This window comes from Vanellus vanellus (genome assembly GCF_965231255.1).
Source record: "Vanellus vanellus genome assembly, chromosome: 1".
NCBI classification, from domain to species: Eukaryota; Metazoa; Chordata; class Aves; order Charadriiformes; family Charadriidae; genus Vanellus; species Vanellus vanellus.
Window position 1 is genome coordinate 119127463 of NC_138905.1, and position 72089 is coordinate 119199551.

Here is a 72089-nt window from a genome sequence, read left to right on the forward strand (position 1 = left end):
TGTGGAAGCAGCAAGCTATAGGGACACAAGGTCCTATGCATGTGTGAAAAAGCACAAATATTTCTGGTGTTTGTTTCCTGTCTGTTTCCCTCTTCTATAGATGTCCTTTTACTCCCGTTCACTTTCTAATGTGGTTCAGGACCTGGAAGTCTTTGTGAGTACATGGAAAGGTCACCCACTATTCATCCCTCAGTGAGTGAACAGCAACCTGGAAGCTATTCCCAAACCCATCAAAAGCTTTCTTCCTTGATAGTACTGACCAAATAAACCCTGTGGTCATCATCTTGAGTTTGGAGAGGACATCCCTCCCCTACAAATCTCTGGGGAAAAATGTAAAAAGCATCTTATTTGTTTAGACATTGTATCTATGTCCTACTATCGTAAATAGCAGTGTTTTGACTAACTGGGAAGGTTCTGGAGCTCTCCACCTCAGAAGGGGGCTCAAAAGTGCCAATGTAGAGCAAATCAGTTAACTTCGAGAATTTGAAGAATAGAGATCAGTTTTGTTTTCTATCTTACAGTGGCCAGTGAGATTAAGCCTGAACAATGTTTTTACTGTTCTATCTCTGTGATAAACATTGGAAACTTTCTGATAGAATACCTGGAAACTGCTTTGTTGTTGAAGTGCTTCAGAGCCTTCTTTTCATTATTTACAGCTTTGCAAGTGGAACGTGGGCAGCTGAGAAGCTGAGAAAGATCAGGGAGGCCTGCATGCCTCAAGGTTATTCTGATTTGTTTAGTCCCCTGTTTTATATACACTGGGGACTGTGTTCCCTTTTTGGTTATTTTCTATTCCTTCATCAAACCTCAGGAGCCTCTACCATTGTGTCCTAAGGGCAGCCTCCTGTCAAGAATCTGTTTATTGTGCTTGTGTCATTATTTACAGGCCTAGTGTCTGTGGCGTGATTTATATTTCTAACTGATGCAAATTTACACCCCGATCTTGTTAATCTCCTCCTACCAGGCTCACACATTTGACTGAATGGTCACAGAACAGATTTCTCCCTATTTGATCACGTTATACTCTCCAAATTCAGAGCTCTGCCCTATTCAACACCTTCTAACTGCAGACCCAGAGAGCTTGCTGAATATGTAGGTACCATACCTATCCTGATACTGTGATTTGGACATTCATTTTGTTTATAATTCTGAGTTTGTGCAACAGCATGTTGAGTATAAGGTCTCATATGAAGTCTCTGCTAATCAGCAGAGGTGGCAAGGTGATTTAGTATGCTTTGAGGCAATAGAGGACATTATACCTGTGAAAAAGCAATGGGCTGTATCGTCACAGGAGATAATATAACCTGGGAGCTGCATCCATATAATTCTTTCCTTACTGTGCTGTTTTGAGGCTGGCTGCTTTGCCCAAACAATAGAGACAGAACTGCCATTACAGTATTTACGTCTCATTTCTCAAGGTGAACTGGGAAGAACAGGCAATAATAATGCTGCTTTATTGTGAATTGCCTCAGCAGATCCTCACTCTTGGGAACATTCCTCAGCACAGTCTACAGAACATCTCTGCCACATCACTGGGGATTGCTTTATGCATATTTATAAAGCACTTAGATATCTTTCAAGCAAAGGTGTGAGGCATGCATTGTGTTATTTTTAAAGTGTGGTGAATACTCTGCTCTTAGCACTGCACACTGCCTATACTAGACCTTCAGAGTCCACACACTCAAAGCAGGCAGTAGCAGGCAGCAATAGGCAGTAACAAGCCGTGCTCAGAAGCTTTGAATACCAGTTAGGTAGAGCAGAGCACTGGCCATGCACGTGCATAGGGCTCCACACATATGTACATCGACAGAGTGCTACTAGGGTCACTGACCTCTGCTATTTGCAGAGTTGTCACCTGAAAGGAAGTCTCTGGCTATTTCTCTTCCTTCCTTCCGTCTGTCCTTCCTTCCTTCCCATTATTTGGAAAATGCCGCCTCAGTCATTGGGAAAGTGCTAGTAATGAATGGCTTCCTCTGAGCACAAGTGGTGTGAGTATCTGGGGCAATGGTACCACTCATAAAGGCAGGTTGGGGAGTGGAGGTGAGCCCTTGGTTTTGCTAACTGTTGGGCTGTGGGACACTTGATCCAAGGACTCGCCCTGTCTGGCTAATGAGCAGATTGAACCAGGTGTCTCCCCTCTTTGGCCATGTGATAACCCCAGGTGTCCTGACTGCTCTGCACTTGGTCGAAAATACCAAGATCTGTGGTCCTACCTCAAGGATGAGGTCTCCTTCCCACTTGTGTGCTATTGAGTCCTGGCCCAGAGAACATGTTACACACAGCAGGACAACTTCAAGAGCAAGTGACATGTTGCCCAACAGGGGTTCGAGCTGATCTCTGTCAAGGTTCCCCTTTTTCTGATGAGACTTTTCACTCTAGGGGAGCTCTCACATACATGTGACCACCAGTGAGCTACTGAAAAGGGCTGATCTGACTGAAAAACTAACCTGGAGATGAGATCACAGGCAGATCTGAGTTCAGGCAGCTCCCTGAACCCTCTGCTTGGTTGTTAGTGCTAACAGAAGAGGTTGGGAAATTGAGACTCTGTAGGGAAAAGAGAAGACTTGGGTTGCTGGGATTTAGATCATATCACTAACTTTCTTCTATTGAATTTGTAGTGACATACAAGGCCAGACTTTAGTTTGGTAGTTCAAGTGTCATGCTGTAACTTTTCCCTCATGGAAGCTAAACATGAATGTCTAAATTGAGCAAACTGGTGCTTGGTAACCCCATCTGGAGTAAGACTGACAGAAAAAAATCATAACCAAGCATCATCTGATACGACACTGAACCACTCATTTTTGCAAAGAGCTCAATATGCTTTGTAGGACAAGGTTTTTTTTAGAAACATGGCCCATAGCTTAACAACATAGAAAAAAAAGGTTATATATATGTGTATATATAAATACGTACGTAATATATATATGCTTCTATACACATGTATAAACTTAAAAGGGGCATGGCTATTGCAGTTGTAAGTTACTTGCTAGATAGATTCACCCTATATTTACAGTGATAGTGTTACATGTACTTGCAAGTTTTAGCTATGGTAGGAGAAAAATTAAAGCCACAGTTGCTTAGAAAATAATTTCCAAGCATTTTGGAGCATGTATTGATGTTAAGTTGCTCGATTTAACTTGCTAAGGTACCATACATCTCTAGGTGTTTTCCTTGTCTCAACCCCTCTTTGCCACTGCAGAGCACTGCTGCAAAACCCAAGCTTAGCATGATTCTGGGCAGCTGGTGGGAGAGCTAAAACCCGAGCTGCTCACTAGCATTTTGCCATTGACAAAATTTTTTGGATCTGTTGGTCTCTGAGTTCAGTGTGTTGTGTTCTCTGCTGTTTTTTTTTTTGTTGTTGTTGTTGCACTCTGTATCTAGGAGGTGGTTTTGCAGAATGTTTGTGTCCCGGAGGATGAGATTTCATTTTGAACTCAATTAAGAGTAAAGGGCTACTTCAGCACTCTCCTCAATAAACTCTTGTTTGACTAGCAGAAAGCTCTGCTTGCTCTGAGCCAAAGGGCTGACGCAGGAGTTGTGTCAGTTGAGGACTGACAAGGCACAGCAGGAGCTGAAGAGGGAAAAATTAAATCAGGACAACACTGAGGAAGAAGAAGGGTGAGGGAAGGAGCACAACCATTCACTCATGGCACAGGCATGTATTTGTCTCAGGTGACAAACTGAAAACTTTCTAGGCCTTTTCTCCACCTCAAGGAGAAGTAGAAAGTCCCTCTCCTTGTCAGGCTTCCCAGTGGAAAGGGGTCTAGGATGCAGGGTTGGTCAACTCAGCCCAGACCCAGGCTGGCATCCTCCTGGCACTGCTCCGTGCTAAGGGGACAGATCAGCTCTAGTCACTGCTGACATTGCAGTAGCTACACCAGGCTCCTTCCCCAGAGCAGAAATGCACTTGGAGAGAGAAATCTGCACACGGGCCCTTCGTTTTGTAAAGGGCCTCTCCTGCCCCTTTAGCTGACCAGTGTCCACAGGCACAGGGCTCCTGAGCAACCTGATCTAGTTGAAGTTGTCCCTGCTTATTGCAGTGGGGTTGGATGTGATGATCTTTAAAGGTCTCTTCCAACTCAAACTATTCTATGATTCCTCTGGGGCTGAGGTTCTGGCAATGCAAACAGTGTGGGCATGGGCGTGCACAGCCTACCCACAAGAGGTGAAGAGGCATGTTCTGCACTCCCCTTTGGGCTTGCGCTGACAGAAGCATGAGACATGGACTTGCATTTGACCGCGTGCCTGATGTGAAGCTGGTGTACCAAACAGATGCTGAAGTGCCAAGGACAAAGCAATGTCATCCCTTCCCTTCTGTGTAGGACTTAAAGCAAAAATTATGTGGAGGACCATAGTTGTGCTGTGAAGTAGGCATGTTAGGCACTGATGAAGACCAATTGATTTGCCTTATTAACATAAAGCTAAGATGTTGGAGACGTCACAGTTTTAGGTGTTTACAAAAGTAAAAAAATCCGAAAACAGAGAGGACCCTATAGTTAACCAGAAGAGAGGCAAATTCAGGCTAGAAATAAGATGCTTGTTTCATCCAGTGACACTAGTCCTTTAGTTTCAAGATCATTTTATACTAGCAGAAACCGGTAAGTGAAACAGCTTTGCCCTTTCACTGTTACGATGCTTCAATTCCCACACTACACCTCTCTTGGACACATTAGCGCAAGTGTTTCCAAGGTCATAGACAGAACTGGATTGGGAACCGGTCCAAGTTAGTCACTGTCTCAAAAAGGAAAGGTTTATTTTAACCCAGATCAGCATCCTGATTTGATTCCCCATGGCATCTCAAATGCATACGATAATGGGAGGAAGTGAGTAGCATGGGATAAGACTGAGCAGCTGGAGGCTAAGGGCAAGACCCCTTTTGGGGTTCTGTTTTCGCTGACGGTGAGGGTGAAACAATGGCCTAATCCCATCCCAGTTCCATCACTTCTCTTGAAACTGAAATAAAATCTTGAAGAACTATGTTCTAGTTCAACCAGGTGGAACAATTCTGTGAAAATCACTGTTTCTGTGGTAACGGATGACAAGCCTCACGCTGCTTTCAAAGAGGTGCCATTCCCCATGGGTTCATACGTGATTCACAAGCAAAAAGCCAGCAGCTGACTGGTGACAGGTTCCACCTCATCCCATGGAAGAGGCCTGCAATGGAGAGATCGCTTTTTCCTGTGGTGGGTAGAGGAAGCCACTCTGGTTTGAGACATTTAAAATGGTTCAAGGTGGACTGCTTGAGAATTTACCATCTTCTGCCAGCCAGGGTGTAACAGGACTCTAGCAGTCCACATTTCTCTGGTAGTCTGAAGTGCAACTTCTGATATATCAATTTGTAGATAAATGGAAATGTTCATCTGGCTTTTTCATTAGGTTACTTTTTTAGGAACAGAGGTGAATATTGCTTACAAAACAATGTTAAGCTCTTTAAACAAAAAAAAAAATCAAAAATATGGTCTTCTGCAAACTCAGAGTTTCTGAATAATACTTTTATGGTCAACCACAATGAACTAAGAAGATTTTAAGAGGTTGGGAAATCAACATTTTCTACACTTATTCTTTTAGATGAAGTCAATTGTAAAAAAAAGTGCTTGGGTAATGAATGGTAAGTTATTCATGACTTTTTTGAAGAAGAAATAACAATGTGCCTTCTGTGAATATTAAATAAAAGTAACCTTAGGGGGATGGGTTGGGCAGTGTGAGTCACACAGGTTTTGAATTATTGATGTTCTACAGCTGTCAGCCCTTACAAGGTTGCACTATGTACCTTAGCCCCTTCGAGGCAGGTGGAATAAGTTTCTGCAGATCCATATATGTTTCCACAATAAGATACTATGGCAGCACACAGAGGAATTTGTAGTCGTGCTGATTTTTGAGCTACCTCTCTGCAGAGTGCAGCCTCTCTTGCAAAACAGCATGTAGCCACGCTTTTCCCAGGGGCTATTCAGGCACACTTTGTGTGCTCCAGCCCAGTACATTTCCATGAGCTACTTCCCATATGCCTATTTTGAATACTCTGTGATTGCTTTCGGAGTGTGGTTTCATTAGTTGTTTCTCAGGGCTAGGTTTGATGAAGGTAATGCTGATGTTTAACAAGTCTCTGCCCTATAATGTATCGGTACCTTCAATCTAAGAAACCAGAAAGTGTGAAGATTGGGACATAAAGCATTCAAAAGTTATGAAGAGGAATTACTAAGCTGCTTGTGTGTTGTCCATCCCAGCTGCTTGCATCTAGGTGTGATGTGGTTTCCAGTTACACGCTCATGTGCTCTATTTTCTGTGACACAATGGCCCCTTTAGCACTGGATGGTGCTCATTGACTGGGTAGCAATTCGTTATTACTGGTTCATTCTCAGCATTCGGTGTGTGGCCCCAGGCCTTATTTACTGCAAACCATCTAAATCTAGCACAGACTCTACTCTAATTGATTTCCTCAGCTCCACTTTGATTTAATTTATGCCAGCATACAGTATGCAAGCACTAGAGATAAAATTCATCCTTCTGCTGTGAGTGGAAAAGCTTATGCTCTGTTGAAGGCTTCCCTGCAAGCTCTCTGAAGAGAGGTTGAGGGGGATTACAGTGGTCAATAGCCCTTGGATTACTGGGGAGCTTCATGCCTATATTTTATGGATAGCAGTAATGGGCAGGCACTGCTAGGTTTTGACTATCATTAGGAGAACCAGCAGGATGGCTGTATCAGAGTGACACATGCGGTTGTGTTGAGGTCTTGGCCTGCCTTTTAGACGAAGGTCAGGGAAGCATCCCCAGGCTGGGGGATTTCAGGTCTCATCAAAAGACCTCTGCACAGACATGCTATGCATGATTGCGTGATTCCCTGTGCCTATAGTTATAACCACCATGGGTAAGCCATAGGCATGTGGAGAACCAGAGTCAACAGCTGTTCCTGATGGAAGGGCGTAGCAGTAGTCTTGGCAGCTGTGGGAAAAGGGGACATGTGTCACAACCTCAACACTGGCTGGGGGTAGGACAGAAAATCTCTTGCCTGTGGGCTGTCTTCTTTTAAAAGACACATTGGATGTTTTCTTGCTGGTGCCGCTTGAAGCACAGTGGTGGCAGAGGTCGTGATGAGTGTTTTGTCCCCATAGTTGGTGGTCAGAGATGCTCCAGTTCCTTTCATTGCATGTTAAACCCTACAGCAGACACTCCTGCTGCTGCAAGGCCATGTACTGGACACCAGCTTCAGGACATGCAGTCAGGGAGGGGTGGAGAGAAAAAGCAGAGGGAGTGGGAACACTGCTGTGCTTGTGCTCAGCAATGTATATACATGAACAGCTGTCTAATAGGTGTGATATCATTTAATGGTCTTGATCGGTCTACATTCAGGATTTAGCATGAAGTGATATGGGAAATAATGTGTAATCACTATTAGAGACGGATTACGATAAGAATAAGGGTAGTAATTTAGGATGGATGAATAGCTGTTGCAGGCAGTGTGTGTCAGCATAGAATTAAGTATGTTGAACAGAGGTTCGGTGATCAGGAAATATCAGAGGTGCAGAGAGGAGATGGATGAGCTGGGACAAAATGTCAGAAGAAATTCTCTGCTAGGCAAGTAGCCAATAAACATATTTTTTACCTTATTTAGACTAGGCCAAGATCATACGATCATATCAAATTATTATATCTAGGCTATGATATTTTGTATTATTAATTAAAATTACTTAAAATTATTGTTACCTGTTACTGCTGTGGCTTCCAAAGTCGTGCCTGGGAGCCAGCAGTCCAGGCTATGGGGGAGTTGGAAACCACATGGATAGCAGCTCTGACCGCCCTGCCTGCCTGGGACAAGAGCCTGCTGGAGCTGCCCAGGGCTTCAGGGAAGCAGCAAGCAACACTACCCTCTGTGCCACACTGCCCTCCTCCTCATATGGCCCCTCTCATCCCGTTTGCAGCAAATTGTGTACCTGCTTGCGAGGCCCAGCTGGCATGGATGGGGGCTGGCTGAGAGCAGGGAAGGACAGTGCTGAGCCTCGAGCGCTGGTGGCATTCCCCACTGCAGTGAGCTTTGCTGTCCCCTGCCAGCCTGGTTCCCTCTCCTCTCCTGCCCAGCAGGGCAGAGAAATTTTGCCTAGAGGGCTGGGATCAAGCTGTAAGGTCACAGGGAGAGGAAGAGAGACAGAGTCTTGGTGTGGAGCAGTTCCCCTGCTCCTCTATGCTCGTTCAGCACGAGCCATAGTGGTGCAGAGAGAGGCAGAGGTGCAAGGAGGAGCACTGCCATGCTCCTGTAGTGCCTCTGCATGCCCTGCCGAAGCTTGGCTGTGTCCAGCAAGGCACCTCTGGACTTCCTCTGTGCCTGGCACAAGTGATAAATGAGGTGCCAGACTGCTGCATCTTGGGTGCAAAAGTGCAGCAGGCAGAGAAGCTCTTCCCATCTCCTTTTCTCCTCAGCCAGGCTGCCGGCTATGCAGGAAAAGAGTGGGGCCTTCCAAGGAAGGCCACCATTCAAAGCACTTAGGAGACAACCTGAGAGGGGCCTGTGGTCAGCATTCCCTGACTGCTAGCGAGGGTGGAGACAGCTCCTAAGAGTTTGAACACTCAAGTACATTGATAGTCTGCTTAAAATAGAGTGGCAGGGAGTTTATGTCAATCCTGCAGTCTTTTGGGAAACTCTGATGAAGCAAATGGTTCAATGCAAATAAAAACAGACAGGTCAGGAAGAAGCTTTTCAAGCATAAAATACCAGGGCCAGAAATATCAACTGAAAAATGTGCAAACTTTTTTTTTTTTTTAATATGAAGTCTATACCAAATTATCCTTGCTGGCTGTAACCATTTCCTCAGCCCCCACACAGTAGTCTGTCTTCATTTGCTGCTATGTTTTGGTTAGATTCAGAGCTTTTGTGGGCTGTGATCTATCTGCTTTGTGTTTATAAAGCTCCGTATACGTCTTGGGAGTTGTTTGAACAATAATAGTTAGTAAATAGGAGATATTTTTGGCTGAAATGCTGCAAAACGTATATTTGAGAGTCCTGCAAGGTGCTTGATTAAGCATATATTTGATTTAGGAATGCAACTGTGTGTGAAATCAGATGACAAAAGTCCAGGTGAGCTCTCAAACTGGAAGTCAGCCGTGTTGTGAAGACATTTCCATTCTTATTAAGCCCCGATGGTGTCTGAAAGGATAGTCTTTCCCAGATATCTGTGGTATAAGCTTGAAGTTTTCAATAAAAGTACAGAAACAAAAGTACAGATGAAAGTATCTGCTTTTTGCTGAGGTAAATGACAGTTGTCGATAAACTGGGTCAGCTGAAAAGTGTCTGGAGATGGGATTCATGTTACTGAACTTTAGATGACTGGGAGTAGGTGTCTACATCAGAGTTGCTCCCCTGAGGGAGGTCTTTCTTGCCCTAATTTAGATACCTGCTTGAGGTTGGGATGAATCATGCTCTGCAAAGCACCTCAGTTGGCTGACTACAAAGGAAGCCTAGCTCAGTGGTTGGTGACTGCATTGGGGGAAGCTTACATTTAGGGTAGATTAATCCTGACTTGGAGGTTTTTATGCACAACAACAAGTTGATGAATATTGTGAAGGAAAAAAAAATGTTGGCTTTTACCTTTCACTGCAGGATGAAGGGGATTGCACCTCTGGGAAATGCAGTACCCTGTTTTTTGCTAGGATGCTTTTGCTTTTCTGGAGTTGGTGCTTCTGGAAATGACAGTAGGGAGAACTGTGCAAGGTAAAACTTATTTTCCAGGCTTATTTGGGAGTATCAGAAAACCTGTCAGAGGGCATATCTTCATAGGCAGGTACAGGCTAACTTCTACCCAGAAGTCAAATAGCTGCCTTAGCACACCTGGCCACAAAGCCATCCTGGAGCATACAGAAGACCTTAAGTCTGTCTGTACATGTCTACATAGGCATGATCTGAAGCAGTTGTCTAAAAAGGACAACAAAACCTTATTGCTGTGATTCAGAAAGGTCTGGATCCAGCTTATTTGAGGTACATATGCAGGTTATGCACAGTAAGATACTGGGTAACGGTAAGGGCCCTTGGTGTATCTCAAGGAGCTAAATCACAGGAAATGTTTTAGGGATGGGGGAGTAAAAGAGTAGTTAGGGATGGAAAGGCTATGGTAATAGAGTAGTAGTTTTGGAGAAGCTGTCAGGATTTATAATAGCTGTGGCATTACAGAGTAGCCGGAGTCAGAGCAGTCCAGAAGGTATAAAGTCAACATCAAGCTCCCAGTCTCACTCTCCCTCTGCTGGCATCCTACCATTCTTGGGAAAAACGAGTGGGGAGCTGAGCATGAGGCACTCTGGGACACTCCTGGCAGTGTGTCCATGGCACAAAATCACTACTGTGTGAACTAGCTAACAGCAGTGACCGTTCACAGTCTGCCCACATGACCATGCCTTCAATTGCTACGTGACCTGGCAGCACAGAGCTTTCACATGACTGAGGGGTGAACTATGGCCTCAGAAGATGCAGAGCAGAATATAGCATATGATATTGAGCTGTTTATAGCAAGGTGTTACTAGCTGCCTTAAGGAAAAATCTTTGCTCTATAGTAAGCTCCTTGCATGGTGAAATGGGAGGAAAAAAATAGATGAAGCCTAGTCAGATGCTAAGAAATAAGGGCTGAGATATTCTCTAATTGCAAAATGGAGGGTCTACAGTCACTGGCAATCACTGCACACATGAGAAACAGCAACCCAACGTACAGAAACAGTTACGTGTGTCACCATGAGAAAAAGCAGAACTGACAGAAGGGGGAGACTTAGTAACTGTGAGCAAGAAAATGTTCTGCTGTCATTTGTTTCTACTTTTTTTCTGGGAAACAGGACTTTGTGGGCACACTTTGTAAATAGGATCTCACCAAAGAATCTCTCTGATGTTGTCATTAATTTTTTCCTCCTTCCATAAACAAGCCTAATAGCAACTAGCTTTAATAGTACGGTAGAATGTGCTCCTCAGGAAAAAAAGACATGTTGCTTGAAGGGAAAAATCTTGGAAATATGATTTGTGGCACAGTTTTTATTTAGATCCGGATGTAGGATAAGATATATCCATATTTGGCTCAAACTCTTGACATGAGACTTAGAAGAGAAAAAAGGGGCCCCATCTGAACTAAGGACCTGAGAAAACTTAGGTTCCAGGCATATCCACATGAGACTTTCCAAGATAAATTAACAGCGGGCCAATTTGTAGATGTTCAGCTGGACTTAGATTTACAAACCAAGATGTGAAAGGAGGCTAAGAGCACTTCACACAGCTGTGGAATTTGCCAGGGAAACGGAACCTTCATTTGTAGCAGCTCACCGGGAAAGGGAGCAAACAAAAAGGTGGAATTCAATTGCTAGGAGCCCTATTAGTCAAGACTTGCTTCTGGTAGGTATCAAAGACAAAAAGCAATTGTAGCTTGGTCTATGATATTTTTCAACTCCTGGAAACATTATTAAATTTGATTTAGAAAACAAGAGGATAATGCAGAAATCCAGGGAGGCTGTTCAGCTAATTGCTGGTGTGGTGATCAAGAAAAACTGGCTAGAAGAGGCTTGTTATAACTTTAATGTTGGCCGAGAGAGAGAACCGCAGTTGCCTAGTGAAAATTCCTTGGAACCAAGCTACTGAAGTGCAGCTTGCGTGTCCAAAGGTGGCCTGCATGCTTTTGGTTTGGATCTGGGAGTGGTGCAAGAACAGTGGACACTTGTCTGCTGAACAGGCAATAAAACTATGAAATGCACTGTGGTGATGGGCAGCAGATGGACTGTTGAGTTCCTGCCTGCATCTTGGACTGCAAGAGACAGCACACTCTGTGCAAAAGAGAGAGAAGGGTTTTTCAAGTTCCTTGATAAAGCTTTAGGCTGGAGGAGCTTTTTATTAATCTGTTATTCACTGTGGCTTCTTTTTATTGGCACACAGATGAAACACCTAAGATTTGGGGGATGAAAAAGTCCTGAAAGCTCTGGTTTCTCCCAGGGTATGCAGTTTATTTCCGCACATAATTGAAAATTGGCCGTGACATCTGCTGTATCTGTCAGACGCTAGCACAGACACTGGCAATTAGCAAACTTTCTCATGCAGTAGCTGAACACACTGGTCGTCACCACAGCTGAGATTAGAACCAGGAACCACATGCTCCAGAGAAGCAATCCCACCACTGCATGATGTATGAACCCAGGGAAAGCTTCTTTCTAACCTTGGCAGTGCTCAGCTCACAGAAGATGAACTTCAGCTACTTTCTCACATTCAAAAATCCTGATGTAACTAGATGTTCTCGTAAGAAGCAGGACGTCTAGACAAATGAAAGACTTTAGGCACTCCTATTTGGGGAGCACCCGAGGGAAGGACTGTTTGAGTAATTTGTTTGTACAGTGCCTAAAATAAAGGGCCCCTGGTCCATAGTGTTAAGGGAATAGAAATAATAACAACAGTAGTCTTTCCCTTTTCAGAGGGGGCTCCTCACAGGATGAACGTAGAACGCAGTAAGCTGGGATTTGACCTAAGAGAGACTTGTAAAGATTTTTTTAAGTTCTGTGCGGATGGACCCTTCTTGACATCTGAATATGACTCATGCTTTGTCAATGTGACAAGTGAGGCGGAATGTGAGAGTTGGCTCTGCCTTTGCGTATAGGCAGATAGGTTTCCATTGAAGATGGAGGGTTGGACATGTGCACCCAAGTGTGGAATTTGAAGTACCAAAAATACATCCTGTAAGTTCTGAGTACATAGTGACCACACTACAGGTTGTTGATATGTAAGCCTCTTTTGTACCTAGTGGTTTTCTCCATGTGACAGACAGGAGCTATCCTTTCCCGAGGACTCTGGCAGCCTTGGCTTTGTACAAATGCTACACCTTCAGAGGATACCTGCATTTCATGGGGCATTTACTGAGATGTGAAGGCGTCGAGTCATATAAGAGCTGAGCACTCAGTGTTCCCAGCCCAGCTTGCCTCTCCTCTGGTGGATTTGAGGCACACAGAAGGAGGGAATTCAGCTGTTAGGATCTTCCTTTTTGTTCAAGTATAACCACACAGAAAAGTATATGAGGGCTTTCAGATTGAGTGTCCTCTTCCTCCTCAGTAATGAAGATGGCAGGATGGGCACTGCAGTGTTTTCTTCCTTTAGCCTGTTAGCGGCTCAAGCTACTGTGGAAGCTCCTCTCTGCTGAATTTCATTTGAGACACAGAGGCTCTTCACATGGTGGTGTCACCGGGAGTACACCTGCTGGAGTCACCAGGACTAGCAGTGGTCAAATTGAGCTGGACCCATTGGGGTTACAAGTTGCTTTTGACATATTGTTCCGATCACCTCCCCTTGCATCAGAGTTCCTGGGTAATGGCCATACAAACACCTTGCCTCAGAAACCCATCTTCCTGTCTTATGGTAGGTAGCCATTTTTTGGGTGGTACTGTGGGCTGATGCTAAGATAAGCTGCTTACCTAAGATGTTGGAAAGGTCAGTGGTGCCTTCAGCAAAGAAAAGTTGCTGTACCCCAATCCTTGCTGTTTTATCATGCAGTTTGTTTGGTTCTTCTCCACAGAAGACTTCTTTTGGTGTTTTGTTTTTTTTTTTTCCTGATTGTTCTGTCACTAAATTGTGTAATTAATGTCTTTAATATAGCAATCATAACGTGAGGCAGTAACAGAGACACTCTGGCAACCAAAAAAAGTGAAAACCCCTGTAAGATTAATGCTCTTGTTCTTTCTCCCATGGTAAAATGTCAGTATTTTAGGAGAGAAAATGTTTTCAGCTGTGCACAGAAGGGTTTTTATTTAAGTGACCACAATTTCAGAGTTTCCATTGTGTTCTCATTCTCCTTCTCTCTTTCTTTATGAACAAGCTAGTATCATTTATTTAAAATTCTCCGTGTTTTCATTGGAATGTAGTTAATTGACTTGGAAGGAGTATAATCTCTTGAAGAAAAACATGCTTACCATGTAAATAGCTCCTTCTCAAAAGGTTTGCAAAAAGCAGATTATGTACAAATTCTTAGAATGCTCTGTTGTGCCAAACACTGTTGAATTTGCTTGAATTGGTCAAGTCCTGGCATCAAAGCATGACATTTATATGATTATTTATGTTGTTTATTAACTAATGTATAACTGTGATAGTCTAATTACTATTGCTCTTAGTATGGCCATATAAGCTTTTCACAGCAATAGCACAAACCACACGCAATTTGGCTGGTTTCAAGTTTAAGCAGGGAAGTAAAAATTACTGGGTTTCATGCAAAACTGTTTGGCCCCTGAACCTGTCATCAAATCTGCAAGAATAACTTATTTGTTTTTGGTTCCCCCCCTCCCCGTCTCCCTACACACACCCCTATATTATGGAGAAACTTAAATGAATGTTGTGTTTTTGTTATGTAACTTCAGGTCAGTGGCTGAAAATCAGGCATATGATAGGTTTCCTTGTTACTGATTGACCAAAGCCATTGTATTTGAGGCACAGCACAGCAATGTGGCTCACTACTGTTGGCCCATCCTTCATGAAATGGTGAAAAGGTCCTTGACACCATGTACTTCAGACTCAGACCCAGCTCTGCTGGGCAGCCCAGGTGGGACACAGCTAGCTTAACTTTACTGTAGATGTTTGGATTCGAAATTTAGCTCCACTGCTAAGCTGCCTCAGGGGCATCTGAAGTCCTTGTTCATCTGCCTCTCTGATGAGAAAGCAGCTGAGAACCTGTTTCTTAGTGCTGACAGCAGTAATACTGTTTTGGCAGGGTCAAAGCAATGAGCCCAACCTCCCTAAAGATCATAAACTTTTTTCTCCCAGTCTGTGTTTTCTGCTGCGCTCTTGCTCTGACCAAATGTGCACAGAAAATACTTCCTCTACCACAACACCCATCACAGGAAGGTGGAGTGAAAGTACATCTCTGATTTCCAGGCTCCCCCATTCATCCCTGCTGTGGGTCATTGGGGTTCAGTTCCCTCTCCTGCCTGACCAGATATGGATCCATATCGCAGGTGACCCAGGGAAGTACTCACTCTGCGTTCCCTTTGGAGCTGTGTCTGGGGCACAGCATTAGCAAAATCAGCTGAACCTGCAGGAAGGGTTGGGGGACAGTCTGGGTCTATAATGCCCATGGAAGCTGTTGAGGTCAGTGTTATGCCAGCTCCACGCTTGCACCAAGCTGGTGGGACCTGAGCCAGTCCTATGAGGCGTTTCTACATGTTGGATCAGAGCTGTGCTGGCAGTAAGGAGACCTGCTCTGCTCTTGGACATGCAAGTAGGTGCAGTCCCATGCTCTGTGGTGGCTTGGGACTGGGACCAGCACCAACTTGCACCCTCCTGGCTTGGGCAGAGCTAACGTGGTTGCATGCCGTGTCTGACTGTACAGACATGTCCTGTAACTCCCTAGCCCAGCCACTCAGGCAATATTTAGAAAAGAGGAGCCTGGCTGAAAGCTGTGAAACTATTCTACATTGAACAGGAAGACCAGGCACAGGCAGACTGTACAGGTATCTACAGCAGTAGCCTATGTAGCAATGATGAGAGGGCAAAACCACCCCACTGTTTCCTTTGTCAGCCTTGGAAAGTCTAGGCAGGATGCTGTTGCCGCTGCTGCCCAGTGTGGAGTCTGGGTGTCTGGGACTGTGACAGCAAGAATCACTGCCCCTAGTTGTCTTCCTTGGAAGCCAGCAGGACCAGCAAACACTGGATTTCCAGTCTCCATCCCCTGATTCTGCACCTAGCACTGCCCCTTTGTCTGCCTCTTTCCTCCTCGTGCCCCTTAGTTTCGGAGCAGCAAAATTCAGTTTTGCCTACACTGCTGAGAAGCCTTTAGCTGGCTTTGGGAGGGAGAGGACTTTTCTGAAAACTGCTGATGGCATCTGAGTCCTGGAGGGGGAAGATATTGAGACATACCCATGTTTTTGGCATTTCCCTTGGCTGGCTCAGCAAACTGCACTTTGTGGCTCTTGCTTTAAGGCATGCTGTTCTCATGCCTCGTTGTGGGAACAGAGGCCCCCGTATCCTGGATGCTGTGAATTCCCCATGGCAACCCAGCATCTAAAAATTGGGCATGGCCTCATGAAGTGTAGCAATGCCCTGGAAAACCTCGCTCAATGTCAAAGTAAAATGGACAAAGGCAGGTCAGGGAAAGAAATTCATGGTGTTGGAGTTATTAGGCTTTGACAGATACATGGTCATTCCAGGTTTTGTTCCCTGTTTCTTCAAAATAGGTTTACTCTACCATACTTTGAACATTTCATTACTTTTAAGCAGCAGTGTAGCCTTAGGGAAATGAATGGATGGCTCAGAAGGGGAAGTTTGTTGAAAGAGATGGCTGAAGGGGGGAAATGAGAGCACTTGTGCTTCAGTTCTCACAGATCAGGGACGTATTTAGCTGAATTCTGCAGTTCCACTGTCCAAAAGTACACAAACAAACATGTTTTATTCACACACAGAATTACTGTTTTTGTGCAGTTAGGGAGGGAGGCAGGCAGGGAGTGGCTGGACAGAGAAGGGCTTTTTGTTCTCATTTTGCCTTTGGCAAATGCTCTGCCACTCGACTCCAGCAGCGTTTGCAGAAGAGTTGAGATTCTTTGCTGAAAGGTGCGGGGCGCTGGGGCACTGCAGCCCATTCTGCAGGCACGAAGCTGATGCGTGAGCAGCGTGGGCCTAGTTGTGTTATGGGCAGAATACCAGTGCTGTCTGCCTATAGTGACGGTTTAGAAAAAGAAAAGGTGCAAGCATAAAATTTTTTTTGGTTTTCTTCTTTTTTCCCAAGCAGCAACATTTCTAAACAAATCATTTTTAACCAGCTCGAGAAAAGACAAATTAATTCTACGTGTTCTCAGTCCATTGTCCTTTGCCATCTATCATTCAGGATAACGATAGATTTTCAGTTTTTAATTGAGTCAGTCTTTGTTGACAATTCCCACTAATTTGTTTGAAATACTTTCCAGACCTTTGGTTCTACAAAATTGCTCAGCAGAGGGAAAAGGAGGGGAGCGAGTACATTTTTGGATACCTGGTGGGATTTGGAAGCTTGGAAGAAATAGAAAGCCATTGTAGATGCATCAAGCAACCGTGCAACATGTTATTTCAGAAGCAGTCTCTCCCACCATTTACCAACAACCATGGACGCATGCTGCCCCAACCTCCTGTGCTGGAGTTTTCAACCTCTTCCAGGCAAAGTGCTGACTTGCTGATTTGCAAGTGTTGAACAGGGAGAGTAAAATGTCCTTTTGAGAATCCCCTTAGAGGTAGGGAAGGATGCTTCTGTCCACAGAAAAACCTCTCGATGGGTCTCCAAACCACAGTTTGAAAACTGCTACCTGTAACAAACCTGCACCAAAAGCTGTCAGAGCACGACGTGTGACCAAGCATTAGGTCTGGCCAAGTGGACCATCAACATTCTTGATTTGTAGTAGGGGTTGGGTATGGTAAAAGCACCCAGATCATACTGAGAAGGGACAGCCTTTGCTGGGACAGAGGGATGGAACAAAACCCTAACAAATTCCTGATTTCTGGGGAGAAAATTCTTTAATGATCTTAAGCCTAGGGTTTGGGAGCAGATGTGCTAGTTTCCTAGACAGGCACCTCGAAGGTGCCCTTTGCTTGTCACCCCAGTCCTAGCACAAACAATGTGAGGATGGGCTGAAGGGAGAGAGGGGAGTGCTTGAAAAAAGAATGTAAGCAGAAATGGCAGAAGAGGGACAGGGATTTAGGGCGTAAGGCTGTTTTATTACAGAGCAGTGGGAAACAGGACTGTGGAGAAAGACAGGGGTAGCTGAGCTAGCCAGGTTGTTATGGGGACTGCAAGGTTGCTGTGGAGGGAAAGCTTGGGAGAGCTCCTGGGACTCGAATTTGAGTTCAGCAATATGTTCAAGATTATTTATTAGGAGTATTACAGGCGTGCCCTGGAGCCCTAGGCTGGGATCAGGACTCCACTGTGCTAGCTGCTGTCTTTTCCTTCCAGAGCTAACAAATCACGCGGGCAGCCTTTTCTGCTGTGTGCTAACTGTGCCTCTCTCCCCTTCAAAGCCCAGTGTCTCTATGAATCATTTCTAACATAACTAATATTTTATTATTAGGTATTTGAAAGCAGACAAACTGAAAAAAACAGCAATATCTTGATTTGGCTTTTCTCTTAATGAACTACTGAGAATGTGAATAATGTTTGCTATCCACATACAACAAGGCGCTGGGAGTCTGTGCTGTCTGACAGAGCTACTGAATCATTTATTGTGTAGGTTTGTAATGCCAGTTCTAGCATAGTGGGAGGCTATGCTGCCGTGGGAGGAAGAGGAGGTCAGACAGGAGGAAGAGGGACAGGGCAGCCAGGCAACTGCCAGCAAGGCCTGAAGTTTTCAGGAGAGAAGGGATGTTAGTGTGGGTCCAGCTCCATCCTTGGACTGCTAAAACCTGGCTTTTTTAACAGGAACCCATGGGTAGGCTGTGATAAAACAATTATGGTTTTTGTTTGCCAGGTAACTGGAGTGTGAAGAAACCTTCACAGACGTGGTTTATAGCTCATTGCATGCTCCGGAGCTTTCTAAATGCTCCACCTGGCCTTTCCTCTTGCCTAGGAGTCACTTGTTTACTACTGCCTGGAGAGGGAAGACCATCACCCTCTTGTGGGAAAGGGGTGAAGTAAAGCAAATGTAAGACAGGCCATGCAGGGGGAAATGCCCGATTTGTCCTTGCCCAACGGTAAGGAAAGTGGCCACCATCCCTCCCAATTGCTTATCTTGGTCATATTCACAACCTTTTGTGTTCACTTTTTGTGGTAATCACAGGAAGACACTGCTTTTTGGGGTGGCTTGTCCCTTTTTCATACATAGACTCATAGAATAGTTTTGGTTGGAAGGGACCTTCAAAGACCATCTAGTCCAATCCCCCTGCCATGGGCAGGGACATCTTTCACTAGACCTGGTTGCTCAAAGCCCCATCCAGCCTGACCTTGAACAGTTCCAACAATGGGTCACCCATGTCTTCTCTGAGCAGCCTGTTCCAGTGTCTCACCACCCTCATCACAAAAATTCTTCCTTATGTATAATCTAAATCTACCTTCTTTCAGTTTAAAACCATTGCTCCTTGTCTTGTCACTACAGGTCTTGGTAAAAAGGCGCTCTCCATCTTTCTTACAGCCCACTTTGTATATTGAAAGGCTGCAATAAGGTCTCCCTGGAGCATTTTCTTCTGCAGGCTGAACCACCCCAACTCTCTCAGCCTTTCTTCATAGGATAGGTGTTCCAGCCTTCCCAAATGGGAGGCCTCCGTTTTTGTGGTACCTCTCTGGACCCACTCTGACATGTCCATGCCTGTTTTGTGCTGGGGACCCCAGAACGGGAAGTAGTACTGCAGGTGGGGGTCTCACAGAATGGAGCAGAGGGCGAAAGTCACCTCCCTTGATCTGCTGGCCACACTTCTTTTTATACAGCCCAGGGCAGGACTGGCTGGATACTTTCTGGGCTGCAAGCGTGCATTGTCAACTATGTCTAATTTTTCATCCACCAGTGTCCCCAAGTCTTTCTCCCCGGGACTGGTCTCAATCCATTCATCCCCCAGCCTGAATTGATACTGAGGATTGCCCTGACACAAGTGCAGGACCTTGCACTTGGCCTTGTTGAACTTCATGAGGTTTACATTGGCCCAGTCCTCAAGCCTGTCACGGTCCCTCTGGATGGCAACCCTTCCCTCTACTGAATCAACTGCACCACTCAGCTTTCTGTCATCTGCAAGCTTGCTGAGGGTGTACTCAATCCACTATCTATGTCATTGATGATGACGTTAAATATTATATTAAATAGTATATAAACAAGGATATCTGTGCACAAATTATGCATTAGCTATTAATTACCTGTTATTCCTTATTTATTTATCTGGAGTGTAAAGATGGGGAGATGACGGCAGATTTATTCTCTTTTCTGAGATATTCAGTCCTGGAATCAGAAGCAGACTGGTTAGGCCCCTGAAAACATTTTCATCCATTAGGTGCCATGTGACACAAAGTTCCCCATGCTTGTTGAGTTGAGACAACATGGCAAATTGGTGTAAAACTGCTATGCTGGCTGTTCCTCAGTAAAAGCTCTCCCTTGAGCAAGAACAATACTGGACTAACCAGTTTATTCTGATTCATGGGACACACCAGTCTCTGTGGAGTCTTAGCAAGAGAAAGTGTCTACCCAACAGCTTACAGTGGGAGCTGAAGTCTGAGAACAGGCCAGGTGGATGATAACAAGCAGCAATGGAGAAAACCTGCCACCACAAGTCTCCCCAGTCTTGATGGGCCTCAGGAAGTGATGACAGAAATTAGTGAAATAAAAATTCAGAGGGCCATAATAAATAAAAAACCCCAAACCCTAACCCTCTGTCTTTAGCTCAGGAGGTGTAGATTGCTGGAAACTGACAGAGCATATCAAGGAGGCACAATATATGCTCCTCTTGTTCTCTTAGTTCTCCGTAGGTGTATACTGTTGAACACTGCCCAGTGCAGGGCATTGGACTAGATAGACATCTGCTCTAAGCTGGTATGTGCTGTTCTTAGATTTGTCCATGTTCCAAGTTTTATACTGTACTTTCAAGTACAGTACTGCACCAAATCCTTATTAATCATTGAAATATTGAGTAGAAAAGCCCATGAAAGACACTTATTTTTGTTAATAATAAAAATCATCATCATCATCACAGTGGCAGAGCTCTGAGGCTTCAGTGGCAGACAGTTCCTGTTTTATTAGTCTGTATCCAAGCATATAGGATACACATGGCTTGCAAAAAAAAAGGAGAAACTCAAATTCATATTGTTGCTGGTGAGCCATGGAAATTTCATTTGGTGCCAGCCTTGTGGGACTGGAAGCAGCTTCCCCTAAAGAGAGATAGCTGCCCCTGAGCTCCAGTTGAGAGAGAAAAAGATTGTCTTGCAAAGTTGCATGGGTTCTTTGAGGCCCCCAAGATCACTGACCTGTCTCTCATGCTTTCGTGGAGAGAGGCTCTCTTACGGCTCTTATGGGCCCTGGTGCGACGTTGGAGTATGGCTTGGAACAGAGCATGCCATGCAGGGCTGCTGCAGGTGGCCACAGTGGGTGGTGAGCCAGCACTGGGGCACTTGCCTGGGCACTGGACCGCTGCAGCAGTGCCAACGCAGAGCTCTGTGGGGGTTAATTTAGTAAGCAGAGGAGGCAGCCACCTGGGGTGCCAGGTGGGTGGAGAAGTAGCAAAGTGGCTATTGCTCTGCTGTCTGTGCCCGTGCCAGAACCTGGGGGAGGTGAGATAGGAGCTGGATTAGTTGAGTGGTGGTTTCTGCTGGAGGGCAGAAGAGGGAGGGAAGGAAGGAGAGGGCCTCCCAACTCCTCCCCTGGCAATGTTGGATCTCATTCCCTTGGAAGCAGCTAGAGCTGGCTTGGAGATGCAGGACTCTCCTGTCCTTACCTGTCTGATTGATCAGCCCTCATGCCTACAGCCTCAGAGCCTGTCCACCCTCTCCCACAGGAAAGACATAGGTCCTTCCGGCTCTCTTGAACAGGAACAAGTTCATCCCCATTCCTGCTGATGCAACATTCACTTTTGCCTACCATTCTGGGAGGCCTTGAGCGTTTAATGCCCAGCTGGGTGTCTCTGTAGCACAGACAGAGCTTGAGGACAACTTGTGACGTTTGCAGGCTTTCTGCAGGCAGAAATTTCCAGGCTTAGGTAGCAGGTTCCGGTTGGGAACCTCAGCACCTACTCCAGGTCCCTAGGTGCTTACCAGCCTTGAAGCTTATGAGGCTTGATGGGACCCCAGCAAAAGAAATCTATCTCACAGCTCCATAAAAGTTGGGAAGCTGGTGCTGGCACATGGAGGCACAGATTCCCCCATGATGAAATCCTGCTGCTGCTGCAGACTGGCGTTTGCTAATTGGAGAGAAGCTGCAGAGGTGCGTGTGAGAAGTGAGTCCTCGTGCCTTCCGTAGACTCTGTGCCCTGCCTCTGCCAGGCTTGCGGGCAAGCCTGTCAACTTGAGTGTGTGCTCAAGGGCTTTGCCGAACTTCTGTTTGGACTTACGGCGCAGCTTAAAAAAATATCATACACACAAGTGCTTTTCTGAAGCAGAGCCCTAGATGCCACAAACATGTTGGTCAGGAACTGTCATGTTTTTCTTGCTAGGGATATGCTTTGTCCCTCTCAGCAAGAAGTTTTAAAGCCTCTTAATTTCTCTAATAGGCCTAATGAAACAGGCCAGACTCTGCTCTTGAAGCACGTACGTGATTCCCCTGAAAGCTAATGGAAAGTATATACCAATTCAGTAGTTGGCCTATCCTCTAAAGTCAGCTTCTTCATATCAAGCTAGTCAAGTATTTTATTCTCTCTTGCTGATTGGTTTACAAACTACAAGCCAGCTTGGCTTCACTCAAAAAAGACTGTCCCCAAATTATGATTTATAATAATCTAGATTTATTTCATTTCATCTTTAAATTCATGTCAAATCAGAGGAGGGTGGTAGTAAAAAACAAACATTTTTCTGAAACAATAACAAGGACATCGTTATGATAATTGCAACATAATTTACTCCATCAATCACATAGTTGTGTGGGTTTTCTTCTTTTTTGCTAAAAAAAAAGAGAAGGATAAATGGTTAGAAAGCCATGCAAAAACAAAACAAAACAAACAAACAAACAAAAAAACCCTCATGAATTTTTAGCCAAATGTTTGTCTGTTGTTAATTATAAGAATCTGAATTTGCTGGCTGACTTATGGCTATCTTTCCGCAGAGAATAGCAAACCATATGCCCCTTAACTAGTACTAACCTGCCAAAGTTATGTTTTTTGCTGAAAGCAATCTGGAGTGGCTAGCACACTCACTGCATCTGTTTTGCAGATTAAGAGAGAGGAACACAAAGAAAACTATTGTGCTCCTGCATTTTTATTGGCATGTCATGTAATAGCCCGGAGGAATATCACAATGGTTAAAAACTGAGATGAAAGTAATGGGAACCTGGTGAGATTATTTTTGTTAAGTAAGTGTACAAATTATAAGCCTATTAAACCAGGTATGAATGTCTGGAAAATCTGGGATTCTTACATTCCTTTTAGTCTTTTCTCCAGCCTGATTTAGTGCCTTGATGAAATTCCTACAGAATGCTATATATACATGTACAATTGAACGTACGTTAAGTTCCATCCCTTGGATTCGTGCTCCTTAACAAAGGGCAAAAATGTACTTTTTGCAAATTTTGTTGCTCTACTAGTTCAACTGCCTTGTATAAGGCTATAGGCTTGACTTTTCATCTGTAACACAATTCTTGCAAGAAATCATACTGTCTCACTAAGAAATATTTCTTAGTCTGTTAAATTTGTCCAAGGGGGAAATTGCAACATCACTTTAAAAAAAAAACAACCAAACCTCTGTTAACTTCTTTTTATAAAACTACTGCTAAGTATCATCAATTCATGACAACCCAAAGACAACAGCCCTGGAAGCTAAGCCTGAAACGTTATTCATGTGAATGATTCTCCCTCACATATCCATGGGCCGGCAGAGCTCTGCTTATCTGAACAGTGAGATATACAGCACTAAGCCTGGGTCCCTGCTCTTACTCTGGAGCAGTCTTATTTTACAGAAGCAGCCTTATGAAAGCCAACCATTTCTTCAGATAAGGGAGCTCTCCATAGAAACAAAGGGACTGTACCTTTCCTTGGTCCAGTGACGTACCCTATATTTAGGACACAGCTGTTCTGCTAACCCAAATTTCAGCCACTCGGTAACATTTTGCTAAAAACAGAGTTCCATTCTTGACTAGTAGTCGGTTTTGTTTTCTAGGCAACCAGCGCTGTCCTGCTTTTAAGCTTTTTTGAATCTTTTACTCTTCTATCCTCCCATGTAGGTTAGGGGAGCACTTATAGACTTGTGTACTTCAAGCACTCAGACGTGCTTACAGTTCAACTCCTGGTAATGTGCATGGCTGGATAGATTTTTCTAGCTTGTATTAGTGAAAGGAAAGTGAAAGCTAAATTTTCCCAGACAGAATTCAAACAAAAGGCTAGCTCTTTGGCTACAGGCATTTTCTTTATTTTAGTACCATCTTTCCAAGGTTTTTGTGGTCCTCCTTGTACTGATACTTAAGCACTGCATGAATTTATGTGCTTGAGCACCAGGCAACAGAATAAAAAGTTTTTCCTCTTCAGTCACTTCTTTCTCTTCACTGAAACTGTGAGGGAATTGGAGATGCCCATTTGAGATGCTCCTTTAATTCCAGTGAAGAACTTAATTTCTGTTACTTCTGATGGCAGATCTGAAAGGTGTGCTGCCTACAGCAAGTATCCGTGCATTTCTGTACCAGCATCTCATAACTGTTAGTAAGTGGCAGAGGAACAACCTGCCTTTTTTACACTGTTTTATCCTGGACTGAGCAGGGCCACGAGAAATTCTTCTGATGCCTCTACATGAAGTGGACACTCTCCTGTGAGTCCTGACTCCTGACAGCCATCTGCCTGAAGAAAGGGAATACCTGTCCTCATCTGGCTTGCTGCATTAACCTCACAGCCTTCTCCTGTGGTCTCTCTTAACCTCTCTCCTCTGGTCTTTCATGATCTCTCTCTTGTAATTCCCCCTTTTCTGTAAATTCTGTGTTTTGGTTTCAAGAATGATTTTGCAGAGCAAGGGTTATTTTTGCTGTGGTCATCACTATTATCTGGTGAGCATCCTGTCTCCCAGTCAGGGACCAACATGTCACTAAACACAGACACCTCACCAAACTTAACAAGAAGTCTCTTGTCCAGAAGACTTAATAAGTAAAAGCAATACTAGAAACTCCAAGTGGCAATTGGAGCAACTGGTCAAAGGAGCTCAAGATTGTGTTAAGGCAATGTTAATATTAAGGGTTGATGACCTTGGGTCTGTTGGTTGTTCTTATCAGCCTGATTAAAGAGGATGCGCAACCTTCTCCTGTGCTCATAAGCTCACAAACTCTCATGTTAGTTTACCTGTTGTTAAGAGCTTATCACACAAGCTCCTACTGGGGTTAACACCACTTGAGAAGATTCCAATCGTTATGATCAGCATGACTTTAGCATGCCAGGTGCCTAAACTCTGTCATGCCTCAATCAAGGACTTTTTAGCTCAAAGGATGTTGGAATTAGGCCTGATTTTATTATTTTTTTTAAACCTAGGACTTCCTACACCAATCCATGCTGGACAATTACACTGCTCTGCCCAGGGGGCCACAGCAAGCCCAAGGAAAGGAGTAGAGTGGGACCGTAAAGCAGTAGGGAGGCGGTCTAGTGAGGAGGGTAGCTTGTGCCATCCCAGTATTTACCCAACCCCCACAGTCAAATGGGAATAATTTCATTTCCTTCTCACTCTAATTGAAACAATGAGAAACTTCGGTATGTTGGTGGTGGAGCACAGTAATGTACTTTTCAAAGACAGGCACGTACAAGGATGTTAGGGAATGTTTCTGCTCTGTTAAAAAAAAAAGGGAATTGTGGAGGGACACAAACAAGTGGTTATTTGACCTACTAAACAGAGGAGGAATTGTTTTCTCTGAGCCATCATTTTTTGTGTGGTTTCTCTGGTGTCTAGCAATACCTTGCAGTAATTTGCACTAATTTAAGCGTCTCCTTCACTAGCCTGCCCATTTCCATGAAATACTGGGCAAATTTAATATCTCTGAAACTTGTGTCAAGTTTTGTGAATTGGCCAACGGCTTCAAAAGGCATCAGTGAGAATGGGTAGTTAGTGTGGATATATAAGCCTGGTTTCCTCAGAAAACCAGGAAAAAAACCTATTAAAAAAATGAATTCACTACCTGCAGCAGAGCAATTACAGTTTAGAATCGGGCCTGATATAAACACAATGTTTTATGGTCTATGTATTAACCACACTTCTTTGCAAGGTGTTTCTCCTATTCCTAGCTCCTAGCAATTTTGTAAATTGATAGCTGTAACCATTTTAAGAAAATGTAATGCTACTTTATAGAAAACGGTGACATTTACAGGAGGCTTTGTAAATTTAAGATGCATCTTGAATTTCCTCCCCAAAGAAAGAAAAAGTGTAGTCCAAGGAATATGCAAAATCATGAAAGTCACTTTTGCCCTGTCTTTGCAAAATGTCCCAGTTGTTTGCCAGACAGCATCAGCCCCTGCTTGAAAATATTTCACAGTAATGTTTCACATAAAAAAATCATTACAAAGAAGTATTTTTGGGGTGGGGGAGGAGCAGGTCTAAAAATGTGATTTTTTTTCAATTGCACGGACTAATTCTGTTTATTTTAATATATAGTCATCACAGGTAATAAATATTTGTTCTTGTAGACTGCAAATAACCCTTCTAAATCCCAGTTCAGCAGGATATGTACATGTATGTCTGGGTCTAAGCAAGTGACAATTTCCAGTGAAGTTACTCATATGCTGAAAGGTCAGATCTTTTTTTTTTTTTTTTTATAATATTTTTAAACTGGTCTTTGTAATTGCAAAAACCCCAGCGTTAAACCATATAAAACTGAAAGAACTGTGATGTTCTTCATAGCAGTCATGTTATAAAAGGAGTTAGCTAATGAACAGGCAAATTAAGCAATATATAAATTGTGCCAACCTGATCTTCATCATCTTCATTTTCTAACTGTGCACGGGTTTATGAACTCTCTAGGACAGAAAAAGTAGGACCAGTCTTCCAAAATTTGACATACATCACCCTATGGCTTTCATTGAAGACTCTGTATACAGCTCACATCTTCCATTACGCATTGATTATTATTTTAAATGGGCATTGTTTCTATACAAATTCTTTTAGCTTCAGAAAAAAATGTAGCAAATAGTTTCCATATAAAAAGACAAAGTTTTTACAGTAATTTTTTTTTTTTTTTTTGGTCAGGGGTTAAAATTTTGTTCATCAGGCAACATTTTGCAACTTTTGTGACATGGTATGAAGCTGTGTCAGGGGAATTTGGACATTAGGAAAAGGTTCTTCACTGAGAGGGTGGTCGGTTGCTGGAACAGGCTCCCCAGGGAAGTAGACGCGGCACTAAGCCCGTCAGAGTTCAAGGAGCATCTGGACAACACTGTTAGTCATACGACTTAGTTTTAGGTAGCTCTGTGAGAAGCAGGGAGTTGGACTCCATGATCCTCATGGGTCCCTTCCAACTCGAGGTATTTTATGATTCTGTGATCTTTATTTAAGCAATTTGTGCCTTGCACCATGAACTGTCTGAATACCTACTGAACAACAGACCTGGCTGTGAACAAAAGTGGTTTAAGTCTGCGTGAGGGATGAGTATCGGTCTTGCGCTGCATGAACTTGCTCGAGTGAGAATGATTTGCCTTGCTGCTGAGCCTGAGGTGCTTTACACACTGGCTCGGCCACTGTTTGGGCACTGAAACTTAATTCAACTTTTATACCCTGAGTGCTTTTCATAAACATTATTTCTCCCAAGGCCGATGCTACGGCATCACAGTCCGTATCACTGGTACATTTTGTTCTTTGTCTATCCGTGAGGGAACACACGCGTTTCAGCAGCATCCTGAGCCTGCGCAGCTGGTCACGTAGGGTTGTAACTAGCACCGCTCGCCCCACACAGCGGCTCCCCTCGCAGCTCCTCTCCCCTCCCCCCAGTTCCCTCCAGTCACAGTTTGATGCCAGGCTACCTGACACAAGGTGCACTGGCTAAATAAACTGGTGTAACTTCAGCTGCATTATCCTAGCTGAAAAACTGGTTTGCAAAACACGATATCTTACAGAGGGTCAGAGAAGTCCTTAGAAGAGGGGAAAGATTTTTAGATGTGCCTAGGGGGAAAACCAGGAGGAAACATAAAAGGATCATTTGTTTTTGCACAAAATAATGAACTCAATGTAACCTGTCACTTAGAAGTACAGTTGTAATTGTGTATTGACCTATGTAACGTGCAGTGCAAATGAAAACTTGTAACGCTTGGCCTGATAAAGTCCAGAAAGGCTGTAAGCAGAGGGATTCCAGTTTCACTTTGAGAGACAGCGATGCTGCAGACACCTCATTGCCTTGTATTACACAATTGTCCAGAGACAGATGCTCGAAGACAAACATTGTGCTGCAGGGGGATAAGGAATACACTGTCACATGATATCTTCATCTGCCTTAACCCTTGGGCCACAGCTATGAGGTCAGAGCTTGCTGACATGTTTTGCACAGATTTTCAGGCTGTACTTCCTTTTTTTTTTTTTTTTTTTTTGCATTATCACAAGTTTTACCATATAAACACTTTTGACAAAGAAAAAACAAAACCCAGAGGAAGTGTAGGTAAGAGCTATTAAAAAGACCAATTGTAATCTGTTAAAGTGGTGTTTCATTACCTCAAAGGTAGCTGAGTCCCTATGAGTAAGGGTATAAAAAACTTGTTGAAAACAAAGGTGTATCTGCTTAGTGCAAGTCTGAGGAGAGCTAATGATGGTTAAGCACCATACTATGCTTGTGTGTATGTGTGTGTGTGTGTGTGTTTTTAAATATGTAAGGCAACCAATCTCCCAGCCTGTGGAAAAACATAGAAGAGAACAAAGATACCTTTCTGTAACGTGAGTGGGAAGGATATAATGGTATGAGGAGTATTACTTTACAAATAACAGACACAATTGGACAGAATTAAGATTAAAAAAAGAATAGGTTGCTTTGTGTGTAATTATGTTTCTACAGCTGCAGCTTGAGAGTCACAGGAGATGCATCTTGTCCTGCTAAAGAGGACAGAGGGCTTCAGTAGTTTAAGCCTGAATGCAGGGAGGAGCTAATTCCATTGCAGCATGAGTAGCCTGCTGCACATATTTTATTTCTGTTAGTACAAAAGTATAGCTATATTTTTTTTACCCTGCCTCTCCTGGAGACTAAAAGAGGCCTCTCACACAGCAGAGAGAAAATCTGTATGAACCATATCTGAAAGAATGGGGGAAGACCACTAAAGGATGTACTCGTGTATGATTAACAACAGAAGAACCTCTGAGAGGCATGGTGTTTGTTAGCGGTAGGCTGCAGATTCTCAGCAAGACTTCCGACTAGTTCAGAAAAAAAAAAATCAGGTTCATGCAGTACAATTACAAACAAATACTAAGAAGATAAAAACATTCATCTTGTGATTTTTGGCTTTTTTCCCTCCCTTTTTCTGCCTTTTTTTCCAATTCTCAGAGATGTTTCTGGTCAATGTCCAGCAATTAATTCTTCACATCTGTTCATTGTTCATTTGCTTGCTTGGTGATTCTGCATTCAGTTATCTTTCCTTTTTCTCTCACACTACTTTCTCTTTTTATTTTTTGCTCCTTTCCCCCCTCAATTTCTGATTTTGCTTCAGTTTAATTGCCTTTCTGCTCCTTATTCCTTTTTTTTTCTAGGCTTGGTTCCGGTCCCTCCATGATTTCCTTGTGTGTTAACTGAAGGCAGAGTTTCAGCGGGTATAAGTTGCCACAGCAGTCCTTCATCTGAAAAGTAAGATTACTGAAAGGGAAAATCGGTTTTGTTCTAGCCCAAACCAGGACATTCAGAATTCTTTGCTCACTCTTCCAGAGCAGTCAGCTTTTCAAATTCCTTAGAAACATCAAGGTATTCTCCTTTACTGAGGTGTGTTCAGCTGCCCCACAGGAAAATGTGATCTGCTGTCACTGTTGGATCCACTGGAAATCCAGCATCTCATGCTCACAAGGAATGCCTCATACTTCATAAGATTATGAATCGCTGTCTTGCAAAGAATAATTTAGGAGATATTGCTGTTATTTGACAAGTCCTTTCGATAAATCTGCAATTGTAGTGTAATTTCATCCGCTTTCAAAATCCAAGGAGCCAGGCTATCTGCCCTTCTTGCCTGTTTTCATGCTATCTTCCGCCTGACTACCTGAACGCCAAAGGACCTGGCTCAGAAGAAAATCTTATTTCTGCAGGGTATGTGTGGACATGAAAAATGCCTCACTGTTCAGTGGAGATCTCACTGTGATTGATGTGATCTTACCTCTGCATTATCGTTCAAATGCTAGCTATCCAACCTAAGCACGTTGATTAGGAACTCTCCGGGGGTCAGTATAGAGGGATAATTCTGTCTTTGGATGTGTCCAGCTGCCTTTTGGAATAGTCTGTCTTTCCCTATGAATTGAACAGGCAACTTAAGTAACTCAGTCTATACCACAGAGGTTTTTTTTTCCCAAGTGAGGTAAGATGAATCTCACTCCAGTTGTCTGCAGAGTTACTTCCCGCTCTCCCGGTACAGACTTGTCTGCAAGTGGAATAATTTCTATGGTGCATGAAGTGATGCCTATGCACAGACTGAATCAATTATACAAATGTTGTCAACAGGGTTATGGTTATTATAGTAATATAAATGTAAGATTGTTCTTGAGATATAATTTATTTCAGAACTCAGGAGCAGCTGATCTATAGTACAATTGGGTGCTAAAGAGAATTAGATAAAACCGAACAAAACTCCGATACAAAATAATCCCGTTAACCTTTAATTTGGCTTTCAGTTCCTTACAGATTTACAGTACTTTCCAGTGCTTTCCAGTCTCATAGTTATATTTTTCAAAATACATAATTAACAAAGTCACTGTTGATATCAGCTGAATTTTGGGCCCATTGTCCTTCAGTGTTTTGGGTGCCCTTCTCTAGGCCATTTCCTTGAAGGAATTATTATGGGGCTAAGTAATAGCTCTTCTGGCAGGTCCGTGTTTGGATGGTACAAAAACCATAGGAATACCCATTGCCTTTTTTTACTGGTCTCGCAAATAGCTCCCAGAGGCATTGAGTAGGTCTGAAAAAAACATTAACCCAGATAATGTTTTTCAATAAAACCAAAGCCAGCTTAGGAAGGTGTTACATTAGAAAGCAATTGTTCTGTGTAGCATGGGCAATCAATTTCTCCATATTTCTTTCACCAGAACTTAAAGTTAATGGCACATTGTACAATGGTGAATTCATATAGTGATATCACCAATCCTTCTTGCAATTAATTACACATTTTTCCAAACCCATTTCAGTATAACTCTAGGAGAAGTTTTGGAAACTTTCTGGACATTGTCTGACAAGGCATTCTGCTGACACATGCGCTAACTGCTAACCAGTCCTGGCCACTGTCCCAACTGGGGATGCAGAGTGGTGCCGAACCAACGGGTAACATAACTGTGCTGCGTGGACGGCTTTGGGCAGCTCCCTGGGATGATAAGGTTGTGCTGCTTTCACTGGATTCCTCTCCACTGCAAGGATTTGTCCCTTTCAGTTTTGCAAACTGGTGTTTGGCAAGCATGTAGGGTTAAACTGTACTCTGTTTTTACTTCCTGGGAGTCCTCTTTAAATTAGATGGGTTTAAGAGGTGTGATTTACAGCAGACTGTAACGAAACAGCCTCTGTTCACTCAGCATTCCTCTCCACATCTGTTCCCATGATTGACAACAGCAAGCTGTGCCTACCTGCTCAAGGCTCAGCTGCTTTCAAAGCCTAAACCAATTTTTCTGGTCATTCCCTTATATCACTCAGAGGACCGTAGACTCTGAGACGAAATAGCTGGCGCTTATGTAGGTGGAGCTATACTGACGTATACAAACTAACAAAACCTTGATATAGGAACACCGCTCGCCTGAAACAAAAATGCCCATGTTTGGGGAAAAGCCTGGGCTTCAGTCTGTCCTCAAAAAAATTATCCTGAGGATGAATGGTGTGGAAGAAGAGCCTGAACACAGGCTGAGATATTGCCTTCCCATCATTTGGCATGGGAGAGGATGTGCAGTCCTCAGTGTTTCCCTAGGAGGACATGTTGCCTCTGGGAGGGAAGGTTTGTTGCTGTGTCGCTTTGGCGGGGACTGGTCTATCAAGACTAAGCCTTATCGCTATTTGTTTTGTATGCAGAAAACAAGAGATGTTATCCTGCAACTGCAGATTCCCTTTTGATTGAGTTGTACTGGAAGATAGACTTCCAATATATAGTTGATGAATATCTGCTTGTATCATTGCTGATAAAACTCCTTCTTTGGAAATGAAGACTTTTTGTTGCTGCTGTTGTTGAATTCTGATTGTGCCAATTGAGACTGTGAAGGCTTTCCATCCATTTCCCATTCAGAGCATCTAGACTCTGAGCAAGTGCATATAGGCTTGTTTACTAGGTAATTCTGAAGGCTTTTGGAAGCGTAGATGAACCAGGGCTACATTCTGCTCATTCCTGTGCCTTTATCCCTGCTGTAATGGGGTTACTCTTGTGTAACTCAGAGCAGAATTTGGCCTCACAGATGGACATAACTGCATTATAAATTAGAATATGATACGATATGTAACCATGACAAACGCTCTATTAGGAGACGAGACCAGACTTTGGTGCCAAACTTGTAATAATTTACCATCTGCTGGTCACCTCAGGCTTCTTTGCAGCAAATTAAAAATATGAAAAACTGAGATTGTACATTTGATGCTAAGTATTGAACTGCTGTATTTGCATAGATGTGCTTGTGCAAGGCTAACTGCAAGCTGACTGACAGCTGGCGCTTAAGAGATATCAAGGCAACATTTTTGGGGAGCCTCTTTTCCATGATGATTAAGGGGAAAGAATAGCCTTCCAGCTCTAAAGTTTATTTTAAAGTCCTTTCCTTACCTGATGACCAACCCTCCTGCTGGGAACGGGAAGATGCCGTTAGTGAAGGACAGACTTCAGAAGAGCAAGGCTTGATGCACACGTTTCTGGTGTTCATGCTTTGAATGCTGGCACTGTTTGGCCTGAAGGATCTTCCTGGGAAGCCCAAAGCATCAATTCAAAACAGACCTTCTATCTGTGGATAAACTTGGAATGGAGTTATCCCATCTACTATACAGGTGGTTTCTATAGTAGATAGAAATCTAACTTCTTCTGTCACTGATTTGTTCTTCGTGGTGTGTTCAACTGATCACAACAGTCCCTTTGGTGTAAGAGCAGAAGAGATCTATGAAAAATTTAAAGTGGACTTGCATTCCCTGAAAATCAGAGAACTTTTGAGTGAGATTAAAGAAATACAAAGAATTCTTTTGGCAAACAAGCCAACAAAACAACTCCAGCATTGCAGGTGGCCTGGCTGCAGCTCTGCGTGCACTCCCAGCAATCCCCTGTAAATCCAAAGGAACTGCTGAGCTCCATCCCAGTGCTACAGCAGGAGCCAGGGTACTTCCAAAGGTAAGAATCATTATTTTCTGTGGAAGCTTTATGCATTCTTCATGTAGAAAATGAGGGTTCAGCAGTTTCAGCTGCATGTTCCAGGTTCCCGCCTCTAATCTTATCCAGAGTTGGAACACTGTGTGAGTACAGGAGAAAGGAAAAAGCAATAGGTAAAAAGGAAAGTTAGAAGAGATGTTATAAAGTGTCCAGTGAGAGACTCTTTGCTGACCTTAAACTGCTCTATGATTAAGATTAGGCTTCTCTGCTGACGGTTTATCTGCCTAACGAGACATTTCTTGCAGGAAAGCACAAAGTACCCTGGCTGAGGGGTTTGGTGGCCTGTGGGTGTGAGCAGCTGGGTGATGTTGTGGGTCTGTGCAGGAACTTGCTGGACTTGACGTGGGCTGGAACAAGGCTTGAGTCTGGACAGGAGTAAATCAGAAAAAACATTTCAGGCTGATTCAGGAGCAATTGGGGGATAGATGGAATTATGTTTTCTGTCAATCTGTATGGGCTGTTACATCCAAACAACTGCCTTTATTTTTTTTTTTTTTAATTTAGGAGATCTTCCTGATGAGATCCAGCAGTGTAACATCTGAATCAGACAGGTGACTCCCTCCAAGCATCCTTCTCAAAGCAGCAAGTAACAGATTGTTCACAGTTAGATTGGCCCCTGAGTTCTCAGCGGCAATGAGGTACCATAATTTCCTTTACATCACCAGTGCATGGCTCTGCTTTATGACGTTGTAATGACCCTTGTTCTAGTTGTGTTGGTTTTTTTTTTTTTTTGTGTTTTCATTTAAAAAGTATTAAGAGCAACTTGGCAAAATGATTTGGCTCAGCGAAGAGCTACAATAGCTTAATCCAGACTTTATTATACTGAGACTTCATTATACGAAGTGAGTCACTATGCAGTAAGAAGTGAACCTCGAGGAGTTTGAGGTTTTGCAAATCACAAACTAATTTGGGATTTGTGAATAGCGAACCTTTTACCACTGTGGTATTCACTCATTTATTTCCGGAAGGGAGCAGTGAATCAAAAACTCTGTGGCTAAGGCAAGTGCTACATATGAGGGAGAAAACTCTTCCCCAGAGCTATGCTGGCAGAAATGCATGCCCTACACATGGCAGGTACACTGTGTTTTCTTATGAGAAGTTCTGTATCTTGCCCCCTCATCTTCTTTTCTTTCATGTGTATGGATTTTTTTATAGCCATTTCTTGTTCCATTTTCATCATGCTTCCCCCCCCCCCCCCCCCGATTTCTGTTTCTCCTCACTTTCTTCCAGCAAAACACGAACTTAATAACATTCAAGTTCATCACTTAATACCAAAGCACTCACATAGGTTCCAAAAGAAGGAAACTGAATTCACTCAGTCTGACGTCAGAGGAAGAACACAACATAGGACCCTGTTCAGCAAAAGTCAGGTACATGGCACGTGGCTAGAGGAATAATCCTGTGCTAGAAACTGGGCAGGTGCTTAAATGTATTCCTGAACCATACAAATCGCGGCCACTTCTAACTAGAAGTAAACCCGCAATACAAGCTGTTCTAACAGGTGCAGGATTTCATCCTTTCTTCTGCAAGGGTCACACCAACATGAAGGAAGGGATGCTGGTGAACTTGGGCAGGGATCTGGGCAGAACAAGCACCAGCATGCTGTGGGCAGGCAGGAGCTGCCTTAGTGCTGGGGCTGAGAGACTCAAGCAGCTGCCAGCCAAGACCTGGCTGGAGCCATTTTTGTATGCCTGCCTGGGTTTCCCCAAGCCCTGGCTCTGCCCAGGATCTGCTGCATGTCTTTTTTTCTTCCTGAACCACTCCTTACCATACCGAACCACTTCCTAGTCACTGGATCCTGCTGTCTCTTTGGTGACAGGGTTTAAAAGACTGAGTTATTTTCTGTTGCCTATCAATCTTCCCTTCCTATAAGCTGGATAGCATGAGGTCCGAAAACCTGCCATTGCAAGAGCTATTTGCCAACCACTGGATCGTTCTCAGGCCCTCTTTTTACTTCTGTTTAGCATTCCCACATCCTTCATGAAGTGTCATGTCAAATTCACCCAATTCCTTTAGCCAAAAACACAAACAAACCCCAAATAAGAAGAAAAAAAAAAAAAGAAAAAAAGGAACATTTCACTTTGACTGCCTTTAAGTGAAACATTCCCATTTTTGAAATTCATAGCAACAAACAGTTCAGAGTGTGCCTGAATTTTTTTTTTAAAAGAAAATGGAGTTGTTTCCCTTTTGATCAAATTAAACATCTCACTTGGTCTACAATGTTTTCCATCTTCTGTATTTTGGTTTACTACAAATAAATAAAGGAAAAGGTTACTATTTCAGATTGATTTGAAGTGATAAGAGGGTTTTATTATGACCTGCTAGTTAACCGAAGTGTCAAGAATATGCTGCTATTCTTGCTTGGAGTTCCAGAGGATAAGGCACTGAGCAGTCATAAGGAACTAAGAAAAAAAATCCCCTTTATTTCCGTCAACTGCCAAAGCAACCCAACATTCCTAGCCATCCAGACATTATCTCTTTAACTTTACCAAGAATGTATTTTATTTTCTATGTTGCTACTAAATTACTTCCATTTTTGTTTTTCACCAGTTTACCCATCTTCATTTGTTAAAAAGCAAGTAACTATCTCAGCTGAGAACTGTTTATGTTAGTGCCAACAGTCATATGAATTTCACATAACACAGAATAATTAAAGAAACGCTTTCAAGTTTCCACATGAGGAAGAAAGCCATAGGGTACTGGTCAGTCATATGTTTTGGTACTTTCTTTATTTTTAGAAACTCCCATAAATCAAATTATTAATAAATAAAGGGAAGACAGACACAGCTTTTTTTAAAAAAATAATTTATGACAGTGGGATTCACATACCACATTCTCCATTCAGGGAGAGAAGACACCGGGGTTTGGTGCAGCCTTTTGTGGAAAGTTTTCTTCCTCAAGTCCATGTTGTAAGGGGTAGCTCTGCCCTGCTCACACACTGTCTAGATCTTTGAGAATGCCTATTCCAGGTCTGTGTGAGGATGGGTTGGTTGTTCTTTGCAGTGCAATTACTTGAGTTTTGTCTCACTTATTTTTAAACGCTCCATTTAGCAGGAACTTGTGCTAGTTCCTTTTGGTGGTTACTTGCAGAATCCACAGCAGAATTTTCTTGCTGTTGCAGGTGATAGATGTCTTAGGACCTTCTTTTGCATCCTTGCATAGCGGAAAGGGTTCTCAGTAGCTAATGCAACCTGATGATATAAAAAGGCCTCTGAGAGGAACTGCAGTTACTTAAGTTCAGTGACTACTGGCTGTGCCAATAGTTGAACATATGCTCAAGTGTTTTGCTATGCTGTGGGATAGCTCGGGATGGATTTATTGCTGGTAATTTGAGGAAGGCAATATAAGTGGGAGGTAAGGTAATACCAACTTGAATTCCTCATTTGTGAATTTCTCTTTCCAGGTTATGATTAAAAAGTGTTAAGTATTATGTAAAAATTCAGATGCTATTGGAATTTATAGGGTGAAACAATAAATAGCTCCCTCATTCCCTTCCTCCCTCCTGAACCGCAGCTCCAGACAATGAAAACATCAACACAGAGCAATACATTTCTGGGAAATCTCCTATGGTATTACAAGGAGAGTGAAGGAAAGATCTAAATGACACAGAATGAATTACTCTATAAAAAAGCACATGGTCTAACACTGACCTCTTAGGTATCGCTAGCCCTGTATTTTAAATGATGCTAGCTAGTATTTTTCTTTACTGTCCTTTAGCAGCTCTGATCTTCATATTATTTATTGCCAAAAAATGTTAATTTGACTCATTTAAAAAAAAAAAAAAGATTTTGTTTGGCACTGAAACAAATATTTTACTGAGAGGCTAATGTAGCTGTAATGCATGTATTGCTTTGAGTATACTGCAGTCATTTTTTAAATTGTGTCAAAAAAGGCAGCCATATCTTTTTTTGACCAGATTTATTGTGCTGGTTATTGCTCAATAATCTGTTATTTTCCAGATGTTTGGTAATTTATTTTTCTTAATATTTGTTCCATTACTACTAGATACAGTAGTCAGACTTATGAGGGGGTAATTTCTGGGACCATTGAATTTCTTGTTAATTGCTACTCATTGTTGTTGTTATTATTATCAAAGCATCTAAAAACCCCACCACAATCAGGGCCCATTGTGCAAAGCACAATGTGTACATTTAGGAGGAGACAAGAATAAGCAGCCCAGTATAATAAGACAACCTCCCCTTTTATTGAAAATCAGTATTTTGCTTTTCTCTAGTTCTGTAATTCCCCCAGTCCCTCACAATGAAGAAAGAATTATTGGCATGGCAAATTCATTGAGTAACTCCTTTGATACACTAGTATGAACACCACACAGCTAAGAAAAAGTATTTGTATCTGACATAATTCCTCTCGTATTCTTTCACAATAGTTTTTACTGATTGGTAAGCATATAAATGGATTTTCTTAATGTTTCTAGTTAAATGTGAACATTAGAAAGGGGATAAGCACCTTTTGGTGAGTTTAGAAACACAGACCTACCCCCTCAGCTGTTGGTAGGTGTATTTTCTGCAGAATGTCTTTACCTTGCTCAAGTTGTCATTTTTTCTGTTTGCTCCTGACTTTGCTTGCTTCAACAGCATAGTGAGGGGATCTTGTTTCTGACAGCTCGTTCAAGGCTGTCTAAAAGCTTGAAATGGAGAGCAGTGAAGGAGAACATAGTTGTCCTAGTTGTGAGCCACAGGGTGATGGTAAATCTATGATAATCTGCCAAATAAATGGCAGTGAAACACCAAACCTAGCTCTGGCTGAGCTTCGTTCTGCCAGGCCCAAAGTCTGGTTGCTTAGGGTTATTCAGGCACCAGTACAACTACTTGTGATCTGCAGGGCAGATACACCCTTTGTCTCTACCACCTCTCTTTAATTTTGCCTTTGTTTTTGCCTGACGTTATTCCACTTCTGTAGGCTGCTTGTGTCACATTCCTGAGAAACATCTCCAAGCAACCACAGCTGAGACCTAAGATGGACCCCGAGCAACTATCTCTGACAAATACAAATGGAAGTTTTTCATTGTGACCTGCAGTGCCTTAATTTAGAGTTAGGACCTCGGGATCCCAGAGTGCAGCCCTTTGGAGTAAAGATGCTGCTGTCTTTTTCTCTTAAACTCAGGTTTTGAAGGTATAATCCATTTTGAGATGTGGAGGAAGGAGCTCTGGGCTGTGACTCCCCAGTCAACTGCATGATGGGAGACACCAGTTTGCCCAGACTTGACATGAACACTAAGAGGACAACTTAGCTTTGCTGCCACCCCACAAAGCTCACTCCTTTTGATTGGGGCTCTTTTAGCTCTATCAGTGGTGCCCAACCTTTTTAGCCTGGCAGGCCACAACAATCTTAAGCTACTCAGTAAGCTGTAGCTTGCAATAATCAGAACAATTCTTTATACTCATGGACCAGTCTTGGGTAGCTCCTGCATTACTGAGCCCATACATCCAGGCAAGTCCATGTGTCCCAAACGGCACCTAGGAAAGGAGGAAGTTGTGAGCATGTGGCTGCCTGAAATATCTGCCTTCAGTCTGCTTCTGCTGGAGCTGACTGCAAGAAGTATTCTCATGGCAGAGGCCTGTGTTGGCTTCCCTCTTTCTCCTGAGGGTTTCTTGGAGTCAGCACCCGGGTATGTTGTGAGCCAGATTAATTTCTCTGGCAGTGGTGGTAACTCAAGAGATTTCTTAGAGGCTCTGTGCCCCATGTGTCCCTAGGAGGATGTGATGGGAGAGGCTAGCAAATATCCCAGAAAGGAGCCTTGTAAATCTCCCAGGAGCTGGCCACAAATTGTTAGGCTGGGCTGTAGATCTTCGTATTCCTGTACCGATACCCCCTGGTTGCTGTGGATTTCAAACCTGCAATGCCAACAATGTGGGTGAAAAAATACTCCTCCTGGATAAATCTGGTGTGCGTTGACTATTGCTTGGCTACATAATTGCTAGTGGGACCATCACCAAAAGCTAATGGATGGCTTGATATTTCATTTCTGAGGCAACTTCCTTGGAGGCAATGTAGCAAGCTCCTTCAGTGAAGTGTCTCGTTCCATCTCCGCTCACAGAGTTTGGCCAACATTAAGCCCAGTCTTGCATAGCAGCTGAAAAGCCTTCAAAAAAGCTTTTGACTTGAAATAATGTCTAGTAACTGTATTAGCTGTGTTAAACAAGATGTAGAATGCGTAGGTCTTCTCATAGGTTTCTTTTTGTGAAAGGAACCCAGTACCAAGGGTTTCTTGTGGTCCAAGGGACGTATTTTCCACAGCTATAAATTTCACACAAGAAGCGGCACAGTCATGTAGTAGTGCAAGATTTGTTCCCCACAACTTCTCAGCGGTGGTTTTGCTTCCATAATTAAGATGTCTGTTCCTACCACATAAATTATTATATTATCTGCTAATAACCCAAATATTTCATTTTTCTGACATGGAACTCAAGGATACCAACATTATTTCTTATGAATAGCCCAAAACTGTGTGTCAGGCCTCAGAAATATTTGGGATTTGCCTCTAAGTTAGACCTGTATTCAAAACTAAGATGGACCACTTCCCTGTGTTGTTGTCAGAACCATAAATCAGACTGCGTGAATCCCAGGGCTAAGAAAGGCTGCTGCTCCTTATCGGACCCAGGTGGAGGTAGCTTGTATTTTGGAAGAGACTGTCTGAGGTCTGTCTGAGGTGCTTACTTTGGTGAAAGAGCTGTGAACAGATACACAGTGCCCATGAGCAGCAGAGTTGAATCTCAACTAGCAGGGGTCAAAAACAGCAGCAGGGAATATTAAAACTATAAGTAAGTGAAAGTGTATTACTCTGTTTATTCCAGGATCTGAAAACATTGATCTCAGGGGAATATCTACATGTGACTTCTGAAATGGGACTTGCTTTCTGCTATCTTACCTCCAACATGGTCTGTGAGCATTTAGTTGTCATTCTTGCTGTATGGTTGAAAGTGGGGTCTGCTCCCAGGGTTACCTCTTGCATTTTCAAAGAGCTGGTATTGGCTAATAGCTTTTGCTAGAAAATGAGCCTTACAGCCTGGGATCCTTTCAGCTGACCCTCTCTGGGCAGTGGGTACTTTTGCTTGCTAGGAGATCTGGAAATGCAATCAAGTGTACGTTACTGGTTTTGTAGCACACTGCTTAGTGCCAAATGCTGCATGCTTTACTTGTCTCAAGCTGTTACATGTTGCTCTCTAAGGGTTTGGACTAATGTTAGTTTTTAATTCCCTCTCCTTTTCATTCTTTCTTTCTCCTTTTTTTAAAAATTATTTTTAAAGTGGAAGCACAACAAAATGGTTAGAAGTATTCTTGAGCTTTTTTTATTTAGTTACCCAGTCTCTGCACATACAGTTCTTATACAAAAGTTATTCAAATAACTGGTGATTAAGTCAAGAGTTGATTTATACATTTAACCACCTTAGCTAGGTGTTGGCAGCATCAGCTAATTGGGACATTGCAAGGATATGACAAATATTATCAAGAGATCATGTGCCTACTAAAATAAACTCAAATTATTGTAAAATCACATAATGAAATTGTAGCTTGCTTTCTTGACTGGAATCCCACTCCAGCTTGGTATTTATCTACTATTTGCCTGGCTTTGTACTTTCAATGTTTATAACCTTTCTTCTCCTTCCTCAGATGACCTGCTATTTTTCCAGGACTCTAAAAGCTGATGAAAACTGTAAGGATTTTTTCTGTTCTGTCCTGGGTTTTTGGGAGGTTTTTTGTTTGGTTGGTTTTTTGGGTGTTGTTGGGTTTTTTTGTGTGTAGATTTTTTTTTTTTAATTTTTTTAAACCTCTCTATCTGTAGCTGAAAAATCCAGAGTCCAGAGTCTTTTCTCAAGGATGCTATACCCATTTGACAAAAGCTTTTACAAGTATCTCAGCCCAAGATGCAGAAACACAGACAAATTAATTACTTAATATGTGGAACAATTCCTCAAGCACTACCCATGCGCACTTTCTTACCCTGTGATAAGCAGGGGTGGTTTCCCTGCCTCTCAGTAGAGATGGGGCCAGCTAACTTGTGTTAGCTGTGGGGAAGGAAGGCTCATCTTGCGTGTGCAAGCCCAAATCAGAGAGCAGCTGACTGGCTGGAAATGCACACCCTAGTTTACACTGTGGTAACTATTCCTGTGCATGTCCCCCTAGGTATTTTTGGGACCGCGCTTTTCCCTGGTTCCCACTCCTTGTCCCTATACTGGGCTCATGTAGCTGGGATTTGTTTCTGGGCCAGCTGCGGAGATCTGCTGCTGGGCTATGCCTTCCCTCCTCCCACCCCCTCTCCTCTTCACCAGCACCTCATCTGTGTTGACATCCTCAGCCTCTTCTGTTTCTCCTGCGTCCCAAGCAGCTGACTTCCCTTGGTTTCCTTCCCACTCGGACCACTGGCTGTCTTCCTCGCCTCCCCTGCAGCGCAGCGCTGTTGCGTTTGCTCTCCCCTGCTCCCTGCCCAGGAGAGGCGGTGGTCTCTGAGGGAGCACAGTGGATGTCCCAGCATAGTCTGGACCCTGTGCAGCGCCACTCCATCTTAGTGCCTTACATCCGTGCTGCTGCAGACTCGGTAAAATCCATACGTTCGTCTGTCTTCCTCCTTTGTTCAACAGCCATTTTCTGACAGAAAAGCAACAGCTTTCTCTGTGCTGTAAATGCACTGAACTAGCAATAACTGTTTTACAGTTTTGCTGCCCTTGCTGTTAATGGAGAAGTGTTAAGTGTCTGTGTATTCTTACTTGACTACTGGACACACCCTTTCAATTTCTAGTGCAATATTTCTTTTGATATTCAGAGCTTCTCATTGTAAAAACAGACCAGGTATGTTGCAAGCTTTGGGGTAGCCTTAAATCTTATTTTGACTTTTAGGGTATTCCAGCCTTTGCTCATGGACTTATTGTTTCTTTCCATTGCAGCTGATTCTTTCTAGTTTGACTCTGCTAGTTGCCAGTCAGCCCTGTGCAACTCTCCAGCCCCAACAGGGATTTGTTAGGTGTAAAGGACTGAGAGAGAAGCAGGAACCGGGTGACAAGAAGGACATGCAGGGTGAAAGGGACAAGCAGGACAACCTGAAGTAGGTAGGTGGCAGGGAAGATGCCTCTGAGAGTGGTTGTCTCACGTGGAAGAGGAAATGTTTTGTTTGATTGTTCATCTATGCTGCCTACTGATATTTCAGACATGTCAATGGATATCTTCTCATGGTGGCAATATGGGCCTACATGTGCAGAGAGTGTGGGGACGCAACTGACCTTTGAAATCAAGACAATTAGCTATTGGAGGAAAAACAAGACCACTGTACTATCTGTTAATGTGGACATACAACCATATTGGCCAACCCAGCCTTAGAGCTGTTTGAGACTATCAGGTAGTTCTGGGGCCTTCTGCTGCTGTCTTTGAGAGTATGGCTAGTATTACAGGATAATAATAACCACCTGTCAAGGAGAGGAAGGGTTTAAATTGAAGAGGGTCAGATTGTCTCAGTGAACAGGTAACTCCCTCTCCCATGTCCCAGATAAGTTTGAAGCTCCAAACACCTCATTTTCATCTCAAAAGCACTATTGGTTGACTACCCTGCTGTAGAGCTTTCATAAGACTGTAGGTGGGATAGGGCGTTTCTGGTGAGCCACCTTGCAAAACCAACAGAAGAAATGATCCATTAATGTACTGCTTACAGCACTGTCCACTTCCCTGTTCCCTATCCGTTGTACAGGGAGCTTGTGGCAAGCAATAACCAAGCAGGCCCGCATATCCAAGTGGGCTGAGGCAAACTGCCCCCAACACAACACCCCTGTAGTAGGGTTGGGTGAAGCAGCACTAAGTTTTCACTAGCCAGCTAGCTTGTGAATCATTTATAGTCTCTTGTTTCTTTGGTGTATTAGCTGGTTCTTTAGCTGGTCTGGCAGATAAGCAGGAAATAACTGAGTAGCGACACTCCCTTATGCACAAAGTATTTGTCCATCTTTCCCACTCTAACGTAGCACAGAGGGTGACAAGCACTGTAATACCTCACCTAATGCTGTTCATTCTTAGATGGCAAAGGGATATTTCTGCTTATCCTGCTATGGAAAATCTCTCACGGGAGATAAATGTTTGCTCTTATCAGCAGGATTTACTATGAAAAATGGATATTGCTTGCAATAAGCTAAGCTTTTTATTCTTTTGCTTAAATTTCTTGTACTTATTTTAGGCCTTTGTTAATGAGACACATATTGAGAATTTCCGTGGTGTTAAATATGCTCAGTTGCCACTAACTATGCATGAATAGTATCTCATGCTTTCAAAGTTCAGCCCTTAAAGGAGTGTGTGTGTAAAGAAATGCATGCAGTGATAAACAGTGAAAAAGAAGTATGTGAAAACTGGTTTGACTTCTGTTCTCAAGATCTGTAAGCAGTAGAAGTGTTGACCTGTCTAAAATTATTGGTACCTGGAAATCTCATGCAGGAGATCAGTTGGGTGACTTTCCTGATCTCTCCTATTCCAAGATTAGATGCACTGGACTGTTGCAATGCAGCTGGAGGTGATAAATTTGTGCGTCACTCTGAATAATTCTTCAGCCAGAAGGACGAAGGGACTTAGGATGGAAGCATTTTTAAGTATGAGTCACCCATACACAGTGATGATTTTCTGTTCGTGTCATGCAGGATCTACTTTCTGCTAGAAAACACAAACATGGAAACCATAAATCTATTTCTATAAGAAGTATTTTTTTCCAGTTCTAATGGCTGTAATTTTCCAATACCAGGTGTTCCAATATTACTGGAATTATTACAGTGGGTTTTTTTTAATTTTTGAAAAATGGTAAATTTACAATATATTGAAATAGTTCTTATATTAGTGAAATTCAATGAGCTGGGCACCCAGCTTTAACAACAAAACCAAAAGACCCTTGGTTCCACCTGGGTAGTCCAAATAAATCTAATGGAAGTCATGCAGTGACCATGTTGTAAGACAAGAATACCCCCTAATACTCCCCACGGCTGTCAGGATGGGAGAGGAGATAGCGCTTAACTGACCCAGGCCCTCAACTGATGAAGCTTGCACTGGGACAGCTCTTAAAGAACCAAGGTTGTAGAGTCAGGTATCATGAAATCAAGTCAGTTTGCTTCCTGTTGCAGTGATTAGAACTGGACTGGAAGATTCCTCCACAGTTGCTTTCAGGGCTGGTTGGCCCACAGACAAGGCCTGTGTGATCCAAAGCCTGATGGTTGAGTTACTGGCTTGGTACATCATAGGAAATTTGGTTTCAAGTTCCTCCTTTGCCCAAAGCAGACTTGAAGTTTTTCATGCCAAACTGTGCTTCGCTCTGGGTGATTTGAATTTAGGACTCCACATGCCAAATATTGTACCACAACCATCAGGGCATGGAGCATTTGTCTTGAAATAGAAACTTTTCCATTAAAATCCTATCCATTAAAATCGCTGACAAAGCGACCTACTTAGATGAAATGGTGTTCGTTGATGAAGGCCATTTCTTAGATGGAATGACTTCTTGAGAATAGAGCTTTTTTGGGCCTGCTGCTATCTGAAAAACAAATGCCCTGCTGGAAGCTGGGAAGAGTCAGTGGAGACCCAGGTGGGAAGAGCTCTTGAACCCTGAGATCATCCATGGCGCAGGACAATTTTTAAGAGAAGCACTAAGCAACTCCAAGTCAAGCGATCATCCATCCCTTAGTCCAGTGCATTAACACAGTCCTTCCTTTGCGCAAAGGAACAGGCCACCTCCCCTTTTATAGCTGTGCAGACTGGCCAACCTGCTATAGGTGGCCTACTGAAGTGGCAGACAGATCAATCTGAAGCCAAGCTATTTTGTGGTGAAATTCATTAGTATGTGTTGTCTGTTCTAAGAATAAACCATCTCTGGACAGATCCTGAAATCCTCACAGTCTGTTTTTGTTCAGGTTTTAGTGAGGCAAAACCACTGTTGAAGCCAAGATAATTTTCTTTTCTCAGTGGAAAACGGTAATGATGTCAGGATTTGGCCTGGTAAAATAATGATAATTCTCTGCATTTTACAAGCTCTATTTATATGATGATGTCGATCTATTTAAAAGATGTTAATCAGGCTTCAGTACCTGCCTGTGAGCTGGATGGCAAGCGGATGTTTTTGCAAGCTAAAGCAGAAGGAAGCTAAGGCCTGCATCTGTGGTCATGTCATATGCTGACAACCTTTCAGTCATTTTTGCCAATGGTTAGTCTATTGGCTTCAATTGACTGTCCTCAATATTGACAAGCCAAGGAAGAAAACATGAGGAGGTGTGTATATACGTTGTATTTATATATTTATATATAAAATGGTGGCTCAGCACATCCTAGTACAGGCGGGTTTTAAAGAAAAATGTAATGATTCAAAGGGCCAATTTTAACTTTGCTAAAAGCAGCTAAATGATGCCCCTGCCCTACATTAAACTATGCTGCGATCAAAGAGGGCAGATGCCAAGTACTTGTGGTTTTACAGCTTTCAAATAAATATTGCTCAAACCCATAAAAAAGAGCATGAGAACAGCGAGTGGATTTTACCTTTTTTGTTTGTTTATTTATTTATTTCCAATATGCTACAGGTAAAGGGGGTATTGCTGCTGCTCCTTCTCAGGGTTTCTGCAGAGCATTCAGCTGTGAATGCCACTTGACCTCAAATCCAGTTAATTTAGCTTGGCACGCTCGATTGCAAAATGTTTTATGGGCTGGCAGATAGAGCACCCTGGCAGATCTGCCGTGGAGCTGCAAAGTTCCATACCCAGCTGAAACTTTTTTTAATTCAACACTGTCATTTTTAAATAACAGTGCAATTGCAAAACAAATTGGCAGGTACTTATGAACTGAATACTGCCTGGGGCTCTGTCTTTTCATTTTGCTGACCAGTGTGTCCGGTCTTCAATTTAGAAAAGCACCCAGTAGTTAAAAAGCACTGGTGAAACCTTGTAATGCAGAGCTAACCGCACTGCTCGTGGAGAGGGAGATGCTTGCTCTGACTTGTTGATCTTTACAAACTGGTTAGCTTCATGGTGGAGGACAACGTTTTTTTTAAAAAAAAAAAGTGCTCCAAAGGGTCTATCTATTACAGCAACCACCTGAGCCGGAACCTTCTTTGCAAAGTTTGAGCATTCTGCCCCAGGTCCTATGTGAAGCTTCAAGGAATTTTGGAATATTAAACTGGAAGGGCCCTATTGGGTCACTGACTATCTTGAGCAACCACCATATATGATCTCTTTCCTGGATAGTAGCTTGCATCAGATACACGTGGGCCATCTCCTATAAGTCAACATAGCTCTGCTGAAGCTGACCTGTCAAACTCCAGCTTTTGTTGCATGGCTTTGTAAAAGTCCTTGCTGCTTTACCTATACATTTGCATTGCTGACTCCCTAAGCATAGTAACCAGAGGTTGAACAGGATGTTGAAAACAAGTAGAGGCATTCAAGTTGTCTTGCAGGCTAGACATAAGCCAAGAAGCACCAACAATAGCATCTTTGGTTATTTTCCTCAAAAAGAGTTTCAAATAAAGCACTGGGTACTCTAACACAGGACAGAAGAGGCAAAGATAACACAAATGACTTCCTTGCCTCTTTTGTATCAGCTAAGGACCACAAAAAACATTTGGAAAATGGTGTAAGAGGCCACTCTTCCCAATTCACAGCATATCTACAAATAGTGAAGAATCCAGTTGGAATATAGGAATCTTTGGAGTGTTTGAAAGTCCCTAGTGCTTGCTGCTGGCATCTATATTTATTCCTAAAACCATATGGGATAAGACACTCACTTTCCCTATTCCAAAAACACCCCATTGTGTATTCCTCTGGAGTGAATATGTCTTCAAGGCTACTGATTTTTCAGAAGGGCTTTGCTTACTCTAAAAATCAATTCCATTTAAAATATAATTTGAGAAAGGCAGAATCATTAGTTCTTCCTCCAGAAAAATGGCCTCTGTAGCCATGAGAAAAGGAACTCAACTTGAAATGAGAAAAATATACAGTTTCCTGACATAAAAATCTATGTGAATAGGAGATATACCAGACAAAAAAAAGATGCTAGTCATTGTCTTTCAGCAGGAGAGATGCGTTTGTGAGAATATTTGTGCAAGGATTTTATGGCTAAGCGTATAGGATGTTGAGGTTTTGGTCACCTGATGTGTACTTGTTATTTTGGTAGCACTGAAAGAAACATCTGAATATATTTCTTCATTAATTCACTTATGGGTCCTTGTAATCATGAAAGTTCATGCAGTGTGTTATGACTCTAAGAAAAGTTAAGGAACCCATTGCTTTTTAAGGCAAAATCTTTTGTTTCATGGCTTTCTCAGAAATGCGAATCATCTAGCATTGGGCGAGTCTTTTGGTCAGTTGTCTCTGCACATTGACCAGTTCCGCTGATTTATGGCCACATGAACTCTTTTCGAAATTTCTGGCTACGCGCCATAAAAGTTCTAAAACAATCTTCGAGGTTTTGAGTCCCTCTGCTTCTCCTCTAGGGAAGGGAAGCTTGTATAAATGTGGTTATTCTGGGAAAGCCAATGGTTTTAATTTCTCTCCCAAGGGGGTAGAGATGTCTTCCAAACCTAGTATTGAGAAAAAGGACCAAAGGACTACCTCAGGAAAGAAGATAAAACTTGGGAGGCTGGTCTGCATTTTCTCTCTCCGAAGTTTTTTGAAGGAGAAGATATGAAGCTGCGAATATCTCGAACTCTGTCACCTGGACACTTTCTTTCCTTTAGAGGGATCTTTCTTGCAAGTGAAATAGTAGAAGCTAGTGAAATCATTCCAGTGCACCCACGCCAAGTGGGTGGAAGAGGTATGTGAAAATTAAATATATTATTTGGAAGCTTCTCTGGATGCTTCTTGCTTTCCTGGGGGAAGGAAGGACCTAGAACTGTTTGATTCTATCTTTTTTTTTTCCCCTTAATTGTCCTCAATAAGATTTATCAACCATTTCTGTCCAAGCAGTGTTCTAACACATATTCAAAACCTGTTCTGTTCTGAGGGCAGGGTGGTACTTGCTGGCAGGTAGGATATAGAAACGTTCCATAGCTGTGAGTTTCAGGCTCTTTTCACGCTACTCTGGTATTCTCAACAAGCCCTTCTTGTGCATCTCACATGTCAAGCATATCAGCACACACTAGAATACTTGTTTTTACAAGTATCTCCCTCAAAAACCTGACACCACGTGTACTCATTGCTTCCCCCATCTGATACAGTGTGAAGCTCTTCAGAAAGCCCAGCTTTGCAGCCAGGTGGTTCTCTTGCCCTGACTTACCAGGCAATGGAACCATTGCTTCCCTTTGCTTTAAAAATAGGAGTCAAAATGTCCTTGTGGCTGGTCCCCTAATAAGCTCAAACTACCTCATACTGTAAAGAAGTCTTTCTTTTTGGATGCTCTGAGTGTGATACAAAGTGACGTGCTGAAAACTTGCGCTTTTGAGAGCATTTCTCAAAAGGTTAATCATTTTGCTGATCTTAGGCTTTAGTCATAACATGGAGACATGGACGATCCTGTAAACAAGGGATCAGATTGCTCGAATGGAATCTCATTTATGAACTGGAGAGCTAGGCTGCAGATGAAGAAAGTGATAAACATGAGAAAAGTAACAAATACCCAGGTTTTAGCAAATTGCTGTTGTTACTGAGGTTGACACACTTAGCTGTAAATTGGGTCAGTGGTTCCCACCTGACCGAATCATGCAGAAGCAACTAAGGCACTAGGCAGATGGAGATATTAGCCTCATGCAGTCTTAATGCTGAAAGAAAATTGTATGGCCTGTGTACTGCAGGGTAAATGATCCCAATCTTCTCTTCCATTCTTAAAATCCAAGGCACTGACCTTCTCAAATACATGACTCATGTGTTGCCAGGAAGGTGAAAGTCCAACTGTTAATGAGTTGTTTCATTGTATACAGCCTTCAAAGCCAGGCCTCTGCAATCAACTCAGCTGAACACTTTGGACGTCTTCCCATCACTTGATCCTAATCACGGGTCTGCACCTGGTCCAGCTTTCTGTTTGGGACAATATGTTAAAAATTCATTGTTGCACTCTTTTTTTTTTTTCTTTTAATTGACTTTTTCTTCCCCTCTGAGTTAAATGAATGCTTTATAGGATGAGAGCTGAGCAACATCAATGGAATGAATTGTGCGGGAGAGCCACAGGCACAGCTCACGTTCAGGAGAAAGCAGGAGTATCCAGCTGTATCCTGCTCGCCTACTTTGATGTCTTTGGCTGATAGAGTGATGCGTGATTCAGACCACCTACTCTCCAGTCCCTGGCTTCCTAGGTGGTCAAAGGGGTGAAGAAATTATGAACCCAGCACAGCACACCTGTAGTGTGCCTTGTGCATCCTTCTTCACTGACTGCACAGGCAGCAGGCATTTGGCAGCCCTGGGCACTGCTTGGTTTCATGTGTTTGTCCCTTTCTTGATCTTAAATGCTGTAGTATGGGCCTGTGTCCACCTGAGGCACCATAGGATGCAGTTTGAGTGCACCTTGCCATGAGCACGCTGTGTTTGCCTTGCCATTTCTGAATAGGACTAGATGATGATGTGTATGCAGTGTCAGAACAACCTCCACATGGCCTGGAGGCACCATCTCCGGAGATGAAGGTGTCTGAGGTAAATCCAGCCAGCACTTCAACTTCTTGCACACTATGTTAGGGTTTTCCATGTTGCTTTGTTTTAAACTCTCCTTGGAGTTTTGGGGGTTGGGTTTTTTTTTTTTTTGTTTGGTTGGTTTTTTTTGGGGGGGGAGCCGGTTTGTGGTTGTTTTTTTCAAGTGGGAAAAGCATCAGGAGGCATAGGGAGGCTGAGAAAGCACTTTGGAGTTGATGGTCACACTTTATTCTTCAGCCTTTGGAAGGAATGGGGACTTAGATCTCCATCATAAGCATCTCTGTATACTTACAAGTGAAGTGAGTGACAGAGAAAACTGCCTTAAAAACTGTGGGCATGAAGAAAACCCATAGTCAAAGGCAGCTTATCTGCTAAGGCTTGCCCAGCTGCTGGTTATCTTCCATGTTGCATCTGGCTTTTCACAGTACATCTGTTTAGCATAAATAACTTTTTTTTTCATTAGTGTCCTATGGTACATCCAAACAATGAACAGAAAAAAAAAAGAGAAACTGTAAATAAATTTTACAATGTCAGTAAGAGCATTCACATTAAGGGAAACTATTTTGAGTGAATGCCAGTTCTTAATAAATTGCTATTATTCTGGTGTTTTTACAAAGACCGCAAGGAAAAAAAGAAGAAAAAAACAGAAACGATTGAAAAATGGAAACACTGAATGTCACTGCTCAATCACTCCTTTTAATAATAAATACATCTAGGCTGTTCTCATAGCAAATGAGATGCCGAGATATATCTTTTTTTTTCTTTTGGTGTCTATCTGAAAGCCAGTGGCATAAAAAAAGACCATGAGTCAGCTGGCTGAGTTCCCTTTCCTGAATGCTCCCTGGGCAGCTGTCTTTCAACCCATATTATCAGCTCTGGGTCTGAGCAGGCTTGCTGGCACCTTGGGGCTTACCTGCCCAGCCCAGCACTCTGCAAAGGTGCTTGCACTGACTCCAGACCCACAAGCTCAGTTCTCGGAAGCAGGAGAGCCCTGCTGCCATTGCCCAGCTGGTGTGTCACGCTAAGGACCGGTAACACTTCTGAAGACAGCAGGTTTTGCTGAGAAGGATGCCTACGGTCTTAATTCCCAGTTACTGATGCCGCCTTTGTTGTAATTTCTCAGAAATGGGACCTCACAGTCCACTTTACCAAGAACTCTGCTCAACCATCCAAATCTCCCCCTGGAGCTAAAACTCATCCTTTCTGAAACAGTATCCCCTGTGTACTCCTGATTTAACTCTCTGGGACCACATGGAATTTGCGATGAAATTTCTAAATCTCTATATCAATGAGGCTTCGCGGCAAACAATAATTGTGGGCAGCACACTGCACAGTGAGAGTAGCCTTTTCTCACAGAGGTCCTGTCACTGAGCATCGTGGGGATAGGGGTTCACATTTCAGGGGTCCCAGAAAATCTTTTTTTCCCTCTTTTTAAAGTTTTAAAAACTTTTTTTTTAGTGATAAGGCTATTTTATCTGTGTCTATTTTACAGCCCCTGTGTGATTCCCTCAGTTAATTTCTGTCTGCAGGGATTCTGTGAAGCTGCGGTCTTGGTCTGGCATCTCCACCCCTAGAGGAGCCCTTTGCGCCCGGCACCACAGGAGTGGGGTACATAATGTGTGGCTGTCCTGGAAATCTTACATTAGAAATATGGATGCCCCATCTGGTGTTGGAAAATCAAGTGTTAGGCTGACCGTGACAGATGCTGATTGAAGGTCATGGCTGAACAGGGAGGCAGGAGCAGGGTCATGCTGGAAATAATGCCAGAGGATGGGGCTCTCAAGCCACAGTGGTGCCATTGTTTGCCCTTCAAAGGTTTGCAAACCTAGCACATACATTAATCACAACAGGTACTGCTTCCTTCTCGGGGAGGATTTTTTGGGCAACATGGCTGTGCTCCTGCATGTTGGTGGGGATGGCACTAAAGTCTGGAGAGATGGGGCACCTACGGACAAGGAGGTGTTGGGCTGTATTCCAGTGACACAGGCACTGGTAGCTTGGGACAGTCTAGGGAGGACCTTGCCATCCTCTCTCTTTCTGATGTGGCATCTGGAGCTGCACCCAGAAAGTCTGAGGTTTGTAGAGAAAAGGTGGTTTTGCCGACAGTGAGAGGGCTCATCCTCCACAAGCGTGAGGAAGCCAACTCTCCTGGTCATGGTTTGCTGTACCTACCACAGTCTGCCAGCCAAGGAAGGAAGCCCAAGGCCTGAATGAGCTCTTTTGCCTTTTTGCACACCCCAGAAGTGCTTTTATAATGAAATAAGGCCAGAGCCCAGTGAGCCAAAGGGAATTAGAGACGTTGTGTGTGCTCACATGCTTGTTTCATGGGGCAATTTTAATGAGTAATTGATTGCTAATTATATGTGCTGCTTTGTGGTGAAACATCATGGTACTTTGATATCGACCAAGAACTGAAAGTTTCTGTTGTGCTTTTATTTTTTAAAAACTTTTGGCCTGCTGATCTGTATGGGGTATTTTGTGCCTGATTAATTTAATGTATTGTCTTGGGTGAGTGTTGATTTACTTGCTGAATTCAAGATCAATTTTAATGAAGCTCTTAGTGCGTGCTGGTTTGGGGACACAGGGTGCCATGTTATTGGTTTGTCTAGATTGCTCACTGTTTTGTTAGACTTCAATAAGAAAACTTCTGGCATCGTGACAGCTTCCCACTTCCCTACAATTGAGTAGACAACAACAGAGCTTAAACACAGAATTTTCTACAGTATCAGGTTCCAGAATGCTGATGTTTCTTTTCCAGAGAGATTTAATCGCAGGACGAGACAAAAGGATACGCAGCAGGCCTGAAAGGTCCTTCCTCTCCTGAGTAGTCTCCATCAAGCCAATGGGCAAATGTCTGTAGAAGAGGACCACACTGAAGTTCTGTTGGTAGGTGAACAGCAGTGCTTGCCAAACAAGGCACCCCATTCAATGTGTTTTCAATGATTTAAAACTGAGCTAGAAAATGTGAATCCAGGCAGGAACTTGGCATTTAAATTATACACTTGAGATGACTGAGACGCTTTTTTTTTTAATACAATTAAAAAACTTATAATCCTGAGGGATGTGAAAGGAGTTAGGGCATGGAGACGACATGAAAACAGAGTCCTTTCATATGCTGCTTGACATTTCAGTAATTCTTCAAGCAGCATTTTTGACTTCTTTTAAACCTAGAATTTTCTTAGCTTAGTTTGCAGCATGAAAAGACTGAAGTTTAATCTTTTCAACATACGCAGTCTTGGTATAGAGAGAGCTCTTCCCTGTATGCTTGTGCTGCTACCAGTGCACACATATACCCACCTGGCTTCAAGCTTAGAATATACTAGCAGTAGAAATGTTGCAGATGATGCAGTAGCTGAGGCATTTGCCTACATCATGGACTCAGGTGATTTTGAATGAAAGGGATATGTATAGATATAAAATTAAAGTGTAATTTATATATTGCATATTTACAAACTATAAGATATATACATAGCATATATAAAATTAAATATAAGTGCATTTAAGAGTGTTTCTAGTAATAACCTACCTCGTGATTAACAAGATTAGCAAGAAATCGGTGCAAATTTTCTTCTTAATCAACAGTGCTAGGAAATAATGATTAATATAATAAATATGTATTAATAGTAGAAAGCTGAATTAGGCATTAGGGGATTGACCTGGACCTCAGAAACTCACTCTTCATTTCCCTGCATTGTTAGATTCTTCTTGACTGACTGCTGATAGTATCAATTCAGTATTTGGGTATCTGACTGTTCTTAAAATCAATGGTAGGTAATGTTTGAGGGTGCTTGCCGGGGAGCACAGGAGTGAAGAATATTCAAGTGGTTCTCCAAAACTGTGGACTGAGGTAACTATGGAGTATTTAGCCCAGAGGAGCTGATGTTCCTGATCTTCAAGCACCTAAATCTATGCATTCAGCACTGGTGACAAAAAAGCCACGCTGCCACCACTCTCTCTGCCAGCTACTGCTCCAGCACTGTCTGACCATTGTAGGTGCACCAATGTGCTGTGCATCTCTTCCATGCTTCCACTCCCCAGCCCAAGCCAAAGTTCCTCAATAGGAGCCTCAGTTTCACTACTCTACTCTAGTAGTTTCACTACTCTAAAGGGCTGCCATATGTCTGCTATTTTTGTTATTATTTGTCATTCGATTTCCCCCTGGGTACAGCCCTTTTCTTTTCCCACCTGGAAATGGTGACTTGGCAAGTTCCAAGTTTTTCTGAGAGCTTCCAGCTGCCCGGTTGTCATCCTTGGCAGCCAGAAAGTGCTACTTCATCTTGACTATACAGTCATACAGCACAAAAGCTCCTTGTGTTATGGGTTGAAATCATGGTTATGTTTTGTTTTTCTTTCTGCGTTGACTCCATGGAAGCTGTGTAGTGTACCTCCATCACTTTAGGGTGCAATGGATGGATCTAGTGCTGATGTCCTGCATGTAAGTGCTAAGTTCAGCACTCCCTGCTGTCAGGCACAGAGTGGATGTTGAGGCCTCTCCAGAGTAATGTTGATAGCTCTAGAATTGGTCAGTGGCTCTGGGACCATGTTCAAAGCACAGAGCATGAAAAACATCTAGGGTGGGAGTGCAGAAGTCCTGCTTGTGTCCTGCTCAGCTGCTCGAGCCTAGGCATTCAGCTCTGTTTCTCTGAGTCTCAGTTCATTTGCTTTCAAGGCTATCTCCCAGAGCCATCTAATTGTCCCCAGGCTCTCTGCAAGGAGTCTGTATGCCTAGGCACTGGGGTCACAGCAGGAGGGAGCCCACAAGCTGTCAGGGCCTCTCAGGGCTAGATGTGACCACAGGGAGTGGCAAAATGCCAGAGTTTTGCTATATGAGTAACATGCACACACTGCGCTGACTGTCCCTAGTGATTGAAGATGAAAATTTCCCCATCCTTGGCTTTCTCTTTTCCTCCACACTGGAGTGCCTATTTATCTTGGAGGCTACAGCTTTGAGTAGCCCTCCCAAAGGTCCCCACCAATGAGCTGGGTGGTCAAAGCCATTTACGAGAGTCACATTGTCTTGGTTCTGCTAATATGCTTTAATCCAAGGCTATTCTTCTTCCTCTTATCTGATCACAGTCCCCCAGCTGTGCAGTATGTGCCACATATAAATTTAGAGAACATAAATAATTTGCTTTGTTGAAAAGCAACCCATGATATACTCATTGCCTCTTCCTCTTTCAATCTGCACTTGCTCACAGCGCCCTCCTCGCCCTCAGGGTTTTCTGCTCCCTCGTCATGAGCATGCATCTTCATTTTTATCCCACTTTAGGACCCACTAATAACTCTCTCACCAGTGCACCATCAACGCACTGGAGGAGAGCACAGGAGTGGTAATTCAGGGCTGTGATGCTGTGGTACGCTGGGAGGGGACGCTCAGATCGCTGTGGCATGCCAGCATACTGCTGGCAGCTGTGCACCATCTACCAAAAGCAACTAGCCCTGCTGGCATTCAGCTGTGCTGCTAGCGCTTTAAACACAAGGGTATCGTTACAAAATGGTGGTTTGCAGGCTTTAGTCACAGGAGGGTATCAGATGTGCTGCTGTTGTTTGCTCCTTGAAGCAGGATGGTGGGCTCAGGTATACCGGTGTCCCAACTTTTTGCTAATCTTGCTGTGCTGTTAGCAGTCATCGGATGTGGCCAGCGGGAGCTCCTGGCAGAAGTCACCCTTGTGCAGTATGATCTAGTAACTCAGAAAGTTACCATTGTCTGAAGAGTTTGAACTGAAGCTTCAGGAGGACTCGATAGCAAGCAGAACATCTGACAATTCACTGTGAACAAGTAATTGAACTTACTAACTCTTTTCACGAGGGAAGGATTTCTTGTGCAGTTTTTCAGCATTTTGTTGGTAAATTACTTCCCTCTGGTAACCTTTTTAGGTGATGAAAATAGTGAGAAGTTTCACTGGACTTTGGATCAGGCCCTTAGAAAAGAGAATGGTCATGGTAGTCATCTGCCCTTAGACTCAGCTTCCCGACCTGCTCACCTGTATGTTTTTTATGTAAGACATATACATTCCCTCACACATGGAGGGCTGGATAGACGTGGCTCAGCTCTTTCCTGTAGTGTGACCCAGTCACATCCCAGCTCGTTCACCCCCCCTGTGCATCTGCCTTGAAGCTACCCATCATCAGCGGGATCAAAAGCAGGGATTGACAAAAGTAATTATTACCCCCTGTTTGTAAATGCAAATACACTGATGAGTGTGAAACTGGACGGGGTGGATTAGGCCCTCATGGGGTGGATTAGGCCCTCTTTGTCTTTGTCTTTGTCCTCGTCCACATCCCTTGCCTTCCGCTGACTCCCACAGAAAGTCCTCTTTGTTGGCATGCCAACCGTTGTTTCCTAGCACACTTCCCCTAGAAATCCCTGCTAAGTGTATATTGCTGTCTCCCCAAGAAGGTATGAGTGCGGCAGTGCGCAGTTACAGGTCATGCGTATATGCACAGCCACTATTAGCTAGGGCTTTTTTTCAAAGAATTTTTTAACTTCATCTTTGGTTGCCTCAGCTGAAGGAAAGGTCAAAGGAAGGTGCGGAGAAAATGAAAAGCATGTAAAAGGTGGAGTGGCTTTGAGCTGCACTGAGGGATCTTCTATGTCTTGCTTGTTATGTAAAACCCACCAGAAGGAGGGGGGAATAAACAAAAGAATTTTCTTCTCAGCATGTGCTGGGACCCAGCACTGCAAATAAATGCATTGTTAGTTGAAATCAGTGTTTTGGTTTCTCCCTTCCTTTGTGAGATGCTGTAGAGGAAGCAGATTAAAGATTGCCAGCTTTCTGGCAAAATGTACTGGTGGCATCATAATGACTTCATTATGGTCTCTAAATGAGCTAACAGACTAATAATGTGTTCAGGAAAAAATACACTTTATGAACATGCACACAGGTGTAGGGTTAACCCCTTCTTTGGCACCCCTTGCTTTGAATTCAGCTACTGCAGCTTAAGCCACAGCTCAGTGCTCTATTAGCTGGGCAGTAAAGGATTTAATTCAACAGCTGCGTGCCAACTAATTGCAGCTGCATTTCCTTCTGAGTTCATCTACAATGCAAACAACATGGCAGCTGTTTGTTTGTTTGTTTGTTTGCTTGGCTGGTGGTGGCTGGGGATGCTGCTGCTAGGTGGAAATGCCAGCACAGTGGTGCAGAGGCTCTGCGAGGCACTGCAGCTCAAACCTCCTTTTATTAAAAAGGCTTTCAAAAGTGGCTCATATGACATACCCCTCCTTTGGTTTTCCCTTATTGCTTTACATGCTGCATAAAACATGTTCACCGGAGGAAATGGAGATTCAACAGTAGGCCAAATCTTTCTGCCCAAACTCTGCCTTGCTGATGTCTCCTCCACCTCACTTTCAGCATCACTGGACCCAAACTCTTGCTGTCCTCATCACAATTCCTGTAGCCCTCCTGCCCCCTCATTTCTGCCTTCATCACTTTCTACCTCTCCTCATCTGTTGCTTAAGTGCCTACATCATCTTTCATTTCTGGATTATGTAAAAATCTTCCAGAATATCCTTGTTAGCCATATATAGCTCTCCCATGTTTTCTCTTGAGGTTTTCTGGATGGGATAATGTGGACAACTGGTTTCAGAATGAGACCATGGAAGCGCAGGATACACAGGATGTTCTGCATGTGCTCGGAAAAGCCAAGATTTCCAAAACATGAGGGACTTTCATTATGTGTGAAGAGCAGCTATGAAACCCTTGTTCAGGCATCTCTGATATGGCTCAGAAAACTGAGGTTTACCTGCCAGGTAAGTGTCTCGTACAATGATAGATACGAGTCAGGCACTGTTGTTGTATGGTAGGGTGTACTCATATAGTGGGAGTATCTGGGATGTACAAAAGTCTGTCACCTCTGCTGCCAAGGTCTCCCTGCATCTGCCAGAAGTCCAGAAATCCAAACAAACATAGGAAGTCCTCAAAATGTCCTGAAATATCCTAAAAATTGGCAGGATTTCTAGGTGGAAGAAGAGCATGAGTTCAGGAAAATATGAGTACATGGGAACAAAGCCACCTTTAATGTATGCCACCTTTAATGTACAGACATTGCTATCCTGTTCCATGAATATTTGAACTTATGTATCCTGTTTTCAGATGGATTTGTATCTGGAGGCTGACTTTGGTATGTAGGAAGACGCAGGATCTGATGGAAGCTCTTATGTCATTGGGATTGTTTATATGGTGTCTTTCTCTCCCATATGTTTAATCCAGAGTGAATTCATACTGCAGCCCGTGGACGGTGTGGCCAAGGCAAAGACTTTTCTAGGGTCTCAGTTGTCTGCCTGCCCTCTATTTGCATGAACTGTGTAGGAGTTTTATATTTTGAGATGCCTGTTCACCTGCCAGATGTGGCTGAACTTAGTCAATGGATGCAAAAAGTATGAAGTAGGACAAGAGATGGACACTAACACATGGATACTATGACCATATTGGAATTCTTTCCTTAATAAATGAGGCCAAAATCTGCTAGCTCAGTTCCTGCTCTTCCACCCCACAAAGTGCGTCAAACCCCTTTTTCTGGCCTTACTCTACTCACCACCTTAGCCAATAACTTCCTATGGAGAATGTAGTCTACGGAATATTGTGCTTACTGTGCCAATTCTCTCTGTTCAACCCATACTCTGGCTCTTATTCCCTATTACATGTAAGCTACTTGTCCACACTGTCCTGATGGAGAGATGCCCCTCTCCCTCATTCTTGTGGCTTGCTTCAAAATGGACTAAACTTCTTAAGTAGCCGAACCATTGCTTCACTACTTTTATGGGTAATACCGTGACAGATAGCCTTCTGCAATGACAAATTCCAGGATAGGCTGTGAGCCTGATCAATGCTGATTTACCATGCTCCATGCTGTCCTTGCCAAAACTGATGACTATATGCAGATGTACGTGTAAGAAAAGACGTCTGGGACTCGTTTATAAACAGTATATAACAAACAGTTCTTCTGTAAAACAAGCTATTGTTTATGTATGACTGCATCGCCACTGCTTCTTTTTAGGGTTTCTGTAAGAAGTGGGCAGTTGCCTTCAGCAACTACGTAAGTGGCTTAGCTGTTCTATGGAACAGAGTGGAAAACAGAGAAGTTTTTTGATTAAGGGTGAAACTTAAGGTATGAGTGGCTATTATCCATATCTTCTACTCCTCTGAGTCTGCAATAAAGTAGACTGAGGGGTAATAAAGCTGTTGAACTGGCATGAATGATTCTTTAGATGATGTTCTGCTTAAGCCTTTATTCCTTGCAAGCTATTTTCTTGCTTTAAAACTGCTTTTTAATGCATGTAGCTTTGGAGCTATTTGTAACAAGCAGAGAACTCTGGCTGCATCAGGTACCATTCAGGAACAACAAAGTCAGGTTAGAAGAGCGTAATGATTTTCTTTGGAAACACAAGGGGTTTCCTTTGTAGGAACTCTGTTTATTAAAACAGATAATGTGTATAAGAAGCAGAGAGTCAATTTCTGCTGCCACTAAAGATATTCAGGCTAGGATTTTCAGATCGATTCAGGTAACAGGCAGCTTTAAGTCACTTGGAAAATAGTGGCTTGTGTACCCTGTCATTCACTAAAATGACCTGGAGCAAGTCTGGCCTTAAGAGGCCTATAGCCAGACCCTCAGTGATCTGCACTGATTCTACTGGAGCAGCCCAAATTCATACTGCATGGAGATATGGCTACAAAGACTGAGGCCATAGCCATTGATTTTTTTATTTTTCCAATTTACTGCCAGGACTTCAAGAAGCTGGAGACCAGCACCTGTTCTCAGTTCATGACTACAACCTGGCTGCACTGCAGACTTAATGGCCCATATCTTCCTTCTTTTCTGATATTTTTCTCTGGAACATAGAAGAAAAAATAAGCACACAATGCATCAGCTTCCTGTTCCAATCCTATGAAGGTTTTATGGAGATGAGCCAGCTTTGTTCCCTGTAGTGTGTTTGCATAGGTTTTGGAGGCAGAGTTTTCCTATAGGGACAATGAACATGTCACCTGGAAGAGCAGCTGGTTTGCATACGATCTCAGCTACTGAGCCATTCAGTGCCAGAAGTGAACAGTGTGGCACCCATAAAATCTTCCATTCATGCTAGCATAAAGCTAAGCAGCAGTTGAGTATGCATGCTCCGACTACCTTTCTGTTTGCCTGCTCTAAAGGTAAAACCTGCCACCAGCATGGAGAACGTATTCATGAGTGAAAGTTTATTGATAGGAAAACAATTGAAGGAACTGAGTGCTTTCAAAAAACAATAAGTGGGCTTTAAGGAAGGTATATTTGAGGGCCAAAATTCTTGTTACTGTGCAACACCCCTTGTAAGGATACAGCGCCCAGCAGAAATATGCAGGAGTAAGTGGGAACAAGATTGTTCGTGTAGGAGAAAACAAAATTATCCTATAACAAGCTATAATGCAATCCTAAGTCTTTTGGAGGTGATGCAAAAACTACCGCTAATTCTGAATAAAGTTTGGATGGGGCCTATAGCAACTACAAATTGAACATTACAAGGAACCCAGGTCGAAGCAATGGGGTCATCATTTTCTTCCAATAAAGTGACTGGGAAACAGTGTTCACTGGGGGAAAGGCTCTTTATTGGAAAAATTTCATCCTTATTGGACTAATGTAGAAATGAGAACCATCATTCATACCGATAAGGATAGTACAAATTCTCAAACACAATTACATCCTTACACTGAGATGGAAAAATGAAGTGACCTGAATTAAAACTGTGATGGTATGAAGGAAAGTGAGAAAGGTGGAAGACCTTGATGTGCCAAAGGGGGTATATGTAAGAGGGCATGGTTAGAAGAGGAACTGAAGGCCCCAGGGAAAAATATGAGAGAATTGATGAGAGAGAGCTGGTGAGGGGGACTCGGAAAATATTAGGAAGGGAAAGAGAAACTGAAACATTGTTTGGAGAAAGTAGGGCATCTGTGACAGCTTCCTGCCGATTAAACACTGTAAAAATGGCAAGCCACTGGCTGCTTTCTGTGCTTGATATTTAGAGGAGACTCTGTATTTTGTCTCTCAGCATTCTTTCCTGCCCCCTTGGGCTGGCATCACTCTGTAATACGCTCACAAGACATCATTTTAAGGAAAACAAAGATTGAGGGCTTTTTGTTTTGTTTTTTTTTTTTGTTGTTGTTGTTGTTGTTGTTGGGCTACTTATTTTTTTTTTTCCAGAAAGAGCCTAGCATTGACCTAAAGCTGTTCCCAATGAAGTCAGTGGTAAAGTTCCCACTGACATTTCATTAGAGAACACTTGTAGTGTGGTGGAGGCTTTTTGGAAATACTGCTCTCTGCACGCCAAACAAATCAAGACCAAACGATGCAAACCAGATCCTTCAGTTGAATTAGTTTCTGTCCCTGTTTCTGGGCCAGAAGCAATAGGAAGTGCGTGCAACCAAGTGAAGACTCTGGAAGTGATGGGGTGTAGAGGTGTACAGTGGGTGTATTTTAGGATCTCAGGAGGAAATCCTTCCAGCAGAGGTGCAGAATAGTCACATGCTGACTTTAAAGGGCCTGTCGTTCCATGTGGGATGATCCATCCTTCCTTTGGGTTTATTTGTCCCTATATTCTAATTTGGGTTAGAGTCATTCAGGTCACACTAAGGTAGTCTTTTTTCACCTCCTGCTTTTTTAGTACTTTAAACAGTAGATCTCCATAACTCGTAAGTCTACCAGGAAACTATTTTTTTCCATAGTAATTTTTTTCTGTTATGAGGAACAAGGCCTGTGACGAGAGCTTGTATCCTTCAGTAAGTCAGCTGACATTTTGATAAATGTAATTACAGGCTCATTTAGAGAGGTGTTTTTCAACATCTCCCAATTAGTGCACCCCTACAAAATTTTTAACAGAGGTGAAGCATAGCATAAGCACAGTAATAACTCTTCTCCTCAGTTGCTTTTCCCAGCTCCCTTGTAAGTAGTTCACACGCTACCATGGGCCTGTAGGCCAGAGGATGGCCGTCACTAATTCGGAGGCTTTTATAAGGCTTTTGCCCTTAGGCAGTGTAAAAAGACAGTGAAAGAGACCACCGCTGCCCCAGACAAGTGGGAAGTTAAACAGACAAGATCTGAGTTCTGAAACACAAAGACGGAAGGGACTTTGAACTCTTTTACTCTCTAATGATTGCCTGAAAATCGACATTTTTAAAAACTAATTTGCAACGAACAGCACCACTAGTTTCTGTCAGTCGCTCAGTCCACCTCTATCATTACTTGCCTCCAGGGAGGCTGATCTGTGGATATTAAAAATAGACCACATTTTGTCAAAAGCTTTTTTGTATGCAAAAGCTTTTTGTGTATGCAAGGCATCTGTGTGCTCTGTTTCAAGTTCTTTGGTAGATAAACCCAACTTCCTCCTTCCAGAATGGTTGGAGTAAATACTGAAAATATTTGAAGCGGCCCTTCTGATTGAGTGCAGGAAAGATGATCATGGGAGAGCTTGGTCGTCTGGCCATCCACAACACTGCATCTGTAGTTCAATGACTTGAAAATTGTGTCACATCTGAAAACCATCCTCAGGCAAGAACGCAGTCTAACATGCCCAAATGTAACTAGGTCACTCTATAAATACATTCTGAATGGGGGCTTGGTTTCCCTATTTGTGTAAATACTTACCTGTCTCACATGAGTGTTGGTTAGAAGCCATTAATTTATGCTGAGAGAACACTTAGAAAGTTTAAAACATTGTACATGTCACATATTACTGTTATAACAGTCCAGATCCTTCAGATTCGGTACATTCGCTGGCTTTGAAACAACATGGAAATGCTGTGTACCCTGTTCTTAAGGGTACTATAGGCACTGTTAATTCAGTTTTGTTTCTAAATACTCAGAGGGTGCATCCATTGGAAGCACTGACCTCTTTCTCTTGTGTTAGACCCAATGTGAACCCAAGCGCTCTGACACTGTCACCTGGTGCAGCCACAAGAACCTGGGACTCCAGGTCATAGAGTCGCTCCAGTGCTTGACATTTTGTTATACACGACGAATCAAATGCACAGCAGTCTGTGCATTTCAGACTGCTGACTGGGCAAGAGAATACGGAAAAAAGTCAGAGGTAATGGGTTGCTAGTGACTTGCTTCTTTAGGGTCTAATTCAACAGCTTTTATGGGTTAAGATGTAAGGCATTTGTCCTAAAACAGTTGCAGTATGGATTTCATCTCATACACCAAGTCATGCTGCTCTTTTCTACTATGCCTGTCTCCCCTCACCCCACATGTTTCTGACTATTACTGTGTGGTTTTCTCACAGCTCAGTCCAGGAGTTTTCAAGCCTGTTCATCTCTCAGATGACTATTTTCTGGTCCAAATGCTTGTGACTGCTGTGACCATGACGCCAATGTCTTCTTTTGTTTTACTTCACAACTTCTTACGCAGTACTGCTGGCTTCTTTTCCTGCTGTTGTCTAGACCCTCTGTCTTCTACTTAGTCCTTGGGCTCAGCAGCCTCAAGGTGGTCTGCAAGGTTGTGTTGTTCTTTCCCAGATTACGCTTTGGTTAAGGCCAGCAGCTGCCTCCTCCTAGAAAGTCAAGGTGCCTTCTATTAACTGAGTGACAGTAACTTCTTCCCAGGTGATTTCAGAGGGTGTTGCTCTGGCTGAGTTCTGGGCCTGCTGGGAGCCAGGAGATTAAGTCCTGTCTTTTCACCTAAGAACCAGCAACTTCCGTTTACAGAATCCTACTGAATCCAGAATTTGCCACTGTGCCAGCTGTGACAACCGTCCCATGAGTTTCCCCCTGGTGTTGTGCACCTCTTTCTCAGGCGTGAGGATCCTCAGGTGTTTTGCAAGCAGCCAGTCGTTTGAGAACACCCCACAAATTTATAACTTGTTTAAGGTCTACCAGGACCCTGTAGGGGGATTCCTTTGCCTGAATTCTGTGTGATACGGATCAGGCCCTTAGAGAGGAAAAAAGACATCCATTCATTTTTGAGAGGGGGGCGTCCATTTTGAGGGGAGGGGAGCTGCTGGCTGTACGTTTCCCCTTGAAGTCTTCAGGTTTGTGCTCGCGCAGGATGAGAGGCTCGAGATGAGATCTCATCCACAGTTGTTCATTTTAGAGTTCTATTAAAAAAAATAACATGGGGGAATTTTCTAGATTCCATCCAATCCATAATAACTTTTGAAAAGTTAATTTGCTGCAGCTGCTTTATAACTTCTCCTAAGGCCACAACTCAACATGATTACACAACCGCAGTAACTTTTATGGCTGAGTGGAAACACTATCCTGGTTTTGTTGTTCTACAAAAGCCAATATTTGGTTTAAAGATTCCCTTGGATTTTTAATCCACTTTGCTAGGAAATCTCACTCACCACCAGTATTTTTAGAGCCTTCACCTGCTCTTGTACCTGCTTCTTGCTGCATTTCTGACAGGTCTGCTGCATATTGGAAAAAAAAACAACTAACTGTCCTCCGTCATCTGGGGTATGAAATACGTCACTGGTGTCTTCTGTTAGGCTCTGCTACGCAGGTCTTAATGGGGACTATTCCTAGTCCTCCTTCCTGATAACCCCCTCCTGTGTGAGAGCAGTGTGTTGAACACAGCATCCAGCCGGCCGGCCCCTGGGTATGCTAATAAAAGTTTTGCTTCTCCAATCAGCCAGTTTTGCCCGAGGAGTCTGTCAGCAAAAATAAAAAGGATATTTCTATTTAAAAACCATACAGTGGCTGCACATTGAAAATATTTTTACCGTGGCAGCATACATGCCACTATCAATACGGGTGTATTGTTGTTATAAGCTGGCTGTTAAAATTCAACCAGGACTAAAAATTGCCATAGAAAGTCTCAGCCTAGTAGGTATTTGTTTATTCTGACAGGTTATTTAAAACAAGTAATGAAAAATAATTAGTGGTTTTGGACTTCTGCCTTGCACTTTTCTGTTTGTGAAGGTCTTAGATTATATTTTCTGGTGATTGGATCCTGACAGAAGGCTTATATCTTGGGGAGGAGTGTGAACAAAAAACTAGCAGAAAAATTCTGGGGTTCCTTTTCTAGAAAAAGAAATCATTTTCAGGATGAGATCAACTGCTAGACCTTTCTGCCCAGCAAGTGTTGAGTTTTTCCCCACTGAGAATACAAAAGGGATATTAAATGACTTTGCAAATCAAGTGTAATTACAGAGGTATAATAAACATCAGTACAAATGATCGTTTTTGCATTTCTCTGTTCCGATAAGGGATTAGAGCATTTCCACCTGCAACATGCTGAGCCTCTAAAAGGCCTGAACAGACAGAAGTGTGCTCCTGGGTCCTCTTCATTCGTAGGTGGAAGTTTTTGGCTCAGAGAGATGAATCCCCACGTGATCAGCCTTGTAAACGAAAGACAGGCACCTAAATTTGTACGAAGATAATTGGCCTGACATCCAGGGAACACAGTGCTCTCCCTGAATTCGACGAGAGGTTTGCTGGCTGTGTAACATGGCCATATAGGTGTTGAATCTGAGACACATAGGCCAAAGATTTTTAAAAACATGGATGCCAAAAATAAGGGTCCTAAATCTATACTTAGACAAACAAACAAACACCTGATTTTCAAGCTGCTGAGCACCCAGTGGCTTGGCCCCAGGTTTGAATACTTTGGCTTACGTGACTTGTCCAAAGCCACACAGGAAATCTGCTGCAATTCCAGGAATAGAGCAAAGATCCTGTGCTTTAACCGCAAGCTGGCTATGTTTTATTTGTCAGCAGTCATTCCCACAAGGAAGCTAAACCAGGGATCTCACTGCATCTAAAGTCATCAGGGTTACCTACTGGTAATGAAGCTGAAAGATGTTCCTTGTTCTCTGAGCAAGTTTTGTATGAGACCCCGGAGCAGCAGCTGGGTGCTTTGAAGAGCCTGTCTCCTTAGGACACACAGGATTAGACATCAGAGCTAAAGGACAATACACCCACTTCTGCATCTTCTGCATTTCAGTCTGCTGCATGGGTTGAAACTGAGGAGATTGGAAGAGCTGTTGTAGGCGTAGAGGGGAAAGGTGGGGCATGCCCTTTAGTTTCTTTAATGAGCTGCTTCTGGGGTACCCAGCAGGACAGAAGCTCCTCTGCCCACAGCTGATCTTTTTTTCCATTGCCAGCTGTTAACACACTGCTTCTCAGCCACGTGAGGTGGGCAGTCTAAGACTACTTGTGCCAGCCCTGACCTTGGAGACATCACTTCTGGCCCCTCCCTGCCATTGTCCATAAGGCTGCAGAGCCAGCATCAGCTTCTGTGTCACACTCTGGCTCCCAACCTGCTCTGAAGTCTAGGCTTGCCCACCCCTCCCTGCACTCTTTGCCCACATGTGCAAGAGGACCGGTGATCAGGAGGACTTCTGATTATCTAAAGCAGCAGAGTTTGAAGTGCAGTGCCCAGAGCTGGAGCGCATGTTCTTCTTTCTTTCTTTCTTTCTTTCTTTCTTTCTTTCTTTCTTTCTTTCTTTCTTTCTTTCTTTCTTTCTTTCTTTCTTTCTTTCTTTCTTTCTCTTTCTTTGGGCTGCATGCAAGAAGGATGGATGAAGCCAGATGTCCAATGGGCAGCCCAAGTGGGGTTCCTCCAAGGAGGGCATGGATGTGTAGGCCATGTAATGTGGATGTGAAGTGTGCTTGAAGCCAGCTGGTATGTCCACCTTACTTTGCAGTGTAGGGATGATCTTAGGCTGCTTCTGGGAGTTCTCCACATAGGCATAATTGCCCTCATGCTACCAGGCTGTGTGTGCTGGATGATATCAAACATTCAGACTAGTTGAAAGTGAAGATGAGGCCTAAACTGATATAAATAACTGTTCATTGATACTATTGCTTTCTGCTATCAGGGAACCGAACTTTTATGAAAGAACTGGTTGCTGCCTGTCTAATTGCATTTAACTACATTTCCCATAAATACCAGAATAGATTTAAAAATCTGTTACTCCACATTGGAGTTTATGCCCACAAGCTTGAACTGTTTTATATAGAACTGTTATGGAGGTGAGAAGATGCTGCAGGGAAAAAGCATTGAGCCACATTTTTTGTAAAGAAAATGTTGAGACTCTCTTCAGGGTATATGCATTTGACATTGTATAATGCCAGACAGTGGTTTCCAAATGACATCTTATGTAACTCCTGAGTCAAATAAGATAACAAAAAGGTCTGTGTTGCAGTCAAATAACCATAACTAAAAACTCTCTGAACATTATACTTATATACTTATTGCTAAACCAGTGAGGACAATTACAAATTACAAAGTAGAAAATGTTTGAACATTCATTACCATATTTCTTCTATCAAGGCAAACCGCACATTCCTCTTAGACACATGCCAAATGTGAGGCTTTAAAGAAAATGTTTCTTGAGTTATCCGAGTATAAGGAGCATCTGAGTGATTTTCTTAATTGTTCAGATAGTTTGGCGCTAATCTGAACAGATTTTCTTCTCTTTTAAAAAGAAATGCATTGAACTCTGGACTAAGACCAAACACAGAAAATTTCAGGCTATGCATTAATATGAAGGGGGGTGGGCAAATTGTAAGTGACAAGTGGGTTATATTGGAAGTTCCATCTTAGTTTCAACAATAGGACTGGTATCTTGATACTTGCATTTAAGAAATGTGGATTTCCACATACTAACCATCTTTCGTGAATTACTGCAGATCTGACAAATTTGAGTTATTGTGCTCCTCCTGGGAGGTTTTTCAAGCCAATTGTAACAACAGATTATATGAAACAGCTGGTCAAACAGAATGAGGACCCAGTTCATTGGCATTTGATGAATTAATAAAAACAGGCACAATACAAATTTCAGCAATAGCTAGCAATTCTCCAGGAGAATAGGAACCAAAAAGAAAAGAGTAGGAATCAAATTACAGCAGCTGTTTGGCCAACAGGTTGGGGGTAACTATTTCTTCATGGCTAAGGCTTGGAAAACTCTTAAAAGATTCCCTGGAAAAAAAATGCACTCCTTGCAACTTGCGCAGATGATAACAGAAATACAGTGCTTAAATAAATTTCTGACTGTTCTTTTGAGGAAAAGCCACTGAAAGAGAGAAAGGGTGCACATCAGATTGTCTGCTAACGCAGGGACAGAGAACAGGCTTGGGTGTCTTGTTGGGAATAAGTGGCTGTAGGGATAGCAATCCTTTGGCTGCTACCTTTATGGTTCCAGTGGCAAGAGGAGGCCTTTGAGAACCATCGTATATGACTATCTGAAAAAATGGGGAGAGGTGTTTTGCAACAGCTATAGCACTGAACTTTATCATGCTAGCATTTGCTGTAGCGGATCGTACAGATGTTCCTGTGTAGGAGAATATCTTTACAGGAGACAACATGAGGAGCTGTATGAAGGTGAAACATCAGGAGAAGGAGCTGAACAACCAGCTGATGAAATGAGTAATGAATTATCAGGACTAGATGCCTTAGGCCCTAGAGTACAAAGGGAATCCAAGTGGATACAGTTGAACTGATGCTTACAATGTGCTTTCGGTCACATTATCTGTCAGATCAGCCATCACACCTGGTGGAATAAAGAGCCATGATAACAATGATTTCTGAAAAACTTTTGATGAGGCCACTCAGAACAGGCTGTTAAATAAACAAATGAGACATTCGAGACAATGGAAAGAGAGAAAAATGGAGGGAGCTCATCAGTGGGATCCCACTGGGATGTCAGCTGGGACCAGTGCTGCTTGTCACACTTAGCAGTGACCGGTAGTGAAATTCCACAGCCGTTCCTAGACAAACAGTACAAAAATCATGTATGGCTTTACACAGTCTAAAGGGAACTGCAAAAAGTTTCAGAAGGCACGGACAATACTGCATGACCAAGTGACAGAATCACATATGAAGTACAATATTCACACACGCAAGTTAATACAGGGAAAAAACCCAACACCCTAGCTATGAACAGAATGGGGATCTAACTGAGCTTCTGCTATTCAGAAATTTGGTCTGGGAGTCACTGGATAATTCCCTGAAAAGCCAGTTCACTGTTCAGCGATGGTCAAAAAGAAAGACAGGTAGCAATGATTAGAAAGGAACTAAAACAGAAAATGAGATAGATTGTGCCTCTGTTTAAATCCATTAAGTACAGTTCTGGTTACCACAGCTAGAAAAAGACAGAAGGGAGGGAAATAAAGCTGATGAGAAATATAGAATGGTTTCTGTAGGAGAAGAGACTAATAGACTGGAAAAGAAATGAATGGTGATAAAGGTCCATAAAATCATGAAGAATGAGGAACCGGGAAGGATTACTCATTGTTTCTGGTAATAAAAGAAGTACGAAGAAGCTAATAAAAGTATCAGGCAGAGGTTTTCAAACAGACCAAAGGAAAGACTTTTTAATTCAAACTGTAATTAAGTCATGAAGCTCTTGATCACAACATATTGTGGAAGCCAAAGGTTTAAATCAGTTAGAAGACAGATTAGACAAATTCATGTAGGAGAGGTTTGTTGGTAGCTTATAAACACTGGATGCAGCCTCCAGGCCAAATGGTAAATCACTGATTGCCAGAAATGCAGAAGGTGTGTCAGGGGAAGAACTGTGCTATATGCCCTGTCTCTTGCACTCTTTCCACAAATGAACCTCTGACACTGTTGGACGTAGCAGGCTGCTCAGATCCAGCAAAACACATCTATTCGGTTTGAATTCAACTTGGTGTAAAGAAGAGAATTGGTTGGTGTAAGACAATTTTAGGAGGTGCTATTTTCCTTCTCCAGCTCTTGCAGATATCTGTTTGGCCTTCTGTATAAATTAGTTTGAAGACATGCGCAACTGAAGCAGGAAATTAATGACTATTTCAGTAGTTGCAGGTAGTCTGAATCTCTATCTTCCCGGTGTATCGCCTGCTCTGTGCCAGGGACGCCTTCTGGGAGGTGAATTCTGAATAATGAGTGCGTCACAGAAAGTAGCTGCAAGTCATGAGCAAATGTTCTCAGCTTCCTGGGAAGAGATACTTCCCCACGGCTATCCTCAGGCTGTGGATATCTAATAGGGAGATGGATCTTGTGCCCTACGTTTTGCAAACCGTGACATGGCAGCTGCATAAGAGGGCAGAGGCTCTGCATTTGAAAGGCAGGTGTTTGAAAGGAAGGTTCAGGTCAATCCCTGGGCAAACCTGTCATTCTTGAGGACTCGAGGAATCTGAGGAGAACGAGTCGTCGACGAGACCAGCTTCAGTGAAGGTAAGGCCTCACTGGGGAAGGGGATCGTGGCGGATAAGGCCAGTAAAGGTCTCTTTTGAGAGCTCTCGTAGCCGGGAAAAGAGGCTAGCTCATGCCGGAACCGGCAGCTCGGGGGCGGGCTGCTGACATGGCAGAGGTGGAGACAACGTTCAACAAAACGTTGAACAAGGTTCGACAAAAGCAAGTGCAAGGTCCTGCACCTGGGGAGGTAGAACGTAAAGCACCAGTATAGGTTAGGGGCGGACCTGCTGGGAAGTAGCTCTGAGGAGAAGGATCTGGGGGTCCTAGTAGACAGTAAATTATCCATGACCCAGCAATGTGCCCTTGTCGCCAAAAAGGCCAATGGAATCCTGGGCTGCATAGGGAAGAGTGTGGCCAGTAGGTCGAGGGAGGTCATTCTCCCCCTCTACTCTGCACTGGTGAGGTCACAACTGGAATACTGTGTCCAGTTTTGGGCTCCCCAGTTCAAGAGGGACAGGGAACTGCTGGAGCGAGTCCAGCAAAGGGCAACTAAGATGATTAAGGGCTTGGAGCATCTCCCTTATGAGGAAAGGCTGAGAGAGCTGGGACTCTTTAGCCTGGAGAAGAGAAGGTTGAGGGGAGACCTTATTATGGCATACAAGTATCTAAAGGATGGGTTGAAGGAGGATGGAGCCAGGCTCTTTTCAGTGGTTCCCAGTGACAGGACGAGGGGCAATGGGCACAAGTTAGAACACAGGAAGTTCCATTCAAATACACGGAAACACTTCTTTACGGTGAGGGTGACAGAGCACTGGCACAGGCTGCCCAGGGGGGTTGTGGAGTCCCCTTCTCTGGAGATTTTCAAGACCCGCCTGGATGCAGTCCTGAGTAATGTGCTCTGGGGAATCCTGCTTTAGCAGGGGAGTTGGACTAGATGATCTCTAGAGGTCCCTTCCAACTCTGAAAACTCCGTGATTCTGTGACTCTGCCATTGTTTGAGCAGTTGTGTATGTGTCTGCAGGTTGGATGGTTTCTCTTTTTCATCAACTTAGAACACGGAAACCTACATCTATAGCCTGTGTCCTGGGCTGTGTAGTAGGGAAGCTCACTGCTCTTCCTGTGGCTTGCATGAAATCAGCATGGAGTGTATCGGAGCAATAATCACAGTCCTTTACCAGTTTTGGTATCTGACAAGTTGAACATTAATTAACGGTTCATCTAATTACTTTACAGGCAATACATCATCTGGAGGTCTTGCAAATGGAGAAAGGATTCTAATTGAACCCCTTTCTTAGGACAAACACGGCTTGTTGTTGCTACTATGGAGGTAGCCTTCACGACAATGAGCCTGCCATTAAGACCTCATCAGAGATTTAAATGCAGTGTGTATCTTTATTACACACAAGATTTTCCAACAATACCTGCCCATGCTGTCATTTTTCTTTGCATCAAAGAAATGGCTGTGTCCACAAGAAGCTCTACCTCAGCCTGGGATAACGCAGATTATTAGCTGCTAGGTGATGAAGGATCCTTAAGGAATCACAATAATGAGGTTGAATGATGACTGGAGGTTTTGTGGTTGTTTCTGTGTATTTCTGTCTTCTACAACACGGGGGAGATCTTACCCTAACTCTGGATGTATCCTTGTTCTCTGAGAGTGGCTTGTTGCCATTACACTGAATGCTATTACTATAGTCTCCAGGGCTTAAATGCATAAAGACTATGGAGAAACACCTTGGAATTTCCGGTAATTTGCTAACGTGCTTTTAAAGGTAAGAAGATGTGTTTGACTGATAATATCGGAGACTTTCTTCAAACAGGCATGTTTTTGCAATGGCGACACAAGCTTCTCCACAGCCCTTCAGTGTGTTCAGCTCTGACCCAAAACAATCCAGAGCACCGCATTGCCCATGACATTTTGAGGCATTAGGCATACCAGAAGAAATCCTTAAAGACTCAACTCAGCCTCCTGCAATAGGATGCATTATCAGTATTACCTAGATGGTGACAGTATGTGAAGATGTATGGAGTGCTGTACAGGACCTGAGGCAATTAAACTTCAAACTATCGGCTCTTTTGAACTCCATTCTTCAGCTCTTTTAGTCAGGAGTCATTTTCAGGAGTGTCCTGGAATAGTTTTTATTTGGTATCTCAGTGGGGTAGCACTCCATCTCCCACCAGCAAACACTCTGAATAATTTACATATTCTGCACTCACCCAAACAAGGATTTTCAAGCCAAGTTTTCAACGTATCTTGCACATATTCCTTTTTTTTTTTTGAGGGGGGGGGGGGGGTAGGAGGTAGGGGGAAATGTGCTTTACATTTTTCACCAGATGTAAGAGAGTTACATTTTTTAACTCAA

The 72089-nt window shown here is 43.1% G+C and overlaps 1 long non-coding RNA gene across 1 annotated transcript; it reads left to right on the plus strand.

Annotated features, from left to right (window-relative positions):
* The first annotated feature begins 33691 nt into the window (after positions 1-33691).
* Positions 33692-57269, plus strand: LOC309671840. Its single transcript, XR_014269197.1, has 3 exons — positions 33692-33705; positions 52400-52527; positions 57192-57269. It is a non-coding gene; the product is annotated as an uncharacterized lncRNA (long non-coding RNA).
* The last annotated feature ends 14820 nt before the right edge of the window (positions 57270-72089 follow it).